Below are 63,408 nucleotides of genomic sequence, written 5' to 3'. Positions count from 1 at the left end.
TTGATTCGTCGATAACCCGATGGCCAAGGACATGCTGTCACCCATTCTGGGAATGGACTTGTATAGGATATGTTTGCGGCAACATGACCATGAATGGTCCTCACACTCTCTTGGATCATCTTCTGAACCTGCTCTTTGATAAGGGTCTGACCTTCTTCTACTTCTTTCACAGGCTCTTCTCGATGCTCATCTTGACGCTCGCGACGGAACTGGTGCTGACGCTCTTGTCTCTCGCTTGGTTTAAGAAGTGCCACTTCCCTCTGAAGTGCCTCAAACTCGAGTGTGTTTGAATGTCTTGGACTTCCAAACCTGAACTTCCCCTTTTTAGCCTTCATCTTCTTCTTCCTTGCGGGTTTAATAGGCTCTGCATCTGATTTGTCAGCCTCATCATCTTTGTCACCGGCCTCATCCTCTTCACCGGCCTCATCCTCTTCACCGGCGTCGTCGTCCCCGGCGTTAACCTTCTTGTTGGACTTAGCCTTTTTGGTGGCTTTAGGCTTGTCATGATTCTGTTTCTCGTAAATCCCGGTGACAGTCCGTTGTATTCCCAACGCTTCTTAGATTTGCCTAAACCGCTCGTCCTGGCCTTCAAACTCTAAACGAGCATTGTTCGCGCGCTCGTTAGCACTCAAAACCAGCTTCTTCAATCTGTTGTTAGTCTCAGCCAGATGCTGACCCTGTGTCGACTGTAGTTGCGACACATTATCTAACGTTCTTTCGACCGCAGTCATTCTCTCGCCGAATGACTCCTCCAATGACTTGACTACTTTTGTCAACTCCTTGAAAGCTGTTTGCATGTCTTTCGGTGTCGCCATCACTCCAAATTTTAGTAATGCCTCAACCGCTGTTAAACCTCTGCAAGTCGCTGTGTTGTGAGGAACACAATGCGAGTGCTCTGGTTTCGAGCAAGGAGGATATCCTCTCGCGTAAGGATTTCGGCTTGCTATCTTGACACGGTCCCAATGGGCGTGCCAAATGTTCGAGCTGAGAAAATGATTTCCTCAAGGAACAATCAACAAGCCCGGGTTTTGAACCCTAGATGGTTCTAACTTTCGTTTTCTGTTGTTGCTTGGCGTGCCAGTACCTTTGAGTTAGGTACAACTCTTGGTTGTTGATGATGATTGCGCTCACGTACTGTCTTCTTCTCGAACGATTGTTCCGCAGTTGCGGATAAACCGCTGAAGTTCGAATGACCTATACACAACCGGAGTTACTAGGTACCTTTCACTCCACCTCAAGTAGATGACCGATCTTACTTTAGACTGCTTGGGGAAAAGCAGAGCTTATAATGTGTCGTTGATAGCTGGACTCTTTTGTTGTAGGAAATTGCTGACAGTGCAGACTTTTGTGTTTGCTAGAAGCTAGGCAAGCGACTCGATAGACTTGACTCTGGTTGCCGAAGCTAATCGGACTTGTTGCTACATGCAGCGCGAGGCGTACATCTGGGTAGCTCCGCTCCGATGGGAGACTTGGTTTGCCGAAGTGAATCAGATTTTTGCTCCGTAAGGAGAATTGACTATGCGATTGCACGATAGTTTGTTTGACGTTGTGTGTCTTTGGTTTTGCACATTCGACCCCTTTATATAGAGAACACAAATTGTTCTTTCTTGCGGATCAAGTCTTGAGAACCTCTTAGATGATTTGGATTCACCGTCCTTATTCAACTCAGATTCTATACAACATCAGTTCCGAAATCTATTCCAATAAGGAATGTAATGTTACTTTCCGATAGATTTTCCCCAAATAACCGGTTCACGAGCCTAAAGAATATAGATAATACCGGAATATTATTTTAGGTCCAAACAGACTGGTCCAGTGACGGACCGAGAAATAGTTCCCCTCAACATCTCAGGGACTGTCGTCAATCAATTTGGCTGCCAGCTTCTTTGATCCCACCTTAAGGGAATATGTATTCTTTACCTGGATAATCCGTATTTAGCCCAACGTCTTCCACATTCCCATCAAAGTATTATTTATACCTCCAAGGCCTGGTTCTTCACCCCAATAAGCAAATGCCTTGCTCAAGATCCAAGAAATCAGCTGCCCCTGACCTGGTGTCGGTAAAATACAAATATTTAACGCCAGATTTAAGACGCGAACGTGAAAGTAAAATATAAAAAATAAACATTGAATGCATTTACAAAAATCCTCTTAAAATAAAATAATTGTAATAACAAAATCTATTACAAAGAAAATAACTACTCGCATCTAGCTCAACCTTTTTGCAAATGTCGTAATTAGTCTTCTCGTTCTATCATACCTCATATGTACCTGAACAAGAAATTTATAGGTGTGAGCTTACGCTTAGCATGGTTCAACCTGTTAAGGTTAATTTTATCGATATTACCCACTCAAGTTCTTAAATAATAACAAATAAACAACAATGATTCAATACATGTCTACAAATGAACTTATTTCACTTCCTTCCCGGATGTTAGATCACTTATCAATAACAAGAGAGCCTGCACGTCTCATACCGTGTACTTTACCCACTTTGGGTGACTAATGTTTCTGACACATAAACTAACCACCTGTAAGATCCCATCACATGTGCTCTTTTGCTAGTCGTCTTGTTAATCTCATGATCTTCCAAACTCAAAACCCAATACGATTTATCGACTCATGCGTCGAATGGGCATACTTTCCCCACATTTGTACACATTGGGCTGACCATAGATCTTGGCATGCCCCATGAGAAAACATAACTACGTAAAAGACATTCTTTTCTCTCAATCTCATACTAAGTTTTCCACATTCTCCTCTTTCAAATGCATACTCGCCGTACCTCTCGATGAAGTATGTATGCCAATTGAATAACGATAGTCATAATTAAACATTTAACACATGCTTATATGGAAAGCGGCAACACCGATCTTATGTAATATCACATGCTTTAATCGAAAACGATAACAATCAACAATTAAATCAACTAATGGCACACAATTGCCGATATTAAATATAATTTTAATTATTAATTTAAATACAAAAGGTTCCCGAGAGACTCTGCCTGGAATCAATGTAGCTCCATGTTGGAGAGAATTAATAACTCAAAGACAAGCATTCTGAAATTCTTCATCCATCGCCTTCTAGAAATTTGTAGTTGCATTTGATCCTCGTATCGACTCCTCAATGAACATTAGTCACCGAGTTAACTTGGTTAAATCCTTAAAAATGATAAGGACACCCAACTTATTGTTCTTCATACTTCCTCAACTGAATATTACTAAGGAGGTTCGGATCGGTTCGATCTTTATATCATAACGGTGCTTCACATCCAATTCGATATTCAAAGTAAAAGAATGTTTGATCACGTCTTATCTCACTTTCATTATTGATTACCCTAACTATACAATTTGCTCTATCTCTCCAAAACCCAAACAGAACACACTTGGTGGCCTCCCACCCAAATCAATTATACCTGTAATGAATCTTCTTATTCCGGCCATGAAGTTGAATAATTACCCATGCCTCCTGTAACAAATAAACCAACACACTTTCTTCATTGAAGTAATTCATATATCAGAAACATGGAAACTCCCAAGCCCAAATTCTCAACTTCCTATCAACTAAGCATATTCACCAACTAATCAAGTAAGCATACTCAAAAGATCTCACGTGCCCAAACTCCAAAATGCTTTAACTCCAGCTAATCAAGTAATCACTGCTCTCTCCGATTTCCGATTTCACCGAAAACGCAGTACACTTGATTACCATGAAATCCGACCTGAGATTCTTAACTCCGGCGAGATCCTTGGACATCTCTTGGTAATCCCAGTCTCTAGTTCTTTATTCCATCTAATTCTATAATCGATTTCTCAAATCGGAGCTTAACATTGAATTTTCCTTTTTCTGGGTTTTTGCCACCGCCGCACATCACCTTCGAATTCATCCTTTGCGGTGACGTTTTTAGAGCTTCAACGAACTCAGTTAATCACTTGAGACCCAGCGTTCCCTTCAATTCCATGATTAAATCCCTCTTCAATTTCTTCGAATCTGTCCCAAATCTCTTACTCAATTACTCTGCCGAGCTTGGGGTGAACCCAGGAACTTCAGAGAAGCATTAGGAGTTTTGGAAGAAGACTGGAGCAACTAAAGCAGCTCGGAATAACGTTGGTTTGGGCTCTTAGCAGATCAACAAGGTTGAAATCCACCACCTCTTATTTCTATTTTGACGACTTGATGCTTGTTGGGTCATTGTGAAGAATGGTATCTAACAATGTTGGAGTTGAGTTTAGGGATCGGAAACTGATCGGAGTAGTGAAGGGGTAGAAACCCTGGTTTTTACCATAACAGAGTTACCCTTTTACTATTTAGTGACATATGAGATTACCAATCTGCCCTTGGTAGAATAATAACAGTTTTATTGTTCACGGTTTTACATTTTAACCTTTTATCTTACGGTTTTACATAAATGTTTTAATGGTTTTACTTTTATCTTAGGGTAATTTAGTAAAACCTAAATTTAACTTGGCGACGAATATTAAACGTTAATTTCGATTTCTATTTGGTTTGGAAAATCGAGAACATATTAACTTAGAAATGTGTCGGAATTGTTATTAAGTCATTGATGGTATTGAGTGTCTTTATTAATCATAAAAGTACACTTATTATCGTCGATTGTCTAAAAATATAATGTTTTCGAGTTATCCAAGAATTGATCGATAATAGGTTAAACAAGGTCAATTCTTGGTCCAACCAAGAATGACTTGGTCAACAAAAAGTCAAACGTTGACTTTCCTAATCAAACTAGGAAAATGAGATTGAGTCATTTATCTATGAGTTTTGGATTTAAAATTGACTATTCTACACTTTGATAATTCAGACCTCACTTGAATGAGGATTGCTCAGCACTCGGAGCAACAAGAATTGGAACTGGAGCTGGAGCTTACGTATTGGATATGGGGATTATGCACGTCATTCCAAGTAGATGAATTAACCCTCTCACGTTGCTTTGGCCAAATATATGAAATACATAGTCTAGGACTCATGGTTAAATTTTATTGAATTATTATTGATGCATTAAATGCTTGTGAAAACCCAAGACTAGACAACTTTTAAGATATGATTGTTTTGAGTGTTAGAAACCTGAGAGTAATGAGGTTTTGGCATACCGGTCCAGGACCCCTCGGTGTCGAAACCGTAAAACCTCCTGAGGGGCAATGTCTTGTTACCATTCTATCTTGCGCGCTATACTTTTATTTTAGGGTATTGTTTTAAATGGACACTCTCGCTCTCTTATTGTTATTGTAACAGTAGGGGTAATTGACTTGTTCTCCTCCTAGTCATTAGGATCGGTTGTGCATTTCTATTATTTTACCACAATCCTATGAAAATGGCCTACTGTTTTAGCATGAGATGTTTATTAAATCTACATTGTTTTGAAAGGGGTTTTAAGTGTGATCACAAAGTTACCCTCAAATGTTTTATAAAACTCTATATCCTTACTCGATTTTGGTTTTCAAACTCATAGATTGATTGACTCCTACTGGGCAAGTGAGGACGATGTTCACCCCTATTATAGTGTCATTTGCAGGTCTTATTAGTAATTCATGGAGCTATGAGTCTTAGAAAGATTCAGCTGAGTCAATTGTTCATTCCTCGCATGTTCCTCTGTATTTGTTAAGAAGTATTCTACATTGTGTTTTTCCGAGGTTATTTTTAGAATACTAGTCACCTTTGTAATTGTTATTCTCTATTTAGGTTGTTGTTCATTGTTAAATTTGGCCCGGTGACGTCTTCACCGTTATTTCGCTATTTTCTTCAATTCTTGGAAATTTGTAACTCTTGATATATGCGGAAACATTTTGTTGTTGTTTCTTTTGTAGAAACTATAGACTTGTCAAAAAAATTATTCACAGGTTTTTCTTTTATTAGTGAGTGTACAATACGAACTTCTGCGTTTTGTTTTCGCTTGCTAATCTCATTTTATTTCAAATACACTATTTGCATTCCCTTTTGGGATGTGATAGTATACACAATAGTTTTAGTTAAAATTCTATTGTATCAACATATATAAGACACTGGTTTGCTACACGCTAGCATTGTATGTTCTAGTGTTCAGACAATAATGCTTTTGTGACTGGGCATTGTCTAAAATGTTCTTAGACAATGGTTTCCGCTTATTGTCTAAGGCTTGTATTAGATAATCATTGGATAGATAATGGGTATAGGCAATATCAGACAATGGTCAAAAACCGTTCTTAACCATGACTTTTGGACTAGTGACCGGTACTACAGTACCATCATACCGGTAGCGAAATTGCTCAAATTCTTTCATTCGAGATGCTCGATGCTACTCATGCTAGTGATGCCTATGATCGATCATGATGATGACACCATTTAATTAATTCATCCACACATTCTGCTTCCCCTGTAGATGTATGCAAATGTACGAAGACAACTTAACAAGCCATCCCATCCTTTGATGAAATCGTCGATATTGTAAGGCGATTGAACAATCATGTAGCTCCAATATGATCAAATATAGTTAACAGATATACCATGCCATGTAACATGCATATATAATTTCCAGTAAACTTAGCTCTTACAAAACTCAACGTTCTACAAAATTATTGGGACAGTTATATATGTGACATTGATAGATAATGGCAAATATGTTTTGTACCTACTTGAAAAGATTGTAATTGCATATACAAAACCGGCCAGGTAGAATTGAATCTAGCTTTGCTTCCTTATGGGAGTTATGGTTGGTCTTCCACTCTTCCATCTTCTCCCAGCCTCCAGAGTTCACCAGCTGATCATTAGTAGTGGAAAAAATAAGGTCGGTCAGAATCGAAGATTCTTCTCCGGTTGACGCCAATTTGCATCTGATAATGCTTTGCCTTATCAGCAGCCCTATCCTCTTAGATTGTTTCTAGAAGTTTGGAAAACAAATAGTTATTTGTTTCATGGCAAGAGCCACAAAGAAATTTCAGAGGTCAACTAATCCTTAAAAGAGTCAAAAATAAGGCTGACGAATCGCGAGGCATTCAGACCAAAACAAAATGTCGCAAGGAGGACGAGATCGATCTTTTTTAGAGGGGAAATGAATGACCCAATTTGGTAAGGGTCTCAGTGACTAAATTTGTTTCTGGCATGTACTTGTCATCAGACCATTCTTGACGAGCAACACCTAGAACTGGATTCCCTAAGGAATTGAAACTAATATATCATCAAACGTTCGATGAGTATGACGGTAAAGTGGCCATGAGTGAATCAATGACATTTGGCGTTCGCTTTAAAAAGACCATCATGAAGAGCTTTACAGAGTACATCAAATTATTTCTGGGCTCAAATGTGAAATCTTCCAACTATACATGACAATATAGTGCCTAGCCACTTTGAGAGCTCTGACGTTTATCATGAAGATTTGTAACTTCAGTAATTAGGGTGTCAGTTAATACTAAAATGGTTGCACCTGCAAGAGTAGCTAGCCTGACCATTATACGCATTTCTAACAACATCCACACAAAAGCATTTCTAGTAATATATATGAAGGTACATGTATTAGCCTCCATTAAATTGATGAAGAACCAAAGGAGTAGAGAACAATTCATTGCAACAAGAAAGGAAAGATCAGATCTGAAAATAGGTGATTAAGGATGTTTCCTAATTGGACTAGGAAACACTTACGGTTTGATATGTCTACCATAAAGTCATTATGTCGAGTTGATTTTATAACAGTAGAATATATTATATTTGGAAGCATGTTTTCAAATATATATTTATGTTAAAGAGTGATAGAGATTAATATAAAAAAGGGGTTTTGGTTAATGGATGTAGTCCATATGTATATGGGTTTTTCTTTTCTATATAGAGTGTATTAGGAAGGGTCTTAAGTTTAATTCCCATTAGTTTTAGGGTTGAGGGGTTACTGCCGTGTGGTAGATAGTATATATATAGGCTATGAAGCACGGACACGCGGACAAGGGTCCGTATTGCGTGTCCGACACGGACACGGACACGCTCGGACACGCTTAGACACGCTCGGACACGCGAACTCAATTTTAGACACGGCCCGGACACGTGAGTGTCGGAATCGGATACGCGAGTGTCCGAATTGGACACGCGGACACGCACCAACTCATAATAAAAGTGAAAGTGCTTATGGTGAGAATCGAACCTTGGTCATCCAAGGCACCCAACAACTCCTCAACCATTCCAACAGATTCAGTTTTTGTTATATTTATGCACACTTTAATATATATAAGGAGAGAAACTCATGATAAAAATAAAAATGCTTGTGGTGGGATTCGAACCTTGGTCATCCAAAGGATCCAACAAATCCTCAACCATTCCAACAGATTCAGTTTTTGTTATATTTATGCACATTTTAATATATATACATGTAAATATTTTCAAAATTTTAAATTAATTTTTTAATATATATATATATATATATATTAAAATAATTTTAATTGACGTGTCCACCACGTGTCCGTGTCCAAAAAAATTTCTATATACCGTGTCTACGTATCGAATCGTGTCCAATACGGACACGCGTGTCCGTGTCCGTGCTACATAGTATATAGGTAGTGTTTTGCCTTGTAGAGTAGACACGGACATTGAGGCAAAAAGAGAAAAATTCTAAGAGAAGAATCTTTACAAGAAAAAAGAGGTTAGTGCATAGTCGATCTAAGTGATGACAACGAAGACCTTAGTGGCAACATCGACAATCTGAGTGATGTCGACATCCGTGCGTCTACAACGATCTTAGTGAGGTTGTTTCATACTTGATTATCAAGTAAGAAGTATTTTTACTCTTGAGAATAGTATTATTATTAATTGAGGTGTAATCATTGTAATATCATTTATTCAATAGAAAAGTAAAATTTTTCTACATATTCCGCTGCTATTACTCGTTCTTGTTCTATCTTATATTTTCAATATAACATAATATGTACTGGTCTTGTTCATAGATAATCGTTACAACCATTGCATCGTCGTTGGATAAAATAAAGGGTTTCTTATAAAAAAAAGTCACATTTGACCCATGAAATGAGAAAAAAGTCACATAAGATGAGGAAATTAGAAAAAAGTCCTAATTATAAAACCATTACAGTGTTGCCCCCAAATTTTCACACAAATTACAGCCAATGCCACTGTCTCTTTGTTTTCTCACTATTATGAAATCCACATATCTTCACCTACCAGTAGTCCACCACCGAACGAGACTCGGCAACTTCATCGAGGTGACGGCCTAGGTACCGCGACAATGGCGAGGAGGAGGACTTTACATGGAACACCAAACAGGGCTAAGGCGCGGGGACAACGAGTTCAGAGGCGTGGGAACAACGACGTCGGAGGCGCGATGACGAGTTCGGAGGTGCGGGTACGAATTCGGAGGTGCGTGGAGGAGATCGGAGGCGCGGGGACGAGTTCGAAGGTGTGGGTACGAATTTAGAGGTGCGGGGAGGAGGTCAGAGGTGCATGGAGGAGATCGGAGGTGCGGGGATGACATCAGAGAGCGTGGGTTCAACCCCCTAGTCTCAGTGGCAGAAAGATACGTGGGGACAGAGCTGATCTCCGATCTGGTGGAGTTTATCACGACAGAGTGAGATGTGGTGATGTTGTTGTTGCTGGAAAAATCTAAGACGGAGAACATGGTGATATGGGTGCCCAGATCATTTTTCTGGGTGTCCAAATAAGATTTTTAGGGTCTTTTTTTTAGAATAGTGTTGTCACACTACCTATCACACTAACTTTATGTTATAACATGTAGTGTGATAGACAATGTGATAACTATAATGATAGACAGTATAATACATCACATTAATGTCGATATTTGGATTGTATGAGTTGATTTAAGAAGTTCAAGAACCCAAAATAATAAACAAATGTACGTTATTTCTAGTCATTTTTCTTCTTCTTCTTCTAGTCACAACAGTCACATAAAATGTTGTGACATGAGGTGTGATAGAAAGTGTAACTGTGACAGTGGTTGTGATAGGTAGTGGGACAGTGGTTGTGACATGTATATAGTGTGATATGGTTTGTGACAGGGGTTCTGATTTGTGACAGGTGTTGTGACATGTAGTGTGATATTAGTTGTGACAGGGGGTGTGATAGTGGTTGTGACAGGTAGTGTGATAGAAGTTGTGTGTGACAGGGATTATGACAGTAGGTGTGACAATTAGTGTAATATGCAGTATGATAGCCGTTGTGACAGGTAGTGTGACAGATGTTGTGACAGTGGGTGTGATAGTTAGTGTAAATAGATAGTGTGACAACTTTTGTGACAATGAGTGTGATAGCGGTTGTGACAGTGTCTGTGACAGTGGTTGTGACAGTAGGTGTGACATGCCAAGAGGAAATGTGGAAATATGTGAAATTTTGTTAAAATTCAAATGAGATTGGTATAAATATGCTCAGAATGTAGAGAATAGTTAGAATTAGGGAACATTGAGCTTCAGTTTCGCCGGAATTGCTTGGAGCACCGTCATCGATGACGGAAACCCTTTCGATGGTTGTTGCGCCTTATACGGTTGGTTGATTCTGAGTGGGTAGTATATCAAATAAAATAGGGGAGCGAGATCTTTCTAACGGTATCAATTTCGTCAAAATCTATCGTCTGACGGGAAAGTTATGGCTGAAATTAGAAAAAGAAGGGAAAAAAAGTAAGAAAGTGCAAAACAATTTAGAAAATATTTTTAAAGTGATTTTGTTTCTAATTTTATTGACATTTTTCTAATTTCCACTTAAATGTGATGACGTTTTTATAATTAATTTATAAGTAGTGACATTTTTCTAATATAAGTTGGGAGATGATACATTTTTATAATTTACCACAATTATATCTATTAATTAATTTGATTCTTCTCAGATATTTTCGCAAACACATACATGCATGTATGTTTAGGAAATCAAGTATATATGTATATCAAGGATGTTCACCAATCACCTAGTAGTTGATGACCATAGATTTTATGATAAGCTAATTTAGAAGATTGCATGTTTGATCACCAAATTATCTCAATGTACTATAAGAACTAGAGCATGATATAGAGTTCGGTTGTTCTGCATTCCTCATCATTTAGTTGAGTTTAACAGATTGATATATGTGACCAAAACGTTGAGTTAAAAACTGGCGGGTTTCAAAGTTTCAATGGTTGCGGCCGATAGTGCTTCATGTAAGGAAGCCGTTGAATTCGTTACGAACTCTCATTAGTCAACAGTCAATCTATTAATTCAATCACAAGTAGACATATATTTTATATAGAGTTGACCACGTTTCATTACATTATCAAAACCAAACCAGCAGCCTCTACGTACACGACTCCACCCCTTCCCTTAAGTAAACAGAAAAAGATTTTTCTTTTTCTTATTCAAGGAGTTCGTACGATTTATCGATCAAGATGCTTAGATGCCTAATTAAAAACTCTAAAATATGTGACTAACTCGTTTTTTATTACTGTATCCGTAGACTATTTTGTTAACAAGAGAATAGCCGAACACTTGAGTGCTTATTGAAATGTCATATGATATTAAGGATTTAGCTACATACGGGATACGTTGGATTATAATCAATCTCAAATGACTAAACATTTGATTTTTTAACTAAATTTTAGTATAAAAAATTAAAATTTTAAATATTAATCAACTTCAAATTTTTATATATAGTTTTTTTTTTCAGTCAAACCCATAATGATTCCTTCAAGGTATAAACCATGAAGATTTGGTTCATGCTATGCTTGTTATGTGACAAAATAAAATTGTTCTATTGCTCAAAAAGGAGAATAATGAGCGAGGTTACCTCAGCTTCTCCTCTTAATAATATCAATTGCCTCAAAATTAACACTTGTTCAATCGTATGATTATCACAGCGGACAAGTTAGCTCGATCGATCTCTTGCAATCTTCGACTTTACCTTAGTCTACCATAACGTTGAATTAATTTAATTTTCCTCTTGCGCGCAGTTCTTATCATGGTGCATGAAGAATCTTAACTGTTAAACCGGCCACTTGGTTAACTGTTCTGCTCATCATGTCAAAGAGTAGCATTTTCTGTTGTATGGCACTTCGATTCGCATTTGGCTGACGTATAGTTTTAACGACTTTGTAATCTAGCCACTCTCTCTAGAACATGCAAGATTTCATGTGCATGAAGTAGCTAGCAGGATATAACTTAAAAGAATTAATTTATCTTCATATTAATGTGCTGAACCATGCACTGAGCATTTTCCTCTATATGAGAATATATATGATCCTAAGTACAAATGCACAATATAAAGTCTATCTAGCTCATACATTCCATAGATTTGTTGCAGTCCTCTCTATATATATTTGTCTGGAAAATAAATACACACAAATTAAATTATTCACTACGTCGTTGAATCTACCCACTAACCCACATATATATATACTTGGTACCGTTACTCTAAGATACCCCAGTGACTCCATCTATCATCAGTCGTTATTAAGCTGCTGTTGCAAGAACCATATATTCTCTTCATTCCATAAATTCTCCTCCAGGTCCCCACCAGGAGCTGACCAACTGTTGCTGCTTTCTATCTGATCGGAACCTTGAAATTGTGAACCATCTTGGTAGCAACCCGAGTTACCCGACCCGTAAGTTGAAGAACAGTATTCCCCGGTCGTTGGATAGTAGTCGAGTTCACTGACCTTAGTTCTGGTAGGCTGAAGAATATTAAATTCCGTTGAACTGGACGAAGCTCCAGACGCCACGGGCAAGTAGTTTTGAGAAGACCCAGCCGCCGCTGTATTACTTTGGTCAGAGAAGCAGTATCCATCTGGTGGCGTAAATGCAGAGGCAGTGGCAGTGGCCGTGGCGGTGGTTTGACCCGATACCACAGTAGAATCTATTGAAGACTGGATCCGTTCCATTAAGCGTGGAATCCAAACGTAACGCATGGCTTCCTGGAATCGCTTGCTGTTTACGTCACAGTTGAGCTGCTTTGCTTGCTTCTGGACCCTTGTTCTCCAGTAGTTCTTGATCTCATTGTCTGTTCTTCCCGGCAAGTACTCCGCTATCTTCGACCACCTGAATCATCAATTTCATTAGCTAGCTTTCAAATTAACGTACTTAACGTAAATTTTAAGAAGTTAGACTGGTGCACGCGCGTGTACGTATTCGTATAATTATTTATGAGCAAATTAAATGAATTAGATGTGAGCTTATACCCGGTTAATTAGGGTTGAAGCTACAATGCGAAAGAGATCGCATGCAACAACATATACGTACCTATTGCCCCAGCGAGAATGAAGTTGAAGAATCAGAAGCTGTTCTTGGAGGGTGATATTTCCACGTCGAACATTTGGGCGCAAGTAGTTCAACCATCTCAGTCTGCAGCTTTTGCCACTTCGTTTCAGTCCCGAGTTCCCTACCAGTAAATTCCATCGGCCCTCACCGTGAATGTTGATATACTCCATGAGAATTGAGTCTTCCCCAACTGTCCATGGCCCTTTTCGCAAATCTTCTTCTGGTTCACTTCTGGGTAACTGATCATGAGTAACAGATAATGAGGTATAACCTCTCAGTAAGTACTTATCAGCATCCATATCTGTCTGTATGTAGACTGTTGAGAGAGAGCGAGAGAGAGAGAGAGAGAGAGAAATTTGATACGAATTGTATTAGGGATGTTTAGGATTAGGGAATGAACTGGATGAGAAACGAGGAAGGGTTATATAAAGGCAAGATTTGAGAAAAGGATCGGACTAAGAATAAAACGGTGAGCGTGTGAAAGAACGCGGTCAAGACTCCTTGATAGATCGAAAATAGTTGATAAAGAATTGATACTAAGATTTCTGCGGGATACATTATCAATATATTATAGATTTGGAGTTTGACTCTTTGACTTATCCACCAAGAACACTAGTGCCTCACGCGCACAGCTTCTGATAGAACTTCTAATACAATTCACTTTGATATTAAACTACAAAATGATGCAAAGTGGAGTGCCATTATTTTTCTATTTGATTATGTGTTTCAACTTTGAAGAAGAAGGTCGATCTCACAATGTACATATTTTACTCCATGGCCATCTGAGATTCAAAGTATAATATTAACAAAATTTGACATACCAATTAATTAGCCTCTTGCTATACAGAACTAGATCAGACCAGATGCATGGTTTAGAAGATCGATTAACAATTCTTTGCTCCATTATGATCAATCTTTTTTACTATTCAATGAAGAGTCTGCTCTAGGTGACTAAATTTAGCAACTTACGGTTGACGAGAAAGGTCAGCACTTACTTAATCACCGACTAAGTTAATCTTATCATCTTATGTTTAGGAAAGCCAACTTATACTCCTTCTAATCAATTATATATATATATATATATATATATATATATATATATATCTTGACGAAATTGGTTGACTACGTATTTACGAAATGTGGCGAATTAGAACGGTAGTACCTTAAAGAGTAGAAATGCTGGAATTAATTAATAGTAAAAGAACTAGCCCTACTCGATCTCTATATGGAAATTTGTTTTGTCTCAATTGGTGCCTCAATCATATGTGGTATGTAGTGGCGTGGCCAAAAATCGCAACTAGGAGAGTCAAAAAATTAACACTACTAAACTATGCTTTTCAGATGGTGCTAATCGTTTTGTTGCTTTTCTCTTACAATTTGTTCGATTTATTTAATATCTTGTATAATTTCATGTTTTCAAGTATCTGAAACTTTATCGACTACATGGAGCAGGACAAAACAAATTATATACATAGACATATACTATATATAGATGAGGTAACAATTAGTGATTGATTAGGAAAATTTGCTAAAAGGGCGTAAGAGACAATGAAAATTTGACCAAATAAGATAATAATTTTCCTTTTTTAGACCAGATAAATGAGACGCTAAGAGAAGCAAATCTTAATTACTTGAGAATAAAATACAGAAAAAAGAAGAGATATAGGAGAATATGAGAAACAAATTTGCCGATCACCTTTTATTTGCCCATCTTGTGCCCACCCTTCTAAACTCATGTCATATGTCCAATTGCTCAATTATTATCTAACTTTGAGTTGATAAAAGATACATGTCATGAGTTTAATTAGAAGGGTGGGCACAAGGTGGACAAATAAAAGGTGGTCGGCAAATTTACTTCCGGAGAAGATGGGTTGAACTCTTATCTCCAAATCAGTAATAGTAAATTTCATAATTACTCTCCATTGTTGTTAGAAGGGTCAATTCTACTTATATAATCAATTCTACGAATCATTTGGTATTATTATTAATAAATTATATTTGACAAACGCAATTCTTAAATAAGAGGATAGAAAAATTAAATTATTTACGACAATTATAAGTAAATTACTAAATTTTACGGGTATTAGATTCATGTAAGGTAACTGAATAATCTTGATGAAGAAAGAAAAAAGATAACTAAATATTTTTAAATCAATAATTAAACTCTGATTGACAAAAAATTGATTTTTTATTTATGACTTTTTGTAAGATAACTAAATTGTATTAAGGTAACGATAACAATATTTATCATAAAAATCATTTTTTTGTCAATCAGAGTTTAAGTATTGATTTAGAAAATATTTAGTTACCTTTAAAAAGTCATAAATAAAAAATTAATTTTTTTCATAATAATCTTAAATAGTTAGAATAACAAAGATATAATTACTTTTTATTTAAAAATGACATTGTGATTATTTTAAGGCAAAATACACTCTAAATTTGGCTGAATTTGTCAATTTACACCCCCGAAGTTGCATTTGAGTCAATTTATCTCCTGAACTTAGTAAAATTTGCTGATTTACACTCCATCTGTTAAATTTAATTGTTTATATCCAATTTTGTTTCACAAATCATGCACATAAGGAGTAATGTTGTCATTTTCTATTTATATTTTTCTTAAAAACAAATAAAAATATTTTTTTAACGGAGGATTATTTTTTTAATCAAATTATTTATTTACATCTTTATTCTACATACTTAACCCTACTTTGAAATATATATTCAACATATCCACTCATTCAAATATAGTGTGTTGTGTATATATATATATATATGTACACATTTATTTTTAATTTTTTATGTATTTATTTATATTTTTATAATATATTTTAACATACTATATCACGTAAAATAATAAATATATAAATCAATAACATGCTTGGAAAAAAATTAAAAAACATAGTTCAAGTGTTCCTCTTAAGTAATTTTATTTATATATTTCATTATTAAATATGAATAAATATATAATGACAATACTACCTCTCAAATACATGACATGTTACTTAAAATTGGATGAAAAACATTAAATTTAACATTTGAGGTGCAAATCAGTAATTTTTACCAAGTTTAAGAGGTAAATTGACTCAAATGCAAGTTCAGGATGCAAATTGACAATTATGGCCAAGTTTGGAGTACAATTGACATTTTTGCCTAATACGAATATATATTTGACTTGAAATTTGAAATTATGTATGCTTTTGTCAATTCTAGGATATATGATGTCTCATTTATGCAGTTTCTTGTTAATTAAAGTGACGTGATAAATTAAAGTGACATGACACATAAGATTAAGGTGTCAAATTTGGTGCCTCAAGCAGTACTCTAATGATATATATAGGTAGTGAAGATAAAAATTTTGCTAAAGATTCTGCTTAGCTTTTAGGATTTCGATCAAAGCGACCAAAAATTGACTTTTTAGACACCAATATATACAGCATAATTGTTTATAATTTACCTCTGCGCGCATTCTCGAATTTTTGCGGGTAAAGAATCCCATTAAGAGACAATGCGTGGTGAAGTTTATATTCCAACCTCTTATCCCAATGGGAGACTTTTACCAACAAAGTTTGGAAATTTTTTTTTTGAGAAAATTCTATCTACGTGGTTCGCTATGCTTCATTTTCCATGGATCCTATCAAGGAAACAGCTTTCAAGAAATTATTAAGTTCTTTCTTTTGGTGAGATGCAAGGAATTAGGGCACATGGTGAAGCTATGTAGCTAGGTAAATAATATAAACACGAACCCTCCGCCTATAGTACTGTTTGGTTTAAAGGAACTTCCTTTAGAGTTTTATTATATTAGTTATGTTTACCTGCGTTTGTGTTATTGGTCTTCAGGGTGAAGATATATATTCGTAGTCGAGAGAAAAGGAGCTAGGTATATATGTTATTCCAGTTAAAGAAAACCCCAACATTGGCTAGAAGAAGAAGAAGCAAAGGAGAAAAAGGAAAGCGAAGTCAAAAGTTGGTAATTCTTGGATTAAGTGGAATTTTACCCAGAAAAAATAAAAGCATATAAGAATAGGTATCAGCAATAGTGGAATAAAAATTTACAAAAAGCCTAATTACTTTATGGATGGAATCGAGTAATCTAATGCAGTGTTTGAGGTTCATGGCTTTTAATTTGTTTCTGTGAAAGACTAATGGTGCAAACGTACAAGCTCGTACTTACGTACTTTCTGGAACATTATATTGGAAGGTGATGTATCTGGCTCATGTTCATCTTAAAGCATATGATTGAGAATTTAAAACATTGGCTTGAACGGATCATGATCATGAAGATGCTAACTTGCTAAGCAGATCAGGTTTATTTTAACGTACAGTTTGTAGAAGTTCTACTTAAGTACCTCCACGCACCGTACGTTCTTGAAGCTTTAGCGCAATGTAGCACAGAAACGCAGGCGTTTCCAAATCGGAACCATTACGGAACCGCAACTGAAGTAGCTGGAATTGTGTTTCCAAAAAATTGGGAAGCGCGGCACGGTGGAAACGCAAGTTCCAAAATGGAACCACACGTTTCTAATAAAATAAGGGTTTAAAAAAATGAAGAGTTAGACATACATTGGTCTAGTCAAATGACTCATTTCAACATATTTTCGACATGTCACCAACCCTCCCTCCCTCCCTCTTGTTAATATATAGATCTCTTATTATATTTGTGTTATTTCAAATGTAAAACACTAAGTTATTTAAGTTATTTGAGACATTGAGTTACTTAAACTAAAAATTTGTTATTATGTTTATTTTTTATTTGTTTCAGGATGAAATAATTGTGTATTATTAAATGATATGAGGGCCTATATATAGGCATTACAAAACCACAATCCCGTAAGATTCGGAGTCCTAATCTATTACGGAGATGCTAATCTATCTCCTAACAGGAAACCTATTAAGCTAAGACACACACAAGGGTATAATAGTAATTCTCCCGGAACACTCCCCCTTGTGTCGCATGCCTAGGTTGCATGGTGCACACATCGTTGTCTCGGTAAAAACCTTGTCAAGCAAAATAAAAACCTCTTGGGTAAAAACAAAAACTTGATCGAAGGGAAAAAGAGCACAACGCACCGTCTACATTTGATAGAATCATGTGAGCTAGACTCCCTCTGAAGTCTACGAAACAACTCCCCCTGATTAGTGCCATAATCATGGAGTACAAAGAACAACGTATACAACGTTCATTACATGCTTCTCAAACGTAGTCTTGGGCTAATGATTAATCATTAATCTAGCCACACATCCTTAGATCATCCATGCTATACTTAGCCAAACTTAGATCTTAGGAAACAAGATTGCATAACAACTCAAAACAAGAGTTTGCAATGAAAATCAGATTCTCGGATAGAATGACTTTCACTCACTTAAATGGCCATAACTTCTTCATCAAAATAGGTATCAGCGAACCGTAAAATGTTCTGAAAAGTAGACACCCGTGGTTTTCCAGTGACATAAGGTTCACAACCTCATCCGATCGGAGCAGTTCACAATGCTCTGTCGAATGTGACTGACTTGCAAATTTCCGGACATAACTGTCCTACTTTGCTAAAACGGCCATAACTCACTCAATATGATAGCTATGAATGAAAGGTTGATGTCCCTAGAAAGTAGACACATAGACCTTTCCAACGGTATCAATTTCACCATATTTTATCGAGCGAGCTGTCTTGTAGGTCTCGTTGAAGTTGACCTACGAAACTGGACAGATTCTGATTTGTCAAATTTAATGTGTCTTTCGCGAAAAGAATGGGGGAATGGACCAATGAAGGACTGATTTTGGTCCAAGACGGAACTGTACGCATCCTCTACGCTACCAGTGTTGACTACTACACCAAGGCGTACGTTGATGTTGCTGGAGCTGCTAGCGGCGTTGGTGTGGATAGGATTTGTGTTGGTTCACTAAGTGTAGAACTAAAACCATGTCAAAGAAGCAATGCAAGTCCAATGACAATGCATAGGCGCATAGTTAATCACGTCATAATGAAAGCAATAGTGTCCCAACAACACTAACATGTATGAATGTATAGCTCATTGAATCTCTTCATCATCTATACTTAAACGGAATGGAGAATCAAGAATTAGCTTCATATGAACACATATGGGTATGAGTTCTTGCAACCGATTGTACTACGTTCTCTCGAACGTCGCAATCTGATTACATAATCTGTCCGAGGTCTAGAGGCATTTAAAGTCCAACGGGCACTCTCATATCTGCGTCAAGATCCCTTTACAGATATTCTATGACCACTATCATATGCTGCAAATCAGCTTTCATGGACACTACTACTGATCAAGTAGCGGAAAGCAATTATGTCCATAACGAGAGAATATAACTCATTGTAGTCAATACTAGGATAATGAGAAAATCTTTGCGCCATAAGTCCTGCATATATTGCATGACTTCATCTTTCTCATTACACTTATGAACAACGACCAACATAACAAGTCTAGTTCAGCCTGTATTGATTCTTTCCACTTCGGTCAAGTTGCTCATCGTTGATGCTTTACAACGGAATAAGAGCATAAGCGAATACATCATCAATCATGGGAGATTAATCCATTAAACACACGCGCGCGCTGTATACGATCAATTCGTGAGATTTCTATTCTTCTCTAACATCAACAAAATGAGTCTGTAGCGTCCCACAGAAACTTAGTTGATACACATGTTTAGAGGATATCTCTTGATGATGGGCGAAACACTTGTGCCTACGCACTTCGCTTCTTTCTGGTTTTGATTCCAGAGAATAATGGTCTCCCCCTCATCTAGGCAGGAGCCAAGACCGAAGCTATGACCCTTACTAGTCCATCTTTGCGTTTGCCGCCCTTGTTTTGTGGTGCAATGCCACGGGCGACGACAACACCATAGCGTACGATGGTGCCATCGCCGGCTTCCTTCCCACTGTCAGGGATGGTACCAACGGTGCTAGGACCAGGTCATATGAAATTTTCTCATATTCTGAGAGTTCCAACCTTACCGGCACATCACAACATTTATGTACGATCTTGTCACTTTCGCAATATCGATAAAGTCATTGAGCATCGAATCTTTGACTTTCTGGAGGTAGATAATACGTTGCACATTTCCTCACTTTGAGTAGTGCGGGATCTTAATGAGACATAGTGCCACACCACGTCAATTCCTAGCGTTAAAACCGGAATGTGAGCATTTAGTATCTCCCCCTAATGACAGGAAGTATGTCTCATCAAAGTGACCGTCTGCTAATATCGCAGGATACAGATCAACGGTTGTAGATTGGAAATAGCGGACAAGTGTTGGTGATTCATAAATCATAACCAACCAGAATACTTAATCGTTTCAAGTAGACCCATTGAGATAACTACAATAGAGGCACATAAATAACTTTAACCAAATAGGCGTTAGTGAAAAGAACGTTGGGACCGTATCTAGTGACCATCTGGTACGCACTAAACGCTTGGCAAGTTGTGGGTCTGAAACGAATAAATGTCGCTGCATGCAACATCATTACATATCTCCATGCAAAAATCGGCAGGTTAGTACCGATAACCAAGTCCGAGCTATGCTAGATCGTGCAGTGAATGAACATGAGGAATAATATGTTCAACGACGATCCCAGTAGATATGCAAAATGAAATCATCAAAGTCGTGGAGGTGAACTCTCCAACGATATCCAATCAAATAGATTTGAGAGGATGGGAAGGGTGGTGAGCCATTAGTATGATGATCATAGCTAAAAACTTTAGCGAATGCAGTGTTTCTTGTGGAAAGCAAAGCGACGTGTGACCAACGCGTCGATGCTCTTAACCTATACCATAAAAATACCGAAAAATGTCCGTATTCGGTTGGATAGGGTCCACTAATGTCACCTTAAATACTTTGTAAGAATAGAATGTTCTCGGTTGGAGCCTTAGCAAATAAATACTTCCTTGAAATCTAGCAAAAGAACAAGCTTTGCAAAATGAGCGATTGGCATCAAAGATTGTCATGGAGGCATTAGAAGACACGTGAGGCATCACAAGCTCCTATGAAGGAGGGGATGCCGCCACCGACGGCCTTAATGCCACGGAGCCGCCGAAATAGGCAGGCTCGGCCTCACCGTGTAGAGCATGGGTGAGGTGGTTCTTCAATCGCTTTGTGAACATGAAAAATAGATGATAATGTGAATTTCAAAGAACTCGAATCATCATATCTTGTTCAAAATGACCAAAAAACTATCATGTCAAAACCGAGAAGACAGTAAAACCGAACCCATGATTCAAAGAATCTTGAGTTACATAAACTACTGCTGCAGGCAAGCAAAACTATGTCTGCAAGCTAACAAAGCTACTGTCGAAGCTTGAAAAAGATACTGTCAATGAAATCAGACAGATTTATTCCTCTCCATTCTTAACACAAATATCAAGATGAAAATCTATCATTGGCATGAAGATATACAACACAATCTCCGCACGAGATCCGTAAAACAACTACCTGCGCCGTAGGACAGTGTGGGTGGTTACGCAAATAGCAAGACACTCGATTTCACGGCGGGACATTCTCAAAATGAAGATTAAGAGAGTCAACGACGCGGTGAACTTCTCTACACAATACGCCGTAGGATATTGTAAGAGAGGGGATTGAAACAAATGGCAATCCCATCGAATGTATCACATGGCAATAGAACTACATTCTTCAACTCAAGAGTTGGAAAGACATGGTATTGGAGCAGTTGAATACCAAACAATTTGGGTGGTAAAAACCATCCAATTGGTGCGGGTGGTCACCAATAATAATAAAATCATTTGAGCTATGAAACAACTTGGAGAAAACCGGAAAATTAACCGGAAAACCATGTCAAATTAACTCAAAACCGGGTGAATTTTGGACTAGGAAAACATGGCAGCAAGAACTGCGGAGATATGCCGGAAAAATGACGAAAAAAAAAAGTCAGAAAAACTCGTCGGAAGCCGGCGACACCGATTGCCGGAAATCCGGCCGGCAGTGGCCGGACCTGGCTGGTATGGAGGCCATAACTTCAGGTCCGACAGGGAACGCCGTCCGGATCCGGATGGCGGTGCCGGAAACGCCGGAAAATGGCCAGAAGGCGGCGAATACGCCGGTAAAACGCCAAAAAACGTTCCGGAAACGCCGGAACAGTAACCGGGAAAAACAACGTCAATTTTGACGTTCCGAGGTCCGTTTTCCAAATTTCAAAGTCCAAAATCACAATGTAGTGCTATTGGGGTCACATGTAACCCAAAAGCGGCCAATTTAAAAACTACATGAGTTGCAAACGTTGACCATGCATGCTAAGCCAAGACAAATAAAATTCTCACGAGTCCAAGAAAGACGAGAAATTTTATAGAATATGCCAATATTTAATACAACACAACCAAACTTCCAATTCCAATAGACGACTTAAGCTAAAGTCGAACAAGAAACATGGCAATGTCAACGTCATACTTGAAAAATAGTAAGTAGAAAACATAGTCAAAATAGATTGACTAATCAAAAGTCCGTAGCAACAAAATCTTGCATATCGGATCGGGCGGAGCCTTAGCCTGAGGCTCAAAAATGTTTGCTTATTTGAGAATGGAAGAATGTTACTCTTCCATCTCCAAAATTCCCTCAAGAAATAGATACAGGTGCCAAAAATGGCATGCGTTTCTTGGATGTGGAGTATGCATGAAGGTCAACTCTGATAATACAACGTCATAGACGTTCATTAAATCACTTTAAGTGTGTCTCATAGAATTCTTTATTTTTGGGATCTTTTGTCAGCAAATAGTGCTGCATCAGAGTAATGAATCAACTCAAATAAATGAGTACGTAGACCTTGGGATTATCGTTTATAGACATGAGTTTAAGAAAACTCAAACATTCAAATAACAGTCACGATGGCGACGCATCCATAAGAAACGAGGGTTGTATAGGTTTCGAATAATAGAAACTATTCAAGTTTGTAACCGGAATTAGAAGGGTTGTGATGTATATCGTTACAAAATAATCGATGCATATCGGCGATTCTCATGATCGCACCCAAAACAGCGGTGCACTCAGGCGACCACACGAAATCGATATCTTCCTTTTTAAATAATAACGTGACTCCCCCAGGACCGTCACACGAAAACGTCGACCAAAAGGGGAATCATATCCCTCTTAGGTCTTATCGGCGTTATAAGAAAGGCCGGAAAAGAAGACATGAAAATGGCTAATAGTGCTCGATAATTTATATATATATCTTCAAAAGCAGCAACTTTAAGAAAAAACATATTTGTTGGTCTGGCAAATAGACCGCATATAAGTAAATTGCTCTGCAAATCGATCGTCATGCATGAAGTTGCTTGTTGAATTCCTTTTCGATCTTCGTCCGATGACATAAAAATCTTGGGAGGATACAATCAAAATCATATGTAGATGACAAAAGTATCGTCCATCTCAGCATGAATGTCATCGCCATAGTACGACGAGTGATCACTTTTCCTATGGAAGCACGTGAAACATAGTTAGAAAACAAAAACGTGCAAATAAACGATTTAATAAGCAATAGGAAAAGAAAAAGGAAAAAAAATAGTTTAAAGGCCCAAAAGGCTATCGGGCTCGTCAGGCCATAGGCCCAAAAGGGTAGAGAAGACCGGAGTAGCTTCTCTTGAGCAAAGAGTTTGCTTGTGCAGTTCGCGTTCCTTGCGTAAATATGCGGGAGGAGCAATTTTGAATCCTCTGATGCGGGGTCTTGCGGGGCAATAAGATATTTTTGCGGAGCGAATGCGGAAGAGACCCTGCGGGACTGCGGAGGCTGCGTGCAAGGGCTGCAGGGCAGCAGGGGGGGTCGCAGGGGTTGCAGGACAGAATCTGCGTGCGGGGCTGCGATGTGGGGGCTGCAGGGTAAGGCAGCGTGCGGGGCTGCGGGGGTAGCATGCAGGGGCTGTGCGCGGGGCTGCAGGGGCAGCAGCGGGGGGGGGGGGGGGGGCTGCAGCGACGGCGAGCATGGGCTGCGCCGACGAGGAACGTTGACGGGAAGATGTCGGAGGCCAGAGACGACGGCGGTCAGCGGCGGAGAAGAGAAAAAATTTCTAGGGCTCTAAAAATTCAGGGTTTTAGAGCAACGTGCATGATAACGTGTTTCAGGATGAAATAATTGTGTATTATTGAATGATATGGGGGCCTATATATAGGCATTACAAAACCACAATCCCGTAGGATTCAGAGTCCTAATCTATTACGGAGATGCTAATCTATCTCCTAACAGGAAACCTATTAGGCTAAGACACACACAAGGGTATAATAGTAATTCTCCCGAAACATTATATAATTTTTATATATAATATTTATTTATATATATATATAATTATTGTGTATCCGGAACACCACGTGACACTTTTATATAGTGTATCCAGCCAATTATATTATTCTATAGTATGGTAAACATGCACGCGGTGAAAGAGAAAAAATTTATTTAAATATAAGTAACCAATCAGAAATAAACACAGTAAAAAATGAACTAATATCATTAAAAGAGTACACCACGTAGACTATATACAATAAACGACATAACCAGTTGCATTGATCGACTCCGTTGCCGCCTCCCACTCCTAAAACCAAATTCCAACTCGGGCACCCCTCCCCATCCAGTACCACCACCACTCGTCGTCACCGATCTTAAAGCTCTCCGCGCCGCCAAATTTCTTCAAGACCAGTAATAAAGAAATCTAGAGAGTTAATAGCTTCAAGACCCCAATTCGTCGAAGCTTTGTTCTAGACAAATCCTTCGGTGAATGAATCTCGAAGGTAATTCGTAACCCAGTCTCTTATTGGTATTGACTAATAGTTGTGATATATTAGTTGCTTTTGATGAAGGATGGTTTAGGAGAACAGAGAATAATCGATACTAGCTCTACATCTATTCATGTCAGCTATGGATTCTATCTTGGCTTTGATGGATACTAGTCCGACTTAAATCAAGGGTATCATAAACCACTATTGGCTTTTATGAATTAGAATTATACCAAACTATATAAATTGGATGTTGGTTTGGTAATATGATGTATGGAGAAGCCGAGACATGGAGGTTTTGGGTGCATACGTTGAATGTGAGGACGCTCACCATCGCCATGAGGAGGTTGCGTGTCAACGTCGTTGAATGTGAGGAATCCATCTCCAACGAACGAAGATGCCGGTAATTTTGGTGGTGGGTATGGGTATGTAAGCTTGGTGGTGAGCAAGAGCGGTGATGGTGTTGTGACTAGGGTTATGAATGTCTTGAAGTTGTGTGACTAGTAGTGTAGTTTACTAATTTTTTGAGTGGCTAGTTGTGTGATTGGTAGTATAATTTACATATCACAATACCCGTCTCATTACCTGTCACAAGAACAATGTTAATTTGACTTGTTGTATGACTGGTTGAGTGACTAATAGTGTACCTGATGAATTTTTTGTGTGACTAGTAGTGATTGGTAGTGAGAATGTTAGTATAACTGACTAGTATTCTGTGTGACAACATCAATGTCGATATTTGCATCATATTAGTTGATTTTAGAAGTTCATGATTACATCACAGTAGACAAATGTTCGTTATTTCTAGTTATTCTTTTCTTCTTGTTTTTTCTTTTCACATTTTCTTCTTATCACAACATAATCACATATTCACACTACCAGATACAATGGTTGTCACAATGTCGATATTGCAACTACCACTATGACTACCAGTGTAACATATAGTGTGATAACATTGTAGCTACCAGTGTGACTGCCAGTGTGACACCTGGTGTGACAATATTCACAAGGTGCTAAGAGATTTAGACATTTTTGTGAAATTATGTTAAAATTCAAAGGATATTAGTATAAGTATGCTCATAATGAACAAAATAACTAGAATTAAAGAGCTTTGAGCTCCGGTTTCAACGGAATAATTTGGAGCATCACCATAGACGACCGTATCCTCTTGCGAGGGTTGCTACGCCTTGTATGGTGGTTTACTTGGAGTGGGTAGTGTATCAAATGAAAAATATGAGATCTTTCCGTCGGTACCAACCACACTTAAATCCATGGCCGGACGGTCAAATTATGGCCGGAATTAGAAAAACAAGATTAAGGAAGAAGAAGAAGAAGAAGAAGAAAAGTGTAAGAAATTACAAAACAATTAGAAAACAAATTTGAAAAGTGCTTGTTTTCTAATTTTATTTAAAGCTTATTGACAATTTTCTAATTTTCATTTAAATTAAATGACTACTTTATCTCTACTACTATAAAGCAAACACCCAAAAACTTCATCAAATCGTGAACTACTAAATCTATCATTCTATAATTTTATCTTCACACATAGACAGAAGATCAATTATGTAAAAATATAAATATTTCACTAATGTGTTTGATCAAATTTATCTTTCGTAGAAAATATAATTACATAAATGATTGTTTTTTAAGAATACACTTCAAATAAAATTTTGCAAACCCTTGCGATTAAAACACATGTATCGCACGGGTACAAGACTAGTAATTGAAATAAATTGATTGACGTTTTTATAATTTGAATTGTTTCTTTGTACTAATTTTTAAATTGTCTTTTTTTGTTTTTGTTTTTTTTGTTTTGAATTTTCTTTGATTTAGAAGAAAGTAACTTCCGCATCAAGGAAGAGATTATAGGCAGAACTTCTTCACGTTTGATTGAAAAATTTAATACAAATCCCGCGCCGTGAAAAGTAGTCGACCCATATCGTAGTTTGTAGACCTAGATTGAAAACGTTTTGGCCGGATAGGCACTAAATCTTTAATCAACTCCTTAATCGGCAATCATTAATATAATCATAACTTTGTTTTGAACGATGGACAAAATATTATATTAAAGAACTAAAAGAGTACACGGAGTGATGCAAAGCATTGAAAAAAGAAATAAAACATAGCGAGATGCACATGCGATTTGAAAGAACCGAGGAGCCAATAATTCGTAACTAGACGCACAAATGCATCAATGAGTAAACGTAACCGAGTAACCATGTGACTTGATGCTCTAAGACATCGTTGCACTGCATATGTCATAGAAGCAGTGTAAAATGATGAGTAACCGTAACTATAATCATAACCATAGAGATCAAGAACAACCGAGAGTGAAAAATACTCAAGTGTTAGCAAACGGCCATCAAGAACTAGAACGATATGAGCATTTGTTTCAGATTCAAGATCCAAATGTGGGTACGTCCGAGATCCCAAATATGGATCCAAATATGAACCAGACTCATGTTAGTAGCAGTGCGCGCCCAAACCAACGGAGCCCTACACCCCAAACAAAAAGAATTGGCCCTTAACAAAAGATGGCCCCATTGAAAATGTTCAAGCCACCCAAACAATTGGACACCCAAGTGTCCCTGATCTAGGCAACACCGCCACTATCCACCATCGATGCAACTAAGGGCTCAACAGGCCACCCACCAAGTCTCGTACGACGCCACCAACCATCCTTGCACGACACATAAGGAAACCCAATCGGAACCAAATCCCACCATCGTCGGACAACCAACAAAGTTCAGCAAAACACCAGCCATAGCTAACCCCGACGCCCCAAGCTTTCCTAACCACGTCGCACTTCCAGAATTCTTCTCAGCCACCAATCAACCCCTATTATCCGCCGATGACAGCGACCTAGATCCCAAATTTAGACCCAGGACCACCAAATGGGCCTAACAATGATCCAAGGTTTCATCTCCGCCGATTGACATGACACAACCCTACCTTGCTGCTTCTTTGGTAGCCTAACAGCAGGCGAGACCTGTTCCACGAACTGAGAGAGGAGACTCCTCGACCTGACGACACCTCCTCTTGCTACATTTGATACTATGATGGGGATCCCCTGTTTGCCCCACTGAGGGTAGGGAAATTTGCCGGAATGGTTAAGCCACGAACGGGCGCCACTCCCTAATTCTAGCAAATCTCTGCTAGGTTTCATAGGTTTTAGCTATGTCATAGAAATTTACACTTTTTAATATAATCACAATTTCATTAAAAAAATTCACAAATATAATCAATTACTATGATACAAAAAGATGAATGTTCAGGACTTAAGGGGATTGGGGTGTAAAATGATCAAACCTTTCTTTTTTCAAGATAAGGGCTGGTGTGAGTCACACCGTGTGACTGCCCTTCAAGTTTTGATTAATGAAACAATCAAATACATGTGAGAGATATAGAGCCTAAAATGTAGATTACAAAAACCTGAAAAATACTATCATCAATATCTACAAACATATACTCAATGAGGCACCAACTAGTAAAGAATAATGCTCAATGGATGACTCTATTTGCTTTGAAATAGTAGTGACATACTGAAAGATTAGTATATATGTAACACGCTTACACATTCTAATGTTGAATAATTCAACTTTCCAAATATGTTGTCGCTAACACTTAGGTTCACTCTAACACTAGGTGACAACGACTATTTGGTAAATTAAAGAACTGGCCACCGACCTAGATCAGACAAGCCACATGGAGTACTTGCTGAGACTGGGACAATACGCACCTCCTCTTAATAAAAGCAATTAAAACAAAAAAAAAACTACTAACATGAAATAACATAAATCAAAAGACATAATGCCCTAAATGAGCTACTTTTATTATTCCAAGTCAAGCTCAAAAAAATGGACTCAGCTCAAGGCAAGCCTCACCCCAAGGATCAAGAAGATTACATGTGGTTTAGGCTACGAAGGCTCAACAGAGGCTACGAAGGCTTGTCTGATGACGCCGAAGGCTCATGACTGAACAGGAAGACAAACTGAAATCTCGTATTCTAACTCGTGTAAGGCATGTTCCTCTCTCTCTCTCTCTCTCTCTCTCTCTCTCTCTTGTTTTTTACATGTACTTTATGAAAAAATGAAAAATAAAATTGTAAGAGGGAAAATAATTGATAGAAGCATTTTATGCTATGATTAATTGTCTAATTCCTCATACTTTCTATGTTATTCTCTCAAACAGTATCATTTTGATTTACTTTTATTTAGATATTATTAGAAGCAAAGGAGAGGATCATAGAAAAAAATGAATTTAAAGTTAAATCAGACAATCTGTATGTGCAGAATTGTCAACTTGAATGGATCATAGTGAGCATCTCACAAGGTGAAAATGATCATATATCAATGGAAAACGTTATGAGTCTATTTTCTAAAGCAGTTGGAATCACATCAATATCATTTTTCTATAGAAATTTATACATGATTGAGTGAGCAAAGGTCAATTTGGCCAAAAATCACATTGTGGACAAAAAGTTATATTTCAAGATCCGGACTATTTCAGGAAGCCCATGGATGACTTTTGAAGTATAATTCTAATATATAGAAGGTTATGGAGTCAATTTATGAGACAAGTAAGAGAAATCATATAAGGAAACAAAGAAGGCGACCCTAGTTCCTTCTGGAAGTTTGTAACTCTATAAAAATGGGTTCTCTCTCTCTCTCTCCTCCCTTTTGCCCTACGGGATAGAAACCAATACATTTTTCTATTTTATTTACAAACATGTTTAACTAAATTCTTCTTGTTAGGGGCGAGGTTAGAAGCCCTGAATATGTGATAGACAGGCTTTGATTATTGGTTTAGTTATTATTAAGTTTTTGAAGACGTTTATTTGGTTTTATTTTATGGAGAACTAATAACCCAAATTTCAATTTGCATATTTTGTAATTTCTATAAAATTATTTAATGGTGATTTGAGTAAAATCACATTCTACACCTTCAATTTAGTCGTTGCTTGAAGTAGAATTGATTATGAGAATCAAACGCTTGAAAAATGATTAAGTCTTTAAGGGCTCAAGAGTTGAATTTTGACTCATTACCCATCTCTGAAAACCTTTTTCACAAAAATTGTAAAGTTATGAGTTCGTAAACATGCGGCACGTGTTAAACAGACATTGTAAGGAAAAGTTATCAATCAAAAACTATGTAGGGTAATTTTGGAAAGTGGTAATTGGAGGGTTTAAAGGGGAAAACATAAATGTGAAAGTCAGAAAAAAAACCCCTGCACCTCCATTCTCTCTTTTTCCCTCCCTCCGTCCCTCTTATTTTCCTAGAAATTTCTTTGGCCTCTCCTTCCATCACCCGACCACTTAATCGGTCATTGTCAGTCACGTTAGAACCTCACGACCAGCCTCTTCAACCCTAGGGTGGTGGCGCACCATCCCTCGCCGCCGCCGCAACGTTGTGAGGTCGTGTGGTGTCGCCAGCATCTCTCTCTTTTCGGGTCATGTTTGAAGCACCTCGACGTTCTCAGTCATTTGAGCCCAGCCTCCAGTGACGTCGGTGACCGTGGGACGAGCTGCGATGCCCGCAAGCTCCGGCCACCGTAGACGACATAGTTGCAGCGTTTTCTGGTGTTGTCTCGGCCCAAGGAATCTTCGGCCGAGTTCCGGTCACTTTCTAGACATTTTAGCTCTTGATGCAGTTACGAAAGGCATTTGATTTGGAAGCTTGGTAAGTACGGGTGTAAATGAGCCGATCCGAGCCGAATATTAGATTGTTATGTTTGGCTCGTTTTCATTCGATAAAGCTCGAACTGGGCCAAAATTTAATTTTTTTGCTTCATGTTCAAACTTGGCTCGGCTTGAAAAGCTTGAGCTAGGCCCGGGCCAGCTCATTTTATTAGATGCGATTGAACTCGAATTAAGCCGGCTTAAATCAAACAAAATTAAAACAAAAATTCAAAATCTAATGTCATTACATCACACAAAATCCATTTTATTTTTATTAAACTATAAATAACAAATCAAACTTGTTATAGAACTTGTTGCAAAATTATATTGAGTTGTTATAATAATCTATATTGTGAATTCTAATATATTTTGTTTTTAATCACATGAACTTGATCATCTACAGTTCTTGGGTAAGTAAAATAAAATTTTATTAAAATGATTTTTAAAGATTTTAGTGCTTGTGGACTATGGTTGTCATTGAGTGTGGTAATTTGGTTATGCTTGTTGTTATCAATATAGTGTACCTTATTTGTACATGTATATTTAATGGTATTGACAATAGAAATATACACTTAGCTATAATATATTCTATATTGTTATTGTTATATAATTGATTATTGTTGGCGGATGAGACCGGAAGAGAATAAAATGTATCTTTCCGGTAATTTGGTTTTTTGAGTATGAGTGTTGTTATTGTGGCGGAATGCACCGTAAGGGAAAAAAAATGTTATTTCCGGTAAACTGGTTTAAGGGTAAAACATGTGCATATTTTGTTGTTGTGATGGTCACTTGGTTTTGTTTAATACAGTGTTATCATGGAGTGGACTAATTATATTATATTATATTATATTGTATCATGTCTTGTGTCATTAATATGAAGTTTCTATGTTGATTATTTGGGTTGCTTAATGTATTATAGTTTATTTATATATGTGTATTAAATGGTAATAATGTATATATGTATATACAGTCCCTATCCAGAGTAAAGATTCACTCTGAAGTTTCAGAGTGAAGTTCTAATTTTGGCACACTTTTCGGTCAAAGTTTTTCACCATAAGTGATTCAATATTTAGATATGCTATTCAAGATCATCTCTATAAAGTTTCATCCAATTTGACAATGATTTGAGTTTTTAAAATTGAGATTTACACGAACGGTTCACGTTGAACAATTTTAATTCATTCATTGATTTAATCTAATTTCAATACCTTAACGATGTCCGAATTAGATGAAATTTTGTAGAGATGATCTTGAATAGCATACCTAAATATTGAATTGCTTATACTGAAAATATTTGACCGAAAAGTGTGCCAAAATTGGAACTTCACTCTGAAACTTGAGAGTGAACCTTCACTCTGGATAGAGACTGTATATATATATATTGCTATATTGTATTAAGTTATATTATTTCGTAACATTGATGTGAAATTGGGGTTGGTTATTAGAATGATTGAATACCATAGATGAAGTATTTATTAATTGATATCTTCACCTTAAGAGAGGAAGATGATATGGTGTAGAGTAGGAGTCAGGTTTTAGACTCTTGTCTTAGTGGTGTTGAGACGGTCATTGGGTTTGAATGAGCTAATGGGAAAGGTAAGTAGCGCTCTACTATGTTGGGTGCGTCTAGAGGTGGCAAACAGGCAAGGTCGGGAGGACCCATTTTAAACAGGTCAAAATCGTATCCGCCCCGTGCTAAGAAGAGGCCAATTTATTTTTTGTGCCAGGCTCGGGCCGACCCATTAGCTTAAATAGTAAGCCTGGTCCGGCCAACAGCCTAAGCCCATGTAAAGCTGTAAAGCCGGGCTCAGGCCCGTTCGGGGTCAAGAAGCGGCCTGGCCCTACCCATTAGCATTATAAGACACAATTAACATAAAATAATTGTGTAAATAGAATATTTGTTTTATATAACTATTTATATAGTAAAATAAATAAAATACTACAACACATTTGATAATCTTATTTCTAAAACGTTACATATGTCAAAACTATGATTTTTTCATATGTCAACACATTTGATAATCTTACACATTTGTGATATAATGTAATTAAAATAATGAAATAATCAAGAGGTTTATATTTAAAAGGTCTAGTATTCAATTATCATTATTATAATTATTTAAATATTTATATAAATAATATAAAATTATGTATTTACGAGTCGGCCCATGAATTTATCGTGCTCGGGCTCATGGGCTTAAATATCTAGGCTCAACCCGATCCATTACAATAACGGGCTTTTCGGCCCACTTGCTACCTCTAGGTGCGTTATGAGAGATGACTTAGTGTTGGTGAGTTCATGTGCACGTGTCGGGTTGGGCTTAGTGTGGTGGATGACTTAGTGTTGGCGAACTCATACAAGTGTGTTAGCTGTGACATTGTATTGGGGATGACTTAGTATTGGCGAACCCATACAAGTGCTTTGAGTGTGTACTATTGCATGGGAGATGACTTAGTGGTTGACGAACCCATAAATACAGGGATGAAGATGAGAGCGTTGACTCTCTTCCATTACACTATTGTGATATTTATGTTGCTTATTGTTTAAGTGTTTTTTTTGTGGTGACATTCTAACTTGTGGTGTACGTAGTGTTATATTAGGTTTTAGTTTACTCATACTAGCTTTTAGAGCATACCGAGTCTGTTTGTTTACAACCTGATACACCAATTATTGGTGTAGCAGTTGATCTTGCAGGTAAGGGACAACGGGGTTGAGACACTAACTGCATTGGGATAGCTAGGAAGTGATGACCTTTCACTAGTGCTTTCTTTTGAGTTGTAGTGGGATTAGAGGAAGCTTTACATTTCTATTTTGCCTTAAGTTGTAAACATTCAACAATGTAATTTGAATTGTCTAAGTTGTACTTTCAAACTCACTTCTTGATACTTGGTTATGTAATTATAATAACTCTCAAGTATTCATGGGTTATTCTAGAGTTTATCACATCTCGAATTTGAATTTTATCATTCGAAATTTGGGGTTGTGACAAAACTCTTGCTTGTTTATGTTCATGTATGTGCATCATAGAACATTATGAACTTGTGAGAGGAGCTAGAATTAGTTTGACGGATCTCCTAAATGGCTAGAAAGTATTTTTCAAATTAGTAAAACCTATAGGACAATAGGTGAAACCAAATAAAGAGGATTGCATGCTAGGTAGGTGTTTCCACACTAGTTTACATACTTGTTTCGATCAAATTTTCAATGTGTTTATTGCTTAGGGTACTTCTTTGAAGCATAATGTCTATAAGCCTGGATTAGTTATTCTAAAGGCAACATAACAGTGCGTCATCTTAGTAGTTGTATGAAGTAATAAGAATTTATGCAGAGCGTTTACGGTTTATTCTTGATTGGAATTTGGAACCGATTCTTGACTTAATAATTGGAACATAGGATGTTACACATGTTTTGAAACCTATTCGGTGGTGGACAAATGAATATCTAATGTCGTCTTCATCTGATATTTACTAAATTTATTTGAAATGTTTATTATTGTTTTTTTAATATTTTTTTCATTATAATCATAAAACCCCAAATTCATTTATCTTGTTATTTTTGTTTAATTACTTTAACTGTCTTTATGTGTGCGAAACCCTCAATCCCGGTCATGAACGATATCCACTTCCAAACGAAACTATAACTATACAAGAGGGCTAATTGAAAAGGCTAAAAAATATGAAAGCAGAATAAATTTCTACCAAATACGACCAAAATTTCGGCGAGAGCGGAAATATTGAGAGTTTGAAAATTGGAAATTTTGATTTCAAAAATAATTGAGTAAATTGATGAAAATTTATATAAAAACATGGAAATTTTAAGTGAAATTTTGAGAGATGTTTATTTGATCAATTATCTACTATATGTCATAAAAATTATTATATAATTATTAGTTTATAGTGAGTTGTAGTAATTTGAGGTGAAATAATCGTCGAGAATTATTAAAATCTACTTTAAAAAAATATTTTTTATGCTTAGAAACCTTAAGGGATATTAGGTCATCACATCTTATTTACATATGATTTTTTCTTTTTTTATTATATTATTATATTTTAAAAAAATTAAACATGAAATTACATAAGTGATTTAAAATCACATAGAGAATCTATGCGGTATAAAATTTTCATTATCTTCATCATGTCCTTAAGTAGAGCTCAGAGTCTATTGTGAAAATAGTCATTAAATCATATATCCCTTTTATAATTTTACATGTACTGATTTATATGTCAGCCATAAGGGTCATAGGTGATTGACTGTGGGTTGTGGTACTGGTAGTTCCCGTTCAGATGAAGTATTTATCAGCTTTGACCATAACTATAGCTTTGTGAAGAATGGGGATTCAATTCTCCTCAACAACTAGTTTGATTTTATTTCAATTTTAGGTGAATGTTGAGACATGAAATGCAATATATATTAAAAAGAGTCATATATAACAACAAGTTGATGTAGTAGACTTGACTTCAGCTTTATACTTGTAAAGGATGGATCAACAGTTTGATTCTCCTAATCAGCGATTGGCATGACACATGGTAATATTATGAAAATATCAGAAAATTTCAAAAATTTCCGGATATATCGAGAAATTTCAAAATTTTTATCGAGAAATGCTTAATAGAGATATCTATATAGTGAAAAAATTTTATAGAAACTTTTTGCTGAAATATCGATGAAAGGCTTTGTTTAAAACACAAATAACCCCATCATGTCAAATGGGTACAAAATCGCTGTTCAAATCAGACCGGCAGTGGTCGAGATTTTGTGGTGTTAAGACTCTGGAGTCCTGAATGGTCAGCTCCCTCTTCCGTTTCTGCATCCCCTTTTGTTGCTTTCCTGCTGCATAACCCGATCAGTTTGACTATGTCTGCTGCTTCTGCAATCGCTGTTGGAGCAGCCTACATTTCGAGACCGAACTGTACCAGTCTCACCCACGTACCCTTTCCCAGAAGCCCTTCTTCACTAAGATCACAGCCCCTTCCCACGCATCTTCTTCAAATTCCCATGCGGGTTTTCACAACGAAGTCGGTCCTCACTAGACTCAGAGCCCTTTCCCCTGTTATGCAATGGCAGGACTGCTCGTAATTTCTATCACTTCTTGCTTTTAGACTATAAAATCTTAAATGTTTATTTACAATGATTGTCTGCAACTAATTTGTTTTATTGGTTACTTATTTGGCTATGAGAATCTTCAGTGATTAGTTAGAACCCATAATCTGCAAATGGTTATCGATTCCATGTTGCTGCATCTAGTTACAATTGTTGTTGATTTTGATTGGAGGGTCTAACTTCATGTACTCTGATTTTGTTGCAATCGGCTTCTTTAGGGTAGTGTAGTTTCTGTATCGCTTAGGAATGCACGATGGTATCCACATTGCGAATGCTTACTTGATTAATAATCCGCCTGTCTTTTATCCTGATGGTGCTTGTTAAGATAATTTTTCTTTTACTCAGAATGTAGTAGTCAAATGCAGAGTTCTTGTGTGAGTTCTATTGAACTAACATGTATGTGCTCTACTAATTTGTAGACAATATCAATCAAATGCAGAGTAAAGACGGAAATTGATGTGCCCATTTCTGTCGCATACAATTGTTACTCTAATCGTGAGGCCATTCCTCAATCAATGCAGAGTAAAGGTACTATATAGTTCTCCCAATACTAGTTTGGTGACCTGTTATACTGAAGTAAACTTTGTGTTTGTTCTATGTAACTGTTTATTTGAAACACATAGGTATTGGAAGACAAGCCTGAACTATCACGATGGTGGCTGAAGTATAGAGCGTTTCTGCGTGATATTGAATTCTCATGGCTTGCTCGAAATATGCAGGTAAGAATCATATCTCATGCTTTTTATCTTTAAATTCCCTTTTTTAACATGTAATTCTCACATCAGCACTAAGTGATTTATTGATTTGTTTGATTGAAAGAAACTAGGTGGTTATATGATGTATTTTAACAATGCTCTCTTTCAAACTGTCGTTAATTACCTTCTTGCAGCCCACCCGAAATCAGAAAAGAAAATTCACTGGAGGTCTCTTGAAGGTCTTCCTAACAGGTGGGAGATGGAAAATTTTAGCAATAATTGTGTACTGTTGCCGTAGGTAGAGTTGTCAATGGGTCGTGTTGGGTCAAAGTGTTTTGCATGTCATAAAATATAAACCTAAACTCAACCCATTTAATACAACTCAAACACAACCTACTTATTAAACGGGTTACCCGTTTCCAACCCGTTTAATATATATATCGTGCAATTTTGCATAAAATAACAATTAAAATAAAGATTTAAACAAAATAGTAAAATAATTTATCTTATCACCTATATTTTCGTTCAAAATAAGTAAAAACTCATTAAAACCGTATTACAAATTATGCTACTTTCTTAAATTGGTCGTGTATATGTTTATTTTATATAAATTTTGCTTGATTTAATATCAATCGTGTCATGCGGGTTATTTTCGTGTTAGCGGGTTAACCCATAGTTGACCCGATTATTAAATGGGTCATGGTGGGTTAACCCACTACTGACCCGCTTTCTAATGAATCCGCTTTAATTCGTGCGGGTTTCGAATCGTGTTATTGGTCGTGTCGGAATTGTCAGGTCTAGCCGTAGGAAAGTCTGTGCATTTTAAGGATTTATGTATTTGAGGTAAGCTTTAGACTTTTGTAGTATCTAAAAGGATGCAGAGTAGGCTGAGTAAATATAGTTTGATTTATTTGCCACTGTAGTTTAATATTTCTAGAGCTTATCACAGAATGTCAATTATCCTATTAGGTATGAGGCTACAAATTATCGAAGAAACCTTGTGAAGTCAATTACTGGAAACAAATGCATTTGGAAATTTATTATTGGAGTAACTTATTTTTGCTAGAACGGCAGTAGGACCTTAAATGTCCGTACCAAGCTCAATGATCATATCTTACTGTGTTTGGCTTATGTTATATAAAAGAACTTAAAATTCACCAAATGGGGAGTATGTAAACTCAGCATTTAGAGTTTGAAATATTCATCGTGAAGTAGGTCACAGGATGGTTTCATTCCCTTATTATGTATACTATAGCATGGGGAATTATAACACTAAGAATGATTTGAATATTAGGTATAGCATATGCCATAGACTAAGTTTGTGTTTTGTTGATATCAGATTTTTGATATACTGATTTACTTGCCTAGCAGAGGCGCTGTTCGTTTTTATCCAAAAGGTCCATCGGCGTGCATGGTAGATGTAAGGCTGCTTTGTCTATATTAATTTTTTTTTTGAAGAAAAATCATACGATTTTATATTAAATTTGAATTGCGCACACTTATATATATATATATGTCATTATGGTCTTCTATATGCACCTGTTCCAATCAATGACAGATAGGCAGTGTTTTGTGCATTTAATTGGGCATATGAAGGGCATTCAGTTGATGCTGCTTGGCTGATCATTGATAGAATGATTGTTTGAAATACATTTCTATCTCCCTGGCCATCAATTGAACGGCCAGGAGTCTTTTCGTATAATGTAAAATCAGTGGTGTCATTGATTTAATTTTTCTGTTCTGGGCCTTTCAGAGAAAGAAATCGGAAAAGCACTTTTATTTCTCAGTCTCTCAAGTTGCTCACATTTATTTTCCCTCTTTCAGTTAACTGTCTCTTACGAAGTTCCTGCTATCTTGGCTCCCGTGGCATCAGATGTATTATATCTGTAGATAACATATTATTCTCCATGCAATGCAAGTTATTTGAAAGAGGATATTAGAGACCTTCTCTCTAACTCATAATGCAATTTAACAAAAGAAAAATGAGAATAATTCTCCAGAGAGAGGGAGAGACATATAGCAACAGTTTCTCATCAGAATTAGACTATTGCTGGAACCGTACATTCAGTTTTTTTTTCCTAGAATAATTGGATGATGAAATGAATCTTTCTGGTCGTAAGACAGTTGTTATGTGGTTTGATTGCTTATTTGCATCACGTAAACAAATATAGTAGAGGATGTTTATTTGAGGCAGTCCCTTATTTTGATTCTTATGGCATGTTTCAGGCACTGCAACCTTTTACTGAAAGTTTACTTGCACGTGGCTTGGAAATATTTGCAACATTTGCAAAGAGCTACAAATCAGACTCAATGGTTTGACATTGTAAATGGTAAATAAACTTGTAAATGGGTCGCAATTTTTATGTGCAGTGAATGCCATAGATTCATTTAACTTGGCAAATATTTCCAATGAAATCTGATTTTTCACCCAAGCAGAGAAGTGGTTTAATTTCAGTAACCATCTACTAGAAAAACTACCTTTATATTGTGATATATATTGCCTAACAAATACATCTTGCTTTTTTTTTCTTTGGATACTCTTGATTATCTTTTTGCTTAGATTTCTCATCATTGGCTTAGCACAACACTTGAGCTACCAGTAAGGCTTAACCACATCTGTAGTTGGTCTTATGCATCACCCTGCAAGAACAGGACAGCTTTTTTGTAGTGTATATAGATGTGATCTTAACTGATGATGGATGAGGGGTGGTCGGCAGGTGCGAAAACAAGTGAGTTGCATCCCATGAAAGGAAACAACTATGATGGTTTCCTTACATATACTGATTAGGTTAGCTAAGCTATGAAAAGGACTGCCTATCTGGGGGGAAAATAGTTAAACAGGATATCTCAGATGGACAGTCTGGACTGCCAAGTCCCTTTCTTCTTCACATGTACAGCAATCAGTAGGTGAACAAGGGGAAGATGAGGAACCGAAACGCCGACAAAACTGGTGATTCAAAGAGAAAATTAAGGCAGTATCAAACACATTCACAATTTTTAATCACAATCTTACAATTGTTGAAACGTAGATTCATTTTGATATTTACTTCAATAATTTCAGATGATGAAATCATTAAAATGAATTTTTCTGATCATAATAATACGGTAGTATCTTAGGAAATGAGAAGAAAAATGGAGTGCATTACATAAAAATATAGTTCCTCATTCTGTAACTTATGGCATCTTCCAGGCACTACAATTTTTTAGTGATAGATTACTTAGGACATCACTTGGAAAGCTTTGCAACATATGCAAAAGCTACAAATCAGACTTTACTGTTTCATGATGTAAATGGTAACTGGATTTGTTTATTGTCGACCATTCTTACGTGCAGTGAGTGCCATCAATTCATTTGATCAAAGAAAATGAGTGGTTTCATCCTACATAGCACGGAAGCTTGGTTGGACGACCGATTCCCGCTTCGGAAGCGGAAGCGGGAGCGGAAGCGCTCGGAAGCGCGGGGAAGCGCGACGGAAGTGCGATTCCGAAAAAGGTGGGTTTGGAAGCGCGGCGGAAGCGTTGGCTTCCAAATTGGAAGCGCGACGGAAGCGTTGGCTTCTAAATTGGAAGCTCGATGGAAGCGTTAGCTTCCAAATTGGAAGCGCGGCGGAAGCGTTGACTTCCAAATTGGAAGTGTGATTCCTTCTCTACCTCTATTTCATCAATCAATGTCTTGAGACTCTTCTTGTCGTCTCATCTTCTTATTTATTTCGTTAAGCGGTTAAAGATGATGATCATCAATCAATCTAATATGTGTCAGAAATAAGGGGATGTGAGATATCAGGAAAATCTAGATGAGAGAGATATAGAGAGAAGACAGAGAGTTGTGGAGAGATATGAAAAAAAATCCATATGAGAAAGAGAGATAGAGGGAAGACGAACTTTTTTTTTTATCAATTTCATTTAAGTGATGTCTCTTTGACTTGCACGTGCCCAACAGCTTCACACTATGTTGTACATTTTTTTGTTTGAATTTTGAAATGAAGCTTTAATAATGCTATAATTAAAGATAATCATGGGTTAGAAAATAAGTCATTAATAGTTATCCAGTTATTTTAATACTAGATAAAATAATTAAAATATTATATATATATATATATATATTATTCTGACGCTTCCAAAACGCACCCGCTTCCTTAATTTTTGGAAAAAAACGCTTCCGCGTTTCCAAACGCTTCGCTTCCACGTACCCGCACCCGATTCCATGCAGTCTAAGTTTCATCTTTGCAGCCATATGCTAGCAAGCTACCTTTTCACTGTTCTATAATTTATACATTTCACAGATAATTTAATCAATAAATTCCACATCGTTTATTGTTTATCTTTTCTGTTTCGGTACTATGGTGTATTTTCTGGTTTACATTGCTGATTATTGCATATGTACTATTGACCTATTGTATTTCTTTTCGCTTAAACTGTTGATCTAGTACTAGTAAGACTCAACCACTTTTGTAGTTGGTCTTGTTCGTCACATTGAAATAATAGGACAGCTACTTGGGAAAGAAAGGGAAAATCTCAGATAATTTACATAGATGCAAATGCATGAGTGGAAGATAATAATTTACATAGGGATGGACAGTGTCTCTGGAATGCCATCCAAAAGAATGCCTCAACGTAGCTTTTACAACACAACACCATCAGCCTCCCCTTTCTTATGTCTATGTACATCAACCCGGAGCCAAGCTCACTTCAAGGCGAATATCAGAAACTAAAACACCAACAAAACTGATGGCTGCAATCTCATAAATGCAGCAGCCAAAACAATGTATGAACACCCTCTTGCCAAGAAGAGGTTGATTAGAGAAATCACTGGGGATCAACCACTGCCATCCAACAAGTTCCTCAGGCTACAGAGGGCTTCGGCAGAGAGGCTGCAGCGCCTATATCTTCGCTCCCGGGGTGGTGATAGTAGCTCCTTGTGATCAAGAGAAGAGAAGCACACAACAATAACAGTAAGATTATCAAACGTATTGAGGCGAAGAGCCTCCATGACAAGATCCTTGGCACACTGCTCGGGGTCATCATGCCCCCTCAGCCCACGGCGAACAAGCCTAACTGCATGCTGACTAGACATCACATCCCAGATCCCATCACACCCTATAATGAGAAACTCATCTTCCTCTGTTAAGTCCATCCTTTGGAACTCTGGTTCGGCAATAAGTGGTGAAGCAGAACCACGAGGAAATTTCATGTCCCAGTCACCTAAGGCTCGGGAAACTGATAAGACACCATTTAGATACCCATCATCTACATATCCCCCCAATGCTTCAACTCTCTTGCGTTCAGAGGGATAAATTGGCCTATGGTCTCGGGACATATCTATTGCCTCTCCCTTCCTGCAGAGTATGGCTCGACAATCACCGGCATTGGCTACCATCAAAAGCCTGAAAGAAGAAAACAAGTTCAATAACAAGTACAGGAAGAAAAATACACAATGGACATATATTGGAAGCTATCTCAACAGCCGGAGATAAAACTATATCAGATACCGACCAGTTCCACATGAGGAACTAATGAACTGAACATTGACTAAGTAAAATGACAGCAGATGGTTTTAATGTATTGATAATTCTATATCAGATTCATATTGAGTGGTTAATAACAGTCCGTTAATGAAATTGTCTTTTTTATTTTGAAAGAAGAAAAATAAGAGCAATCTAAGCAGATATATACCTTCCAAAGATCATAGCAGTTAGTGCTGTTGTCCCAGAAGAACTGCTTATACTGCAATCGTCTGCCAAAGCAAGATCTACCTGATGAAATGCTTTACTTAGAGAGTTCTTGAGCTCCTCTAAGAAAATCTTATTAACTTCAGAAGCTCGGGGGAAATGGACATCGTCGAATAAGAGTTTCATTACATTTTTCCGAACATAAGCTGCAGCCTCAGGTCCTCCATGTCCATCAAATACCTATACAACATATCCAATTAAGTAAGTTTCAAAACTAGAAAACCAGATTGATGTTTATTACAACTGCAAACTCAGAGGCATCATTACCCCGTAAAATGCACTTGGGGTGGGAAAACTAAATAGTGATCCCAAATGTGAAGATAGATCGTCTATCAGTATATGTTCATCTTCCATGTATCTACGGGGTCCAACGTCAGCGAAGCTACCAGAACGGAGCCTGGGAAAGAATTCCAGGTCAGCTGTCTGAAGAGCCAAGTCTGAAACTTTATCTGCTGGTTTCACATCCTACAAAAGAAGAAAAAGAGAAAAATCAATATACTGTATGTTGAACATTATAAAGTTCGAACTAGTACCATTGTGCCCTGAAGCATTATTTTTTATTTACAGCAGTTCAATACTGGTAAAGTCTTGACAATAATTTTGGGATTATAAGATTGAAACATGAACTACATGTCCGGATATCAAGTACTCAAAGCTTGGATACCATCGCCAACAAACATATTCATGAACACATACATGTTTCCTATTAAATTGCTCCTTTGCCAAATAATACATGTTCTGATGTTCATGATACTTTTCTTTAAGAATCTGGAAAGAGTTCATACTGCTATGTTCCAGGGTTGACATCATAATCCCTAATTAAAACTCAACATCACCTAAACCGTTTTGAGTGATTGCAGCCATATATGATGTATTACTACATCTACCCGAATCATGAATTCATGGTGAGTGTACATGACGAAAAATAAACTTGTCAACCTTGTAAAATCTAACTTTGCAGGGTAAGAATATCCATAAATTCGAAACTTTTATATTTTTTATTGAAGTGATCGACGACTGACTCTAATTATCTTATACAAGTCAAAAATCCCAAACTAATCAAATCTATTACTAAGATAAGGACGACGACCCCTATATCAAACAACTAGAAACAGCATCAATTACAGAACCGAAACAAACCCAAAGAAAAAAAGACAAAACCCAGATAGTAACCAACACCTAGAAGATCAAATAATCCACACAAAAAAAAAAAAAAAAACAGAACACAACTTGTAGATCAGAAACTTAAACTCACAGGTTGGGCAGCAGGGGAGACCGGTTCCAGAGGGCAACTCCGGTCATATAAACTCTTGGGAGAAGAAATGGAAGCAACTACTACAACATCTTCAACAACCTCATCAACCTTCATCCCTCTACCAAACACCTCAACGTTCTGCTGGCACATGACCTTAGCTTCTGCCACCATTTTCACTCACAAACATACCACACCCAAAAATCTCTCAAAATCTGGAGGCGACTTTTCCCGACGACCACGATTAAGCCCTACAGGTGATTGTTTTCTTCTCGCGGCTTCTAGAGACTGACTTTGCTGTTTGGAAACAAATGTTGAGCTGAAAAATTTGGAGGGGTTTGGGTTGAGCTGGTATTTATAGGACACAGGATGACCGGGTACCGGTGGCTGGCGGTCGAGGTTTCCACGTGTCGGACTTCTGGAGCTTACAGTTGAGCGCACCCGTTAAGGTGATGATTAGGCATTCCGGGTTTGCGGACGCGTTACCCTTTGGACCATTTCGGAAAGTTTCGTGGACATTACTCAAACGCCCTTAGACCTTCCAGGAAGGTGAGTGCGTAGTCCCCCCGATCGGGTTGACCTTTTGTACAGCGGGATCGGGATTCATCTGGAATTGCGGGCGTTTTAAAGGAGTAATCTTGTAATTTGGGGTTATTTCGGCGTTCACATTGACGGGTTGTTACTGACGGTTGGTGACGAGAGCAGTGAGAGACAGTTGGGAGCTAATGACGTAAATGCCCTTCCTTAGCTTCTTGAAATCAAACATGTAAAACGCAGACGTAGGCCTCATCATTCAGCCCGCGGATTCGAAAAGACCGCGGAGGCCCGCAAGTCCGATGAGATTTTACCCGGCTCGGCCCGCGAGAAAGCCCGCTTCCGTGGGTAGAGGGTTGGGCTTAGATTAGAGGTGTGAAACTTGGCCCGCCCGTAAAAATCGTCAAATAATAAAATATTATACATACATATTTTATTAGGTTTAGAATAAAACTATCGCATTTATGAAGTAACTATATGAATTAAACTTCTCGGCATTTATGAATTTCCGGTAAATCGAAAACAACACTAATATGTCATAAGAGAAGACCCATTACCAAAATGTGAAGACCAAAAGTCGTTTACAAATCTGAATTCACCTAATTTTTGTCACTGATTGTGTGCAGTCGCACCAAGAAAACCCATTTCACAAAGCTCTGGTCAATGAGGATTTTAATATGTCAAAACACCTCTATTTTGGTTGACCGCAGATATGGACGGTTAAACAATATCCAAAACGGACGAAATTTTTACGGGTCCCCTAAATATATACACTGATCACATCTGTTGGTGTCGATCGACCATATTTGAACTGGAGTTATCGATCGCCGAAGGGTCCACTAATGTATCATAACTTTTATATTAGTTTTATAATAAAACTATCGCATTATGAAGCGACAATATGAAGGAAACTTCTCGAGATCGATCGACCATATTTTGAACTTGAGTTATCGATAGCCGAAGGGTCCACTAATGTATCATAACCTTTATATTAGTTTTATAATAAAACTATTGCATTATGAAACGACTATATGAAGGATACTTCTCGGGATCGATCGACACCAGCCGATGTGATCGGTATATACATTTAGTGACCCTATAAAAATTTCATCCAATTCGGACATTTTTTTACCGTCAGAATTTTTGGTAAATCGAAAACACCACCAACATGCCCTAAGGAATGACCTATTACAAATATGCGAACGCTGAAATCCGTTTGTATATTTGAAATCACCTAATGTTTTTACCTATCATGCGTGGTCGCACTGAAGAAATCTATTTGACAAAGCCTCGGTCAATGGAGTTTCAATATGTTAAAACTCTTTTTTAGTTGACCGTTGGTACAAACGGTCAAACCATGTCCAAAACAGACAAAATTTTTACGAGTTCCCTAAATATATATACCGATCACATCTACTGGTGTCGATCAACCGTAATTCGAAAACAGAGTTGTCGATCGCCGAAGTGTCCACTAATGTATCATAACATTTATATTTGGTTTATAATAAAATTATCTCATTATGAAGCGACTATATATGAATAAAACTTCTCGGAATCGATCGACATCATCCGATGTGATCAATATATATATTTAGTGACCATTTTAAAATTTCATCCAATTTGGATCTCGTTTGACCGTTGGAATTTCCGGTAAATTAGAAACAACACTAATATGTCATAAGGGGGAACCCATTACCAAGATGCGAATGCGGAAAGCTGTTTACATATTTGAAATCACCGAGGAAACGAGGAAACTCATTTGGCAAGCCCTCGGTCAACGAGGTTTTATTATGTGAAAACACCTTTTTTTTGTTGACCGTAGGTATAGACGGTCAAACCATGTTCAAAACGGATGAAATTTTTACATGGTCCCTAAATATATATATCGATCACATCTATTGGTGTCGATCGACAATATTTCGAAACTAGAATTTATTTGGGACTTTTTTTAGAATGTTTTCTAATAATTTTTTTATTGTTTCAAACCCTTAAATTAGAGTATTATATTTTTTTTTCTAATACAAGCCCGCAAAGCCCATCTCGCAAAAGCCCATAAGGCCCGTTTTAGGTGGGCGGGCTTGGATATTCGTATTTGTGAAAATATCTGGCCCGGCCTGCCACTTATTTAAATGTACTAAGCCTTGGCCCAGACCCGCCACTCATAGTTTGGGCCGAGCCGAACCTGGCCCGTTGACGAGCCCTACGCCGACGCGTCCAACAGTCTCCCAGTCAACTGTGCATAACTCGGTTATTGCATTTTATTACCATCTGTGTTATATTTCCCTTCATAATTGTATCAAGAACTTATTATATAACTTGTAAACTACAATTCAAACGTAAACTCAAGGATTGAGAAACAATATTCCCCTATTTTATATGCAAATGGTATTAGTTGCAAATGGTAGAGGAGCTAGATGCACATGGGTGATCCATTAGTAGATGAACTCTGGGGAAATTAAAGCAAGTGAAATTTATTAATTTCACAAAGAAACAAGAGATAAAAGACATGGCTTTCATTAGTATATATCAGTTTATTTGCAAGACGACTCTTTTTGGCTAGTGATTGTCGCAAGTAAAATATAGTTCACCTCTATAAATATCCATGGTCCCTAATGACCTAATTAGTCTTTTAAGGTAAATTTTTTTTGTTCTTATATATTGTTTACCGAGTAATAAGTTCTTTTACGTGAGTTGACCCAAAACGACTATGCATGATTGCCTCAAAGTTTGATTAGTGATTACTGATATCAGTGATATGTTAGCATCACGGGAAGGACTCCTATATATAAATGAATTATGGTGAATCATCAGGACACTGCTACAGCTGGTAGGATTCTACTGCATGCATGTTATAAACGTTTTATAATTGACGTGCTAAATTCTCATCCAGGTGATCTGGCCTGAAGTAATGGGTCTGGTGTGGGTTAGGTATACCTCCAATTATTTGCTTTCCTTTTTTGTTTGTGAGGAGAGAAGAAATAGAAAGATAATTAGGTAGCATATTGAGCCTGGCATGGATATCTAACTCGAAGTATATATATATCAAAATATCTACCTACGTACGTACCCAAAGTTCTTTCCTAATATATATGCGAGTTAGGTCCAGGGCTGCAGAATTTAGGGTAAAGTGGGTTGGGACCGTTGGGTGGTCCGATCGACTACTCAATTAGTCTATAGTTCGATATGGATGATGACGACTACGAGTCAATAATTGCTAAACTCATCATTCTCAGCCTATCCTCCGATGGATGCGCACACCACAGCTGGATTTTCAGAATCATCAGAAGCAATGCAAGGTGGCCGGAGTGGCAAAAAGAAAGGAAAGAAAGGGAGGCAAATTGATCATGCCCTCCTTGGTTTTAAAGTCACCAGCACTCGTATAATGATGGGTGAAATTCAGCGAATTGATGAGTAGGCCACTAATCTAGTTTGTGTATGAATCATATTAATTTGCTAGTGTTATATAGGTTTAGAACAGTTGATTCAAAGCATCTGCGGGTTGTAATTCTTTTAGTGCTTAACGGAGGTGGTAAAGATGGGACTTCACTTGCGAATCTGAGTGTGTAGCAACAGGATGGTAGAGAAGTTTTGTAAGATCAATAGGGTTTGGTTTACAAGGGAAGTGATCTGGTAATATATCTGTACATTGTTAAAAATAAAGCTGTTTATGTTTATTTGAATATGCGAGTTGATCTTAAAAAAAATGTTAGAGAGGAGAGATCCCACATCTAAGAAGTGACAAATAAAATAAAGCTTATAAGTGAGTGGATAATAACCAATTGTACTGAGACCTTTTGTGATTAAAACCCAATACCTGTGAGGTGGCTAAGTTGGGACAATATCGGTATAGTTGGTCCACGTGCCACGCTTGTCGCTGTTTAACATGGTATCAGAGCGGGTCTCTCTACAGTCGCGCCTCTAATCTTTCGTAGACCCGAGTTGAGTACCACTTTATCATGTCATCGGAAGGTTTCCGATCGGATGACCACTAAGAATAAGGTTGAAGGGTTACTAGTGAATCCCTTAGACACTGGAGTGTTGGCCATCGAGTTTGTAGAACCCTGTTATACCATTTTTTCAGCTGTGAGCTAGAATTCTGTGTGTATATCAATATCCTAAGCTCTCAGATCTGATTACTGTCACAGGAGTATGCGCATCTCTTTTCCACATAGATTCATCCCTCTCTGTCTTATTTGTGAAAAACCATATTTCAGACTTCTCTTGTGATTAGCCTTGGGCGTCTGAAAAGTAAATTGGGTGTTGGCAAACGTGAGTGATATATGTGCTTATTTTGATTTGTGTGTTAATTTAGATCCTACTATTCCTACCTCAGTGCTTTAGTTTGATATTGAGGTTTCTTGAAATCTTTAAGGATTATTCAATGTTGCGTAGCTCCTACTACATTTAATTCCATCTGGGTTTGATTTTCTTCATAACATTAGTGACGTAGTTTAAAGTTTTTGCATTTTCAATGCAGGCAGAGACTGAGCAAGAATTAAAGAATCAAGAACTAAAACCTCAGGCTAAAGAACTAGAGACAAAGGATGCTATATCTTAAAGAAAAGGAGGGAATCTTACCTGCATGCTCGATTGCGTCTTTTTCAAAGACATTTGTATGTGAAGAGATGATACAGGGTGGGATGGGATCACCACGGATTCTTGGAAGGAGAAACGTGTCAATTACCCTCTGATCATCAGGACGGAAGGAGAACCACGGTGGCGGAGGTGGTATAGGTGGCGGAGGATTTGGCGCATTTGGCTGGGCATCATTGGACATTTCTTTCTTTACTAACTGAGAAGAAAAGACAATTTCAGAGAGAGGAGACACTGAGGCAGAGCGAGGGAAAGGAAGAAGAAGAAGAAGAAGAAGAAGAAGACGGATTGAAACTCTGCGGGCCACAGCTGTGGGTATGGGTTTTTATATCCCGCCAACATCTGGGCTCTTTTTTTTTAACATTCGTGGGCTTTGTCATACAATAGCAGCTCTTTTTATAAAAGTTTATTGAGTTTTGTTTTTGGAATAAAATCTTTTTACTTTTTTTTAATTTAATCTCCTTTCTTTTTTTTTCTTTTTTTGTTGATAGGCTTCTATGCTTTTCGTTGTAAACGCTAATGTAAAATTTTCAGCAACGCATGTTACCATTCCAACAGGTGATTAGTAATTTATTCAAGAAATGTGTATTTTCTTATCTAAAATAAAAAAAGATGAACGTATTTTCAGTGTTTTAGACATAGTTTTAATATGATTTACTAGTAATTAAAACACCCGATGGAGAGCCTGAGGAACTTGTGATAAGTGTTAGTATTCAGATTAGTATGTTCGTTCTATTGTTTGTGCTAATTGCTTTTGTAATAGATTGACAGACAGCTGTCAGTAGTTAGTTATAAGCTGAACTGAGAGCAGCTCCTGTATATATCATTATATTGATTCTGCAATTCTTTTTCTTCTCTGTAGCAAAATCTGGCAGATTAATACAAAGAGCTTTCTCTATTTCTTCTCTCTCAAATTATCAGCTTCATCTTCGAACCCTAGATATTCTGAAACCATGGCTATCGACTTGTTGGATGGCAGTGGTTGATCTCCAGTGATTTCTCTAATCAACCTCTTCTTGGAAAGAGGGTGTTCATACATTGTTCTGGCTGCTTCATTTCTGAGATCGATTGCAGCCACCAGTTTTGTCGGTGTTTTAGTTTCTGATATTCACCTCGAAGTGAGCTTGGCTCCGGGTTGATGTACATAGACATAAGAAAGGGGAGGCTGGTGGTGTTGTGTTAAAAGCTGTATGTTGTGTTTTTGCACCCGTCGACCACCCCTCATCCATCATCAGTAAAGATCACATCTACACACACAACGAGAAGCTGTCATATTCTTGCAGGGTGATGCATAAGACCAACTACAAATGTGGTTAGGCCTTACTAGTAGCTCAAGTATTGTACTAAGCCAATTATGAGAAATCTGAAATTAAACCACTTCTCTGCTTTGGTGAAAAATCAGATTCCATTGGAAGTATTTGGCAAGTTAAATAAATCTATGGCATTCACTGCACATCAAAATTGTGACTCATTTACAAGTTTATTTACTATTTACAACGTCAAAACAGTACGTTGAGTCTGATTTGTAGCTCTTTGCAAATGTTGCAAACCTTTCCAAGCCACGTGCAAGTAAACTTTCTGTAAAAGGTTGCAGTGCCTGAAACATGCCATAAGAATCAAAATATGGGACTGCCTCAAATAAAACATCATCTGCTATAATTATTTATGTGATACAAATACCCAACCAAGCCCATAACAACTGTATTACGATCAGCAAGATTCATTTCATCATCCAATTCTCTTAGGAAAAAAAAACACAAAAGAAACTGAATGTACAGTTTCCGCAATAGTCTGATTCTGATGAGAAACTGTTTGATATAGGTCTCTCCCTCTCTCTAGAGATTATTTCTCCTTTTTCTTTTGTTAAACTGAATGTACAGTTTCGGCAATAGTCTGATTCTGATGAGAAACTGTTTGATAAAGGTCTCTCCCTCTCTCTAGAGATTATTTCTCCTTTTTCTTTTGTTAAATTGCATTATGAGTTAGGAAGAAGGTCTCTAATATCCTCTTTCAAATAACTTGCATTGGATGGAGAATGATATGTCATCTATAGCTATAATACTTACTGATGCCACTGGAGCCAAAATGGCAGGAACTTCATATGAGACAGTTAACTGAAAGAGAGAGAAAAAATGTGAGCTACTCAAGAGATTGAGAAATTAAAGTGTATATTTCCTATTTCTTTCTCAGAAAGGCCCAGAACGGAAAAACTAACAATGACACCATCGATTTTACTTATACTAAAAGACTCCTGGTTGTTCTCAATTGATGGCCAGGGAGATGGAAATGTATTTCAAACAATCATACAATAAATGATCTGCCAAGCAGTAATAATTGAATGGCCTTCATATGCCCGATTAAATGCACTAAACACTGCTTATCTGTCATTGATTATAACAGGTGCATAAAGAAACTCTAAAGATATGAATATAATTGTGAGCTATTCAAATTTAATATAGACAAAGCAGCCTTACTTCTACTATGCATGATGAAGGACCTTTTGGATAAAAACGAACAGCGCCTCTGCCATCAGTGCCATGCAAGTAAATCAGTATATCAAAATCTGATATCAAGAAAACAGAAACTTAGTCTGGCATATGCTATACCATAATATTCAAATCATGCTTGGTGCTATAATTTCCCATGTTATAGTCTAAATAATAAGGGAATAAAATCATCCTGTGACCTACTTTAGGATGAATATTTCAAACTCTAAATGCTGAATTTACATACTCCATCAGGTGAATTCTAAGTCTTTTATATAACATAAGCCTAACACAGTAAGATATGATCATTGAGCTTGTTATTGATGGTATGAACAGTTAAGCTCCTACTGTATGTTCCACCAGAAAAAAGTTAACTTCAATATTGAATTTTGAAATGCATTTGTTTCCCGTAATTGACTTCATATGGTTTCTTCAATATTTTTTAGCCAATTACCTAATAGGATAATTGATATTCTGTGATAAGCTCTAGAAATATTAAACTACAATGGCAGATAAATCAAACTCAAACTATAGCCTTTCAAAAAAAAAATCAAACTATATCTACTCTGCATCCTTTTAGATACTAAAAATGTCTAAAGCTTTCCTCAAAAACATACAAATACATAAAGCCTTCAAAATGCACCCCTTTCCTATGGCTACAGTACACAATTAATGCTAAGATTTCTCATCTTCTCACCTGTTAGGAAGACCTTCATGAGATCTCCAGTGGATTTTCTGATTTCAGGTGGGCTGCAGAAAGTAATTAACGACATTTTGAAAGAGAGCAATGTTAGGATACGTCATTTAACCACCTAGTTTCTTTCAACCAAACAAAACAATAAATAATTTAGTGCTGAAGAGAGAATTACATGTTTAAAAAGTGAATTTGAAGATAAAAGCAAGTTATCTTAATCAAGTTATCCAATTATATAACAACTGCGCCTTACACATTTCTACCAGCATATTTTATTAATATTTTCCATAAGTTACAAGGAAACTCAAAGAGAGCCTATCATATTTTTTTTTTACTATCTGATTTGAGTTTTTATAATCCACAATTGCTAATATAAACTCTAAAATAGCCAACAGTTGTTGCAAGCTGGCTAGTCGAGTAAAACGGTAAGGACTTCTACTGAATTCAAATGTGCAGGTTTATCACAAACAAAAGTTAGGATACAACATTCTCAATTCTAGTGTGCCTAAATCTGATGTACCAACGTTTGAAGTAATGAAATGAATTATTATTCATCTTCCCCTGAAGATTCAGGCTCACCATAGTCCCAGTACAGTAATTCAATCCATGCATTTGGTGCCATCCAGCACAAAGAGTCTGTGAATACAGATATTCTGGCCAGTGTTTGAGGACAACGAAGTCGTACAACTGAAACTATAAGACGCTTGAGATTCAGTAATGGTGGAGAGAATGTCTTCCTGAAATTTTCTGGAAATGTGAGAGCCTCAGCAACGGTATCATGACGGATATCTAGAACTACTTTATTGCAGCAATCAAAGTTTAGAAGAAAATGTCTCCAAGTAGGAAAATGTAACCTTGCATGGAGCAGAGTGGATTCTACAACTTGTTCATCATCCCAATCAAGCTGGAGAGTTGCAGCCAATGGATTTCCAGCTTTCACAGAGATTACATCATTAGGCAGCAAATAGCCATCATACCTAAAAACTTTGAGATTTGGAATATCAATAGTGGCCTCCAAATTATGTCGGCATGTTCCAGGCATTACAAAGCAAGGATCAGAAAGCTGGGCAGAAACGCTGATATATTTCAACCTGACACATTCCCTATACAAGGTGATGGAGCTAAGTTGTGGAAATTCTGAAGTGAAAATAAAATGTTCAAGATTCTCAGCTCTAACGTTAATAGACCTGCACTTGCAATACATAACCTGCAAGAATTTTAGACTGGAATTGATGATAACAATCCAGTTGTTCCCCAATAAGCTAAACGAACACGAAACTAGCGACAAATGCTCGATGGAGGGACACCCCTTCAAGAGTGATTTAGCCATGTTCATGCGGCAATCAAACAACACAGCTTTTAGGGACATATCTTTTAACAACGGAAGGCTTATCAGATCAATACTATCTGGTATTCTCACATGCTCCAGATTCAGACAGGTAAGATATTGCGTATTGAGAATGGTAAGAGGTATGAGGTAGTATCTGCTCCCAACTAAATCACCTTCATCTCTTCTCTGAATGCTGATATCTAACTCTTTGACGCATCTATCAACCATTCAACCATAAAGCTAAACCACTCGTCTATTCTTCTCGAGTCTATTACATCACAATCATGTCTCATTCGAAGCCTAAAACTATCCAACTCCAAGAGCTTGATTTTTTCACAATGTCTCAAACAGCTTTCCACAAAGTTGACGAATAACAGCTTCCTGCGGTCATCATCATCTCCCTCGTCGTCGAAATGTAAGAAGGGGACTCCCAAAGACCACACATTTCCCCATTGCTTGGAAACAACTGCTGAGCGTACGGCAAGTTTAGTGGGAATGAGCCGGAAAATCTTTTCAACAATAAGATCAGGAAGGTGAGGTACCCCTGAGTCCACAGCCATGGCGTTTTGCTCAACCTGCACTCCTCCTTCCATTTTCAAAATTTTGTTCTTTCGGTTGGCGTTCACCATAATTGGATAGTAATTATTTATCAGCCTATAATTCAAGCCCAAAAAAAATTCAAAAGAACAGAAAATTAGAGCAAGTTCTAGCCTTTGTTGTCCAACATATATAAGAAACAGAAATTGGCAACCAAGATAGGAATGGATTGGGATTCCTAGTCCAACTAGATCAGTATTAGATTCAAATTAGGATTAATGGATTTCTAACAGGGACTTCCAAATCCTAACTTAATGAATCGCGAAACACTAGATTAGATGACATCAGAAAAATCATCCGACAAAACCAGAAACAAAAAAACAGAGAATTTAGATTTCAATACCTCCTAAATTGATCATATCCTTCCTCCGCCGACGTGTTTGCTTATCCCTTCAGGTGGCACCCCACCGGCAAAGACTGATTAAGTACGGATAAGGAAGCAGATTCAGGCAATACTCAGTTTCGCGGCAAATTGTTTTTTATTTTTGTGAGGAGAAGAGCAGCAGGCTAGGCAGCCTAGGCTGATTGGAATATTTGAGCAAAAACAGAGAAATTATGAGAAAATCCACACATAAATATTTGGGCCGGGCTCTTATGTTTTTTGGGTTTTTTTTTGTTTGTGTGTAGTTTTTTAGAGCTAATATTTGGTTGAAAATTAGTCAAAGATTTTCCTGTTAATTATTAATTAGATATATTTTTCTATTATATATTTTTATTTCATTTATTTAGTAATTTTTTTTTAAAATAATTTATTTAATAAATTACTTATACAAATATTAAGTAAATTTAAATCAGAGATAGAGAGTTGTTTGGTTTCCCGATCTCTTCCATACCCATATTGTAGAAATTGATGGTTGGTTCACAAACCTCAAGGTCATGATAATGATTCCATTGTCGGTAATTATCTTGAGAAGGAAAGGAATTTACCTTCAATTTCTGTTAGTTTCTATATATGAAAATTCAACGTAGTGTTTTATCCACAAAGTCATTCTAGATAATTGTAATCACTAAAGTTTCAATGAATTTCTTATTAAAAAAAATTATCAAATAGGCAAAATTTCTTGAAACTTGTATTTAATTATTTCCCTGATAAGGAGGCTGTAAGTTATTTCTATAATGTCTTTATTTATAAATGTATCTGTCTTAAGAGGAGCTTCTCGATATGATGTTGACAATAACGATGGGCCCAGTGCAAGCGCACTGGCTGCACTCCCCAAAAGCCGGCCATGGTTGTGAGTCTTCTATAAGGACATCTAGATTGTGTTTATGTACTTAGTAAGAAGTATATTACAATGTGTGGCTTGTATTTAAGAGTGCATGCAAATCTCATTCTCCAAAAATGAGTAAACTCTCTTTTTTATTGGAATCTGTTTTGAATTTTTGATGTGAAGAAGTTTTAAATACACACTTATAAACACTTAATATACCCCTTATTGTTCAAGGGAATTTAAATTAGCATACATTTTGATGAAAAATTAAGTGGGAAATTCAAACAATCAATCAATTCCCTAATTTTCACCGACAAAATGATCATTTCTGTTTTTAACGTCACAAACAAGATAATTCATGAAAAGAAATTCTGATTTTTAATTTAAATAAATTTGCTCTTTCTTACATTCTTAAAAAAAATAAATGTTCATTTTGTTTTTCATTTTCTTGTTTAAAGAATCTGAAAGAAACAATTGTGATCTAAAATGATTTGTAAGAACAACGAAGAATCAACATGAACATGTATAAGATTTCAATATAAATTTTAATACACTAATCACACTAAAAAGTAGTCTTCATGGCCAAATAATGAGGATTTAGTATAATATTTTTTTTGATTTTTTATGTAAGGGCTAGTGCGGCTGTCCTTATGTTTTCATTAATGAAACTGCCGAATACAAAGAGGGGGGGACGTGAAGCCTAAACCCATGATTACAAAGACCTGACATCATATCAAAAATTCCTACAAACAAGAACTCAACAAAACACCAACAAGCAAAGAGTACTACACTACTAGCAACTCTATTTGCTTTCAGACTAGATACGTAACCCAATCAACGATAAAGCAGCAACGTATCATAATGTCTAATAAAACAGCTCTCCAACTATTTTGCCGTTGGAAAATAAATTCGACGACACTTAGTCTCACCCTACCACTAGGCGGCAATGACCATTTAACGAAGTAAGGAACTTGCCGCATACCTAGAGCAGACAAAGCACAAAGAGTGCACACACGGACACGAAGCCCGACTAGTCCCACAAAACTTATGTAGAGACTTATTATTAGCCTAAACGACAACTTAATTTAAAAACCAAAGTAAAAAAAAATAGTAAAACACAACCCTAAGGCAAGGTACAATACCAAGGACTGGGCCCAAACTTTATTCAAGATAGAGGAGTCACACATGCGGTCACCAGATCCGACCCTGTCGTTGTCATCGTCAAAGGAACACACAAGTTGTCGCACCTCCACACTTGCCCGAGCGTCTGCTTTATCAAAGCGCCGTCACCACCGCACCGACGGAGGATGACGCATCTTGAATCGATATGCCTAGATCCATAAAGGAGGACCCACCAAAGATCAAACCGATTCAATCCAATACACACTATCGCAGCCCCAACGTCGCCAGACCTGCCACCACGAATCCGGAGCCTCCACGTCCAACATCTCAGCGCACCATCCTTCCGCCGACCAACCTCGCGAGATACCAACCCAGATCTGACTCCCGACGCTATCTTCCTCTTCCTTATAACCATGATCTCCTTACTCCATCGAGAAGATCCGACCCTGTCGTTGTCATCATCAAAGGAATACCCAAGTTGTCGCACCACCACACTTGCCCGAGCATCTTCTTCATCAAAGCGCCGTCACCACTGCACCGACGGAGGACGATACATTTTGAATCGATATGCCTAGATCCATGAAGGAGGACCCACCGCAGATCAAACCGATTCAATCCAATACACACTGTCGCAGTCCCAACGTCGCCAGACCTGCCACCACGAATCCGAATCTCCACGTCCAACAGCTCAGCGCACCATCCTTCCGCCGACCAACCTCGCGAGATATCAACCCAGATCTGACTCCTGACGCGATCCTCCTCTTCCTTATAACCATGATCTCCTTACTCCATCGAGAAGATCCGACCCTGTCGTTGTCATCGTCAAAGGAACACCCAAGTTGTCACACCACCATACTTGCCCGAGCATCTGCTTCATCAAAGCGCCGACACCACCGCACCGACGGAGGACGACACATTTTGAATCGATATGCCAAGATTCATGAAGGAGGACCCACCACATATCAAACCGATTCAATCCAATACACACTGTCGCAGCCCCAACGTCGCCAGACCTGCCACCACGAATCCGGAGCCTCCACGTCTAACAGCTCAGCGCACCATCCTTCCGCCGACCAACCTCGCGAGATACCAACCCAGATCTGACTCCTGACGCGATCCTCCTCTTCCTTATAACCATGATCTCCTTACTCCATCGAGAAGATCCGACCCTGTTGTTCTCATCGTCAAAGGAACACCCAAGGTGTCGCACCACCACACTTGCCCGAGCATCTGTTTCATCAAAGTGCCGTCACCACCGCACCGATTGTAATAACCCCAATTTTTAGAAACTAAATGTCGAGTATTTTCAAAGTGTTAAACTTGTGAAATTAATTCAAGACGACAATTGGAGGTTTGCGACATTTCGAAACGAAAACGGAAACGTTCTCGGATCGTTTAATTAGAAAATGTAACGTTACCGCAACGTATAAATCGACTTTTATTCCGTCGCTCGGTTGCGAAAACTTCCTTCACGAAAGTCGTAGAGCTCATCGATACGAATTCGTGGACACGTCATGCGTTCGAATCGGACGTCGGACGCGAAAGTTATTAACGTTGGAAGTTCGTTTCCGATTTTGGAAATAGTATAAAAGGAAGGAGAGGAGATTAAAAATCAGAAAATCAGATTTTTCTAAAAATCAGTACGGGTACTGTTCACCCGACCCAAAAACCTTCTCCGGCCGATTTCTCCACCATCCGACGTCACCTCGTGTCGTGCCACCTATCAAACTGACGGGCTCGACGAGCTCCATCTTTTGGGCTACGCCTTGCACTCTGGCGACAACCACACGCGGTGTAGCAACCGCCGGAAGTTACTGTTGTGGCGGCGCCGCCTCCTCTAGCCACCATGGCTCGAGATTCTTGGGGGGTTTTGCTTGTCTCAGTCCCAGCAACATTCCCACAAAAGGAATCGAGCGAAATCGAAGTGTAAGTACCCGAATCAAAATTTCAATTTCTAGGGTTTGTGAATAGTGCCGATTTCATGTTCTTCGTTGTTTGGACTGTTTAGACTCGGATTTAGACCTTGGTGTCAACTAGGAAGTTGTTGGAAATGTTGTTTAGGTTGTGGTGGTGAAATGTGGTGTTGATTGGTGGCGGTCGGTGAACAGTAACGCCGAATGAATAGTAACTGTGAATAGTGATATGTAACAGTAAATGTGAACAGTGTCATGGTAAAACAGTACTTTGAACAGTGTTTTGGTAAAACAGTACCTGTGAACAGTGGTTTAGTAAAAATAGTGATTAGTAAACATGAACAGTGTTCCGTGAACAATGTTTTATGAACAACATTTAGCTGTGCTGAACTCGTCACCTGATATTTTAAGTATCATTTTCTAAGTATTTATCGTGCTATTAGGTGACTGACGAAACGAGTGAGGAAATTACTTTCAGGGTCGTGGAAGTTGCACGTAGAAAAGAAGGTGAGTAAAATCTCACTTATTTACGAATCTACCCTTGCGGTGATTCAAGATTTTGCAAGAGTTTTTAATATTGAATTACGACACGTATACAATATAGTGGATTACATATATATCGTATAAATGGTAATAAGTACATATATATATAGTTTGCTATATTATATACTGTTATGAATTCATTGGAATTGGTCATTTCAAATGACGAGAATTAAATATTGAGCATGTGATTTGATTTTTGTACAATATGAGGTGTGATTATTGTACGTGGTTTTAACATGAGTTTGTTAAAATGTTTTGTCTTCGGACGAGTTTTTTGTCTTCGGACGTGTTTATGAAATATGACATGTATATGATATAATGGATTATATATATATATATATTGTATAAATGGTAAATATGTACATATATATATAGTTTGCTATATAATATACTGTTATGATTTTATCGTGATTTATCTCATTTCGATGACGAGATTTATATATCGAGCATGTGATTTTGATTTGTACAATATGATGTGAGATTATTGTACGTGATTTTAACATTGAGATTGTTAAAATGTTGATTTGTCTTCGGACATGATTTTTGGTACAATATGATGTGAGATTATTGTACGTGATTTTAACATTGAGATTGTTAAAACGTGATTTGTCTTCGGACCTGATGTTTGGTACAATATGATGTGAGATTATTGTACGTGTTTGGCAAGTCGAAACCTAGCCTTTGGCCGGGCGAAAGTTACGATACAGTTAGAGCTCTAGTCTGTCTGCCTTAGTACTGCATGTGAGGTAACGGGTGGTTATCTGCTCATGGGTACTCAGATTGTTTTGGATGTTGGGTAGCGGGTGGCTATCCAATATCGGCGGTGTATTACAAGAGGGGTAACAGATGTGTACCAGCGTTCTTGGTACCCGTAATATAAATGTATTTGGGTAACCAGAAGGGTTACTTAATTTCTCGTGAGCGGCTTATTTCATATTTCTTTGGGACGACCACATGGGCCGTCCATTGACTCATGAGTGCATTTATATTTGATGATTTGTGATTTTTCGTATATATTGATATGCGATTATATTTTCATTTTACTCATACGAGCTATAAGCTTACCGGGTTTGTGTTTACAATCCCGGTGCACCAATCCGATGGTGTAGGGGATAACTCTGCAAGTGTTGATTAGTGGAGATTGAGTGACAACTCCGGAGGCTCGAAGTCGTTCGTATCCTACTTGTGGTGAGGTTTTTAGCGTGGATTTGTGTGCGAGAATTGATGTGGTTTTATTTGTGAGATTTGTGAGTGATTGTGAGGATTATTACATTTCCATTTTATGTATGGATTATAAATTTGGTTTGTAATAATTGGTTTGTCTGAGTTGTATTGTGAACTCAGAATTGATCCGCTGTGACATTTTAAATGATTTCGATTTCATTGAGATTATTTTGTGTTTAACGACTTTAGAATTTTGAGTTTTTAAGCTCGAAATTTTGGGGTCGTTACACCGATGGACGACGACACATCTTGAATCGATATGCCTAGATCCATGAAGGAGGACCCACCACATATCAAACCGATTCAATCCAATACACATTGTCGCAGACCCAACGTCGCCAGACCTGCCACCACGAATCCGGAGCCTCCACGTCCAACAGCTCAGCGCACCATCCTTCCGCCGACCAACCTCGCGAGATACCAACCCAGATCCGACTCCCGACGCAATCCTCATCTTCCTTATAACCATGATCTCCTTACTCCATCGAGGAGATTGTATCAGCGCAGCTACAAGGAGGCTACAAAGCCTGTTTGACGACAACGATCGGGCTCGCCGCCGGACAGGAACCAGATATGTTATTCTATGTCATTATATCTGTTACATTTTACCCCAATTCATGTTGTTCTATGTCTTGATAGAGCATTAGAGCTTACTACCGTTTTATAAAAGTTTTTAATTGAATTAAACAACGTACTAGTCCATAGTCTTCATCTTGTTCTTCCTCTAGCTTCTTCTTCTTCTTCTATGGAACAGGTATTTCCTCAATTTTTCTTGTAAGTGAACTAATTAATTAATTTTCTCTTGATTTGTTCTGCATGAATGTTACGCAATTATTTTACCTCAAGATCGACTTGAGTTACCCATGATTGTTTTCAGCCAGCTTAAGATTATATATCACATGCCGGCCTGCACCGATTAGATTGTGATCTTATTGCAGGATACTTTTTTTTTTGTTGAAAGATAAATAGGAAGAGGGATCTTATACATACACCGTCGAAATGTGAATTCTGAAAGACAAAAGAGGGCTGACTACACCATATACAGTTGAAAAAAACTACATGATATCTAATTAGAAGAAAGTAAGATGATTTTCTTTCTTGCTCGGTGCATGATAGGTTGCTTAAGTGCACAATATAATTAATTAAGGGATAGACGACAGATGGTACTTAGAGGGACAATTCCTTGAACACTATGATTCAATTGAAACCTTAGTTTTAACTAACACCTTATGTCAATTTAGAAAAAAAGAGATCAGGTTAATAACTAGAGCTATTCAAAAAGTTGAGAGGTAATATATAGTTATTGATGCATGGATTAATATACGTGCGGCAATACGTACCATAGTTGAGAGGTAATAGTTGCATGGATTAATATATAGTTAATTACTATTACCATTCACGTTGAGAGGTAATAGTTATTGATGCATGCATGATCGTCTTCACCATCTCAACGTACGTACCATTCTTGCCGCACGTATTATAGGGGCCAGATTGAGTTGTGCCCCTGCAAGGTTTTAATCTTTGTTAAGTAAACCATGTGGTTTGATGACTTTGATAAGTGAAATTAATTAGCATAATTATGTATATATGGCCCCTACAAAATTATTTTAATGCTTATTTTCCAAATTAAAACAGATTTTTCTTATTTTCAATGATATTAATATATAACTGTTGTCATGTATGTTTACACTGCTAAAATCATCTAAAATTATGCTGAAGAGTGGAGTTTCTCTCTAAACAGGGCTAAAGTGAGTTCTTTTTATAGTTATACTATGTTTTTCTAGTCTAGGCCTCCTACTGGTTGGTATAAGTTGAATGTGGATGGCACCAGAACTTCTAATTCTGGGAAAATTGGTGTTGGAGGGGTGATTAGAGATCAACATAGGCATTGGATACATGGTTTTCAAATGAACTTGGGGATTTGAGAGAATTTGGATGCTGAGGCCTAGGGCTTATTTTTTTGTCTGAAACTCATTGCCAAACATTACAGTGGAAATGTTGAAATTGAGTCTGACTCTTCATTCTTATCCAACTTATGCAAATGGATAACACTTCTATGCATCTTCTTGGGTCTCTGCTTGCTAGTTCTGCTTCTATGATTTCCAAACTACAGAATGTGAAGCTCTCTCATATTTTTAGAGTGTAACATGGTTGCTGATGCCTTGGCCAAAAATAGTATTTTTCATGATTTGGGGCTGATTGAGTTTGTTGATCCCCTTTGACATAGGCTTTCTTGGACGATCTGGTCAGTGTTGCTAGAAGCAGATGCACACGAGCTTGTTTTAATATTTGGTCTCTGTGTTTTTTGTTTCTTGGTTTTTTAGGTCCCCTTTGTAACAAAAAAAAAATATAACAGTTGTCATTTATCATTTATTGTATTTCCCGATAGTATTAATATTCATTTAGTATTAAAAGAGGAGTCTCCCCATATTCTTTTATAAAAATATTGCATTTGAGCATAGTTAGGCTTAGGTCTCTGTTGTAGTTTATTTGCTATTATTTGACGTGTAGATGACTTGCCAACTTAACTGGCTTCTAAACAAATAATTAAATAATTAATTTAAAAAAAATTGTTGTAGCTTTTATTAGCCCTCCAAGGTTCAGCTCCAAGTTCCACCACTAAATTCAAGATAAACTCATAAACTACAGTATGAAATGTATATCGAAGAAATTCTTGAAATGTCGTTTGCTCTTCCATGCTTCGAGGTAGAACCTCAGGAATTAGCCTTCAATAATCGTGGTCAATATGGTGAGCAAACCTTCGATCCCAAATAATATAAAAACCACCTGGAAAACCCTGTCTCGCCTCGCTATTTGATCAAACTAGCAAGGCCCATACATGATGCTTGATTGATCTGAACTACGTTTGCTTAATTTTGCACATTTATTCAGTTTTGTTTGTGTTATCTTTTGTATTTAAACATCTACCTAAATTGTTCTAATTTTCGTTTCTATCAATTATTCTTTTTTTTTTAAACCATTTTCCTAAATTCAAGAATAACACGTCTTTACTATCTGGAAATGCATATTAAATAAATCTATTTTCTCGAATATATAATATGATTTTTATTGGGTTGTGCTATTCACACCCCCTCCATGTTAAGAGTCAATCATACAACAAATTTAAGGGGTGAATTTTTATTATCATGTTATTTTCTTGAATACATCTCTGTATTTTGTTTCCATCTTTATCAATAAAAAAATTAACCACGGATGAATCAAGAGCAAATAACACAAAAGTAACAGATAACAATTTAGTTTACAAATAACTTAATACTTAATTTGATAAAACAAATAAGGACCAAAATTTACAAATAAAAACCAAATGATGGCAAGTTGTCACATGTCATAAAATATTTTACTTTTTTACCCCTCTTTGACCTATAGTGTTTTCTACCATTAATGAAGAGGTTATCTGCTTGTTATGACCCGAATCTTTTACGATTCGTGGCAAGAATAATTTAATCTTTTCCTCGGAACGAGAGTCGTACTACGTGTGATGACTTTAAAAGTTGACTTTTTGACGTGTACGTTTTCCGGGTAAACTTCCTTCACGAAAGTCGTAGAGCTCGTCGATACAAATTCGTGGACACGTGACACGCCTAAATCGGAGTTCGTATGAACAAGTTACGAATCAAAATGTATTTGGGTCATTTTTGGAATTTAGTATAAATAGGGGGTGAAAAACCGAAAAAAAAAATCAGAAAACCCCGAAAATTCAAAATCGCACGCCACTGTTCACGCGCGGACCGAAAATCTT

At 37.3% G+C, this 63,408-nt stretch overlaps 3 protein-coding genes, 1 long non-coding RNA gene and 1 pseudogene across 9 annotated transcripts; 2 read left to right on the top strand and 3 right to left on the bottom strand.

The window, feature by feature from the left end:
* The first annotated feature begins 3,469 nt into the window (after positions 1-3,469).
* On the top strand, positions 3,470-5,326 carry LOC126786021 (uncharacterized). Its single transcript, XR_007671158.1, has 3 exons — positions 3,470-3,765; positions 3,911-4,139; positions 4,823-5,326. It is a non-coding gene; the product is annotated as an uncharacterized LOC126786021 (long non-coding RNA).
* A 6,907-nt stretch (positions 5,327-12,233) lies between these two features.
* Positions 12,234-13,553, bottom strand: LOC126785963 (transcription factor JAMYB-like). Its single transcript, XM_050511654.1, has 2 exons — positions 13,201-13,553; positions 12,234-12,999 (listed from the first exon to the last, which is right to left on the bottom strand). The coding sequence occupies exons 1-2, from the start codon at positions 13,515-13,517 to the stop codon at positions 12,405-12,407; spliced, it is 912 nt and encodes a 303-aa protein (XP_050367611.1). The 5' UTR covers positions 13,518-13,553; the 3' UTR covers positions 12,234-12,404.
* A 21,895-nt stretch (positions 13,554-35,448) lies between these two features.
* Positions 35,449-38,742, top strand: LOC126803209 (uncharacterized; annotated as a pseudogene).
* A 2,175-nt stretch (positions 38,743-40,917) lies between these two features.
* On the bottom strand, positions 40,918-43,717 carry LOC126785918 (probable protein phosphatase 2C 2). The gene is made up of 4 exons (XM_050511601.1): positions 43,408-43,717; positions 42,420-42,617; positions 42,097-42,332; positions 40,918-41,807 (listed from the first exon to the last, which is right to left on the bottom strand). The coding sequence occupies exons 1-4, from the start codon at positions 43,576-43,578 to the stop codon at positions 41,240-41,242; spliced, it is 1,173 nt and encodes a 390-aa protein (XP_050367558.1). The 5' UTR covers positions 43,579-43,717; the 3' UTR covers positions 40,918-41,239.
* A 5,814-nt stretch (positions 43,718-49,531) lies between these two features.
* Positions 49,532-54,021, bottom strand: LOC126785937 (uncharacterized). 6 transcript variants are annotated; one of them, XR_007671144.1, is made up of 7 exons: positions 53,982-54,021; positions 52,291-53,695; positions 51,715-51,767; positions 51,006-51,094; positions 50,598-50,645; positions 50,082-50,128; positions 49,532-49,778 (listed from the first exon to the last, which is right to left on the bottom strand). XR_007671144.1 is itself a non-coding variant. In XM_050511643.1 (5 exons), the coding sequence occupies exons 1-5, from the start codon at positions 51,788-51,790 to the stop codon at positions 49,763-49,765; spliced, it is 276 nt and encodes a 91-aa protein (XP_050367600.1). In that variant the 5' UTR covers positions 51,791-51,861; the 3' UTR covers positions 49,532-49,762. The 6 variants fall into 6 exon arrangements, 3 of the variants coding, with proteins under 3 accessions (XP_050367600.1, XP_050367587.1, XP_050367592.1); XR_007671142.1 differs by lacking the exon at positions 49,532-49,778 and having other exon boundaries at positions 49,969-50,128; XM_050511643.1 differs by lacking the exons at positions 52,291-53,695; positions 53,982-54,021 and having other exon boundaries at positions 51,715-51,861.
* Positions 54,022-63,408: the final 9,387 nt, after the last annotated feature.

Source organism: Argentina anserina, chromosome 1, assembly GCF_933775445.1.
Source record: "Argentina anserina chromosome 1, drPotAnse1.1, whole genome shotgun sequence".
NCBI lineage: Eukaryota > Viridiplantae > Streptophyta > Magnoliopsida > Rosales > Rosaceae > Argentina > Argentina anserina.
Note: the sequence above shows the minus strand (reverse complement) of the source record. Positions and strands in the feature narration are given on the sequence as shown.

Excerpts from the sequence above, each read along its gene's own strand:
- LOC126785963 (XM_050511654.1), bottom strand. The coding sequence starts at position 13,517 with ATGGATGCTGATAAGTACTTACTGAGAGGTTATACCTCATTATCTGTT. Across the intron at positions 13,000-13,200 it reads CATTCTCGCTGGGGCAATAG|GTGGTCGAAGATAGCGGAGT; the intron begins GTACGTATATGT and ends TTGATGATTCAG.
- LOC126785918 (XM_050511601.1), bottom strand. The coding sequence starts at position 43,578 with ATGGTGGCAGAAGCTAAGGTCATGTGCCAGCAGAACGTTGAGGTGTTT. Across the intron at positions 42,618-43,407 it reads TCTCCCCTGCTGCCCAACCT|GATGTGAAACCAGCAGATAA; the intron begins GTGAGTTTAAGT and ends CTTCTTTTGTAG. Across the intron at positions 42,333-42,419 it reads CCCCAAGTGCATTTTACGGG|GTATTTGATGGACATGGAGG; the intron begins GTAATGATGCCT and ends TATGTTGTATAG.
- LOC126785937 (XM_050511630.1), bottom strand. The coding sequence starts at position 51,790 with ATGTCGTTAATTACTTTCTGCAGCCCACCTGAAATCAGAAAATCCACT. Across the intron at positions 51,095-51,714 it reads CATGAAGGTCTTCCTAACAG|ATTTTGATATACTGATTTAC; the intron begins GTGAGAAGATGA and ends TCTTGATATCAG. Across the intron at positions 50,129-50,597 it reads TTTTGGCTCCAGTGGCATCA|GCACTGCAACCTTTTACAGA; the intron begins GTAAGTATTATA and ends GGCATGTTTCAG.